A 72,089-nucleotide genomic window follows, 5' to 3' on the forward strand; every position below is an offset into this window, starting at 1 on the left:
TATTGATTTCTTCAGTCGATTTTGAAATGCATGGAAAATAAAATAAACTGATGGATGGATAAAGGGATGGGTAGACAGACAGATATTGATAAAACAAATAAATTATTGATGTTAGATCTAAGTGGTGGTTATATAAATGTTTGCTGCAAACTTTTTCAACCTTGCCATAGGCTTGAAAATTTTGAGAATAAATTTTATAATTAAAATATCTCTCAATACTGGCTGGGTGCGGTGGCTCACACCTGTAATCCCAGCACTTTGGGAGGCCGAGGTGGGAGGATCACGAGGTCAGGAGATCAAGACCATCCTGGCCAACACGGTGAAACTCCGTCTCTACTAAAAATACAAAAAAAATTAGCCTGGCGTGGTGGCAGGCACCTGTAATCCCAGCTACTCAGGAGGCTGAGGCAGGAGAATTGCTTGAACCCGGGAGTTGGAGGTTGCAGTGAGCCAAGATCGCCACTGCACTCCAGCCTGGTGACAGAATGAGACCCCGCCTCAAAAAAAAAAAATATATATATATATATATCTCAATACTTAGGTTGCTATATAGTATACTATAATTTCTTCTAAAATTTACTGCTTTATATAATAGGAAGAAGTCTAAGATATTCTCAAGATTCCTCACCTCTGGCATACAATCATCATCTAATCAGTTATCAAATCAAACAGGAATCTAGTTGCTGCTGTGATGGAATTTTGAAGGTATAGTTAGTTTTCCAAATCAGTTAATCTTTCAGATAGGGAGATGATCTTCAGTGGGCCTCAGGTGAGTCCTTTTAAGGCTCTTCATGGCTCCAGTGCTGGCTCAGCTGTTCAGCAATGTCATGAGGACCTATGTTCCTACTATACCATCTTTGGTATAATGGTTTGATCTTATAAAAGAATTAAGACAGATAACAGAGTAATCCAGTTTCCTTCATTTCTTTTCCCTTTTCCCATGCCATTTTCCCCCTTCCTCTCTCCTGAAGCTTTGTTAATAGACAAACTTCAAGGCTTAGAAAAACAGCTCTCCAAACACTCTTCTGGGATTTCACTGATGATGAGCAAGGGGTGTGAACAACAGAAACAAAAACACAACCAGAATAATCTCCAACAAATCCGATGAAAAATGAAACCTGATCCAAACCACAGGACCCCTTACTTTCCCCTTCTTCATTAGCCAGTACAGCTACAATCTTACTTTGATCCGGGGAGTCACCCATTCTTGAGATACTCACTGATTATTTCAGATGAATAAAATCTCATAACTCTACATGTCACTTAGGCTATTTTTTCACTGAAAGTCATCACTTTATAGTTGCAAGATGGTTTCCATATTCCCCAACAGGGTATGCAATGACAATGTTTAGGGGCAGAGGAAGTGTACCTCCTGTGTTTATTTTTATTGGGGAAAAAATTCTTTCCCAGAGACTGAGTCAGACTTCTCTCTCAGATCCCTGTGGCCAGGACTGAGTCACATTCTGATGTCCTGGTGCAATGAAAGCCAGAAAGGTGATTATATGGTATTTTTAGCTTCTTTAATGGGAGTTAAGCCAACAAGGAAGAAATCCTGGAGATGGGAAGAATGGCTGCAGAGCGTACAGCCAACAGTGTGTAGCACATTTTTGCAGAATATTATTGAACATGTCATATCATCTAAAGTAGTCGGGATGTTCAATTTTACAGGTTTATGAACACAATTTTTTAAGCAGCTCTTCTTGAATATTTTGATTGTAATAAAAGGATATTTCCAGTAGAGCCAAATTTCCAGTAGAACCAAATGTTTTAACATATATAACAGAATATTTTCCTTTCTAAAAGGCAATTTGAGGAAAGGCACAGAGAGATTCTTCATATGAAATTACGCTGGCTTGCAGTGCTGGAGCAAAACAATCAGTATCAAAACACAGAAAGCATGTTACCAAAAGTGAAACCAGATGATTAATTTGTATCTTCATAGCACCAACAGTAAGGGCCTTGTGCTAGTCCTGGACTCAAACTAGGAACCCCACAACAAAGAGTCTTCTTCTATTTGTGTTTTGCAAGGATGTGTTTCCGTTCAGGTCAATATCCATCACAGGTACCTCACTAGCAAAATAAGCAGTGTTGCTAAGCGGCAGGAAAAAAATGATGATCGAGAAAGCCATCTCTTTGAAACAATAGCTGACAAGAGAGCTGTTGCTAAGTGTCATTTAGCATGCATATCAAACTGAACCTTATGATCATCTGCAGTTAAATGTGTCATGCCACTCTGCACCGATAAGGTTTTTGAAATTGAAAGAAAGGAGATAAAACATGGACCTTTCCTCATGCTACAGATCCATTTTCCCTAGATGGCCTAAAGAGGATGACTAGTTGATGGTTCTCACATACTTATGTATTCTGAGGCGTAAGTGCTAATCGATTATCATCATTACCGTTTTTCATCAGGAAGCCTTTTCCTGCCTACATAGAAATTATAGATACAAGGAGAGTAAGATAAATAAGGGGACACAGTAATATGTAAATATAGGATATTGAAAACTTACTGTTACAGTAATGGTATATAAGAAACCACCTCAAAACTCAGTGATTTATAAAAAAAAAACAACCTTGACTTGACCTCACATCATATATAAAATTTAACTTGAAATGGGTCTTTGACCTAAAAGTATGATCTATACTTATAAATCATCTAGAAGAAATCATAGAATATCTTTGTGACCTTAGGGTAGGAAAATGTTTCATAGATGGGACACAAAACTGTAGACCATAAAAGAAAATAATTAAACTGAATTGTATCAAATTTTTTTTCATCTGCTGTTTGGAAGATACTGATGAGAAAATCAAAAGACAAGTCACAGGTTAGGAGGAAATATTTGCAAAACATATCTGATAAAAGGCTGGAATTCAAAATATATAAAAACCTTACAAAACTCAATAATAAGGTAACAATCAATTAAAAATAAGCAACAGATTTTAACAAATACTTCATCAAAGAAGAGTAAAAACTTTAAATATGGATGGCAAATAAGTTTATGAAAGAAGCTCTACATTGTTACTTTTTAGAGAAATCTGAATGAAAAACCCAATGAGATGCCACTTTACACCTACAGAAATTACTAAATAAACCAAAACAATGACAGCCCCAACCACCTAAATCTGACATTACCAAGAGCTACTGAAGGTATGGAGTAATTTGAACACTCATACATTGTTGGTAGAATGTAATATGGTTCAGTCACTCCATAAAACAGCTTGGCGATTTCTTACAAACATACACTTGACAAACAACTCAGCAATCCTACTCCTCAGTATTTACCTAAAAGAAATAAAATGGTATGCCCACACCAGAACACACATGTAAATATTGCTAAGTAGCTTTAATCTTAATATTCCCCAAATGTAAACAAACCCAATGTCTATCAGCTGGTGAATGGTAAAAAATAAAAACAACAACAATGACAAAAATAAAACCACAACTGTGTTAAATACATATAATAAAGTGCTACTCAGAAATCAAAAGAACATATGTGCAAAGACATAGATACATCTCAAATGCATTATGCTAAATGAAAGCAGCCAAATTAAAAAAAAACCTTCATACTATGTGATTCCATTAACTTGACTGGAAAATTGAAAACTACCAGGTACAGAAAATCAATCAGTAGTTGCCAGGGACTAAGAGTGAGGGGAGGCAATTGTCTGTAATGGGGCACAAGGGAATGTTGAATGTTGACAGAAATGTTTTAAATCTTTATTGTGATGGTGATCACGTAACTGTACATATTTCTTAAAATGCATAAAACTCTGTACCCAAAAAGGGTGAATTTATTTACTACAACACTGTATCTCAGTAATCCTGATCCCTTAAAGCAACAAAAACAAAATTTATTTATAATCATTTATTCTCACAGATCTGCTGGTCATTTGGAGAAATTTTGCTTCAGATTAAATTACCAAGAAGTCTCTCCTTTCTATTGTTCATTTACTTGTAACCAATGTGCTAGCTTGGGGATATGTCCTATTTTGGGGCAGGCATTATTAAAGTTCCTGCTTTCATAAGTTCTCCTGCCATCTCACTAGCTAAAGCAAACACTTCAAGAGCCTAAAGTGAATGATAGGAGATAAAATTCATGAAAATGCAAAATTGCATAGCAAAGGCCTAGATACAGGGAAGGGTGAAGAAGTACTGCCAGCAATTCAATACCTAAGCCAAATTGGTCATGCACGATTCTAAGGAGCCAATGGTGAATTCTATGTTTTGGATGTAATTTGCCACAACTCATGTTGAAATTTGACTCCCAACGTGGCAATGTTGGAAGGTGGGGCCTAGTGGGAGGGGTTTGAGTCATTGGAGCAGATCCCTCATGAATAGATTAATGCCATCTTGTGGAGTTCTCATTCCAGTGGATTAGTTACCATGAGAGTGTGTTGTTCCTCCTTATGTTTAATCTCTTTGCACACGCCTGCTTGCCTTTCTACTTGTCTACCACAACTTGAAGCAGCACATGGCCCTCACCAGAAGCCAGACAGTTGCCTGTACCATACTCTTGAACTTTCCAGCCACCAAAATTGTGAGTTAACTAAACCTCCTTTCTTTATAAATTACCCAGTGTTAGATATTATGTTATGGCAACACAAAACAAGCGAAGACAGTAAATAAGGGTTGTCATCAATAATTAAATAATGGTGACATAAGCTAATTTCCCACAACCACACTAAGAGGTTATAATGAAAACAAATATCAGGCCAAATTTTACCATAAATACTGACAGTTAGTGAATAAATATTCTTTAGAAGAAGGAAGAAAAGTTTACGTAATTTCTCCTTTCAGGGGGATAAGTTCTCATTTCCTTATCTCATTTTTTTTGGTACTGATCTGATGTTGCATGAGCAGTTTACTTGAGTCAGGTACGGTAATATTCTAGATATAAGAGTCTATACCCTTAGAGATGACATATAATTATCATCGGCCAATCAAAATCCTTCATGCCAATAGATGGACAAAGGATTGTTTAAAAATCAAGGCCAAAGCACTTCTCTCAAGTTTGCAAGCTACAGAACTTGCCAGATGCATACGGTCTGTTCAATTAATGGTGCAGTGGTGCATTTAGACAATTATAATATGCCTAAAATATTTCAGCTAATCTACTTATTTTTATTATTGCTGGTTTTGCCATGAGACTCCACTTCCATATTCATTATGTTAATTAACAAGACACTAATTTCACCAGTGAATCACTGTATCTAAAATTGAATTGTAAAATATGTGACCAGAAATAATGATTAATAAAATAATGAAATATGTGTATTTCTTCTGAAATGAGGCTTTTCTGAATAAAGAGCAAGTGACAATCCCTAAAATGTGAATCCCTGATTATAGCAATTGGCAACACCTAAGATGTAGCTAGCCTAACGTTAACAATACATATAAAAATCACAATGTCTATGCTGTAGTACTTCAAAGCAAATGATTCAGAAGATGTTTTTTGAGAGCCTCCAGCTAAATTGGTGTTTCAATACCAGAGCATCTAGTAACTTTGCCCTAACGGAAAATCAAGTGAGGCTGAATGTGTGTGTCTGCAGTGTGCCTTTCTCAGGATACTTCCTTTATCTGACGGACAGCCTAATGCCTGGTTGTCTGACCTACGCCTAGTTTATGTCTGTCAGACAATCACTCTGCAGCTGGGAGACTGACTTTGTGTTCTCCCCATATCCTCAAGAAAACCAGGCCTGGGGAAGCTCCTAATTCTTCAGATGGAAGGCACAAATCTAGAATTGTATCTGACATACAATTTTCATCCTCCAAAACAGAGACTGTGCCTGCACATGATCCTGTTTGTATTCAAAAAACAAATTATTTCTCTTCACCTTACAGAAACTCACAGAAATGGTTACTCTTTTAAGTTTATGAGTCTACTCTCTGTGTTCTGTGGTGGCAGAAAACTGAGCTTTTGTTTTCCAGTGATATTTACTTTGGTTATCAATATCTTCATTGTACTATGGTAGGCATCATTTAGTAGGCTATCTATTTGTCTTCACTGGAATCCTTCCAGTTCTTTTACTATTATTGCCTTGTGTCAGAAAATCTTCATCAATTGCCTAAATAGTAGCAATGGCCTCCTAATTGATTGCTCTGTATCTAATCTACCCTCAACTGCCATAACCTTCATGAGCTCTACAAACCATTCTTAACACTACAGACTAAAGATCTTTCTAAAGTGGTTGCTGAAATAAATGACCTTCCTACTTATTCCCATAGTAGCACTTATAACAACATATCCTACCCTTTTGTTGCTTGTCTACATTTAGCAACACATAATAATTCAGATAAGGAAGTGTGTTTTCTTTAATATTCTATACCTATGATAATACCCAGTGTCTATTGTTGCCATCTTTATGTTCATGAGTATCCAATGTTTAACTCCCATTTATAAGTGAGAACATGCAGTATTTGGTTTTCTGTTCTATCAGAAGGGGGACAGAGGGCAGGGGACAAGGACTAAAAAACTAACTGTTGGATACTATGTTCACTACCTGGGTGATAGCAGCATTCGTACTCCAAATTCTCAGCATCACCCAATATACTCATGTAACAAATCTATAAGTGTATTCTCTGAACCTAAAATGAAAGTAGAAATTATAAAAAAGAAAAATATATTCTATACCTAGCATACAGTACAAGGCTGAAACAGAGTAGATGCCCATGAGTTGAATACATGAATAAATAAAAAGGCTTTTGATTTTCCACATGCAATCAGTCCCACACATCATCTAAATCTGTATAGAGAAGTCTTCTTGAATCTATTTCATATATATATATAACTTTATATAAAGAATTAACTTAAAATATAACTTAATAAGTTGTATCATTATAACTTATTAAGTTATATATGTAACTTATTCCATATATTTCTATCTTTCTGTATGTTAAAGCATATGTGCAATTGTGCACTTTGATCTTAACTTTTCATTTCTTACTATGCCATTTAATCAATTATTCCTATGTCACTTCATATTAAAAGTTTTTTTACAAATGTATCAGGACTTTTTTGGTGAACAATCTATCAGTTGTACCTTTTACATACACTTACATAATAATATGCTCAGTAAATACTATATACAATAATCACATATTATTAAAATGATTGCTTAGTAATTACTATAACTAATAAAAGTTTACCATGTTTTAAAATTTGGTCATTTGCTATTTAAGTAGAGTTTAATTTACAAAATTAAATTGAAAATTCCACAGAACAGGAGAAGTTTACACCTACTATATAACCCCTTCTAATCTCTCAGGTGCCTCCCGCAATAAATATCTTCTCTTATGGGATCTCATAATTTAAAGAATAAAACAACTAACCATAAAGTTACAATGTTGAAGAGTGGAAATATGAGTGATCCTTTTCCACTTACATACAAGTGGATTATTTGACGGCTGATTTAGCACAGAGGTTGAAACTCCATTGGGAATGTGGATAACTCGTTTCTTAATTAAGACAATGAAAATGAAATATGATGAGATTGATTGATAGGAGGAAACAGCTATTCCTATAACCTAAAATGTTTAATGGCATACCATTTATAATTCAATACCAAAACCCTGAGAAGAATAATGAAAATATCGTAAGGCACACTGAGTTCCTTAAAAATAAGGATTGCATAATCAAAGACATATTAAGACAGCAACAGCTGAAAAGATGTTCTAAAATGTTATTTCAGGAAAAATACTGTTCTTTCATTATCTTAACAAAACATGAGTAGCCCCTGCTGATTTGAGCACCAAGTCATGATTTTTCCAAAAATGAAATGCTGCTTTGACTTTATTATTCAAAATTATGATTTGGAAGAGGGCATGCTAGTTAGAAGCTTATGATGCCTACAGAAGAAGAAAGAGGAGAAGCCATAGCATATTGTGACTCTGAAATAAATGGATGATAATCAATCTTCTTAAACATTTTCTATTCCCAAAGGAACCATTTCATAGTGTCTATCAAACAACAGATAAAAGTTTGGAAACACACATAACATTTGCTTCCTCAAAAATAGCAATAAATTATTTGTCAAATTCTACAGCAGTCATTCCATAGAATTTCTTTGATTGTACTTCATTCAGTATTGCACATTTGCCATTATATATTTGTATCTTCACATACAAAAACATACACATTTTAAGAAGAGATACATTTGCTCTGAATAATGCCTTTCTTTCCATATTTTCACTTTGATATTTTTTATGCCTTCTAAAGCAGAAGACGTTTGGTCAGCTTTGCCAAGAGATACAAATAGTTGAAGTAAAAGAACAACTGGCTACTTTTCAATAACTGGTGGTAAGCAAAGCTGGTTAGCAAGCATGCTGTTAATCTTCCTGGGCTGGCGGTACATGTTTGCCAGTAGCTCCAATGAGTCTCTTACCATTAAGCATCTTTAACCACTGTGGTGCAACCAAAGCAGGTGATGGGTTATTCTTTCTCAAAGGCAAAAACATAAACTCCAAATATAAACCAAAATATTTAATCATTTCTGAATATTATAACTCCCTGGTTTCCTACAAATAGAAATGCAAAACCTTATTTAAACTGGTCTTTAATCCACAAAAAATTATTTTCAAGAATGTGAAAGTGAGCCTAAGGAGAAAGAACATGAAGGTAAAATAGACTCCTCTAATGTGCAGAGCAACTGTACATAATGTCAAGAATGCAAAAATAGGATCAGTGCCTTGGGTGAGAGTTCTCACACAGCTGGATGAACCCATGCAGAATTCTTCTGAGCCTTATTTTCCTTTTCTGCACAGCCATTATTAATAGGCTTGGAGAGTTTACCTCGCCCTCTGTCTGTTCTGGGTCTCAGAAACACAAGTCTACACCTGCAGGAACACAGTGGGTTCAGAGTAAACAGTTTATGTTTCATTATTAGCTCCATCTCTTATTTCCTGTGCAAATGTGAGCAAAGTACTTAACTTCTTTGTGCTTTGTTTCATCACTGGCAAAAAAAAAAAAAGGATAAAAATTGCACACAGGTAAGTACAATGCAGTCATTAACGGTACGGGTTCTGGAGCTAAACTATTTGGATTTAAATCCTGGCTCTGGTATTTGTTAGCTGTGTTACCCTGAACAAGTTACTTTATCTTTCTGTGCCTCAGAGTTTTTTCTCATGTGTAAAATGGATAATCTTTGTAAAATAGGGATTTACGGATATTTTATTAAATTTTGTAACATTTTAAAGTGATGTTTGCCATGTAAGAACTATTCAATACATATTAGCTACTCTTCTTGTTATTATTAATATCATTAGTATTGAAATTTCTGAATGGGCTTCCAATGAACAAAATCCTTTATCCACAGATTATTAAAAAGGTAAATGAAACAAAGAGTAAATATGGAGGACACAATATTGTTTTTATTACTAACTTTTGGCCTGAGGGCTTAGTAACTTATCCTGAACACTAGTTAAACTGATTGACAATCCACTACTCCCACCTCAAAGCAGCTTCCACATGAGTCGGCACCGCAGAAACTTATATTATAAAGGAGGATTAAGGAATCTCTGCCTTCTGCAGCTAGAACCCCTTTCAAGAAGAAGAGACTGTAGCTAAAGAAATAGATCTTCCTAAATTTGCCTTTATGAAAAGTCATTCAACCTCCCTAAAGGCAAAATGAATAAAGAGTGCAGGGGAACCCTAGGTCATAACAATGGAGCATTATTTGCAGGAAGGAAACAGGCAGTGGAAGAAATCTTCCCAAATGACATTGTTGTCGTCATCATCATTATTATCCACACCACCACCAAAGATGCCTCTATGAAGAGGCGCCTAGAACAGAGCATTTCCTTTTTCCTAAATAAGTTTTAAAAAAATATTTTGTATTCCTTATATTCACGTATGTATTACACTAAAAGCTAGAGAACTTAAATGTCGCTGGTCCCTTAGTCATGTGACAAACTTCCTTTTAGTATGTGTGCTTGCCAATATAAATTGGATTGGGAGTTATTTATCATCATTCAAAAAGATTAGTTAATATGCAGTTACTATGTCTCTTGCTAGGCCAACAAATTTGCCTTCTGCTGTACTGAAATAGGGTTGTGATCATAATCATTTGTTCAGATTGTTGGGAAAGGAGCTTTCCACATACTCTTGTCAAACGTCATAGAAATAGTTCACCTTATTTGGTCGGAAAAGGAGATAATAAAACCAATATGAAGCATCTGAAAAATAACAATGTACATAAAAATAAAAGGCCATTCACTAACAATAAACAACTCAAAAATAAATTAGAATAACATGTGAAAATTAAGACATTCAGAATAGTCAAAAATATCCTGAGAAAGAGCAAAGTGGAATGACTCAATTCTGAATTTTAAAGTTTACTACAAAGCAACAATAATCAAGAAGGTATGGTCATGACGTAAGGATATATAGAGAGATCAGTGGAATAGAAGGAAGATCCCAGAAATAGTCCCTCACATTTATGGTCAATTAATTTTCAATAAAGGTGCCAAGAAAATTCAACAGGAAGGAATAGCCTTTTTAAAAATCAGTGCTGGGACAATTGGCTATCAATATGCAAAAAGATGAATTTGGACAAGGTAAATAGCCCAATTAAAAAATGGGCAAAGGATTTAAATATCTATCTCTCCAAAGACAACATAAAATGGCTAATAAGGATATGAAAAGATGTTCAACATGATTATCTGTCCAGGAAATTTAAATCAATCCCATAATAGAAAACTATTTTTCACCCACTCTGATGTCTATAATCAAATAAACAAACAATAACAAATGTTGGCAAGCATATGGGAAAATTGAAACTCTCATACCTTGCAAATGGGAATGTAAAATGGTAATCCACTTTGAAAAATAGTTTGACAGTTTCTTAAAATGTTTAATTGTTGTTACTGTTTGACCCAGCAATTCTACTTGTAAGTATCAAATAAATACATGGGAATAGTCACAACAGCATCATTCAAAAATTGCTAAAAATTTGAAACAATGTAATTTTCACTAATTGGTAAATGGATAAGCAATATTTGGCATATCTATACAGTGGAATACTATTTAGCTATAAGCAGGAACAAATACAGATGCATACTGTAACATGAATGAACCTCCAAAACATTATGCTTAGTGAAAGAAGCCAGACACAAACGAACAAATATTGAATGATTCCATTCATATGAAATGTCCCAAAATCCCGAATCTATATACTGAGATGGTGGATTAGTAATTGTCTAGGACTGGGAGGTAGAATGGGGAGTGACTTTAAACATGAGATTTCGTTCTAGGATGATACAAAAGTTCTAAAATTACATTATGGTAGAGTTTGTAAAACTTATAAAATATATTACAACTCATTGTACATTTATAATGCATGAATTTTATGACATATAAATTGTATCTTAATAAAGCTTTTCCAAGAAAAGAAAGGAACATTTTCCTAAAGTGTGAGAATGAAGCATACCTTTGAAAATTATTTCCTTCAAGTTACCCATTTGCTTAGTGATTATAACTTATAAAGTGGTTTCATATCTATTATTTAATTTTTTGTTTACAACAATTCCTTGTAATAAAAAATATTATTTCTGTTTCACAGAGGAAATTGACTCTAAGAAGTCAATTTATCTGCCATGGTCTTAAACTAGGTATGTTGCACTAAAACCAAATTTAATTTTGTTTTAATCTGAAATCATCTAACATTTTGTTAGTGAATGTTGTTCTGTGGCTCAAATGCAATATAAGTTTGTTTGTCCCCCATGCAAGAATTCAAAGCACATGCTCTTGGTCGGGGATTCAGAGACCAGACTCCTTACATCTTGTGGATTCACTATTCCCTACAACCTCATTATCAGCTCATTTGCTGGAAAAGGAAAGATAGCATGGATGGTGTTTTATAGCCTTTGCCTGGGGAAGACACATCTTGTCTCCTAACATGTCATTGGCTAGAATTCAGTCATATGACCACACCTAACTGCAAGGGCAGCTGGGAAGTACCAACTAGAGGTGGGCCATAAAATAAGAGGATAATGAATTTTGGTAAAAAGCTAGCAGTCTCTGCACAGAAATGTAATCTTTAAGAAAATTTGACTGCTAACTGTGCTCTGAAATGGCAAGTTTAAGGTCAAATCTATCTAATGCATTCACATATTCTTATAAAATTAACTGAAGATAAAGTTTAGCTATAAAGAAGTAATCAGAAACCTAAACATTCATTCTACATTTCTAACTGTGCTTATTACAAACACGATGCAGATCAAGTTCCTTTTTCAATTCCTTGAGTAACCAGGAATTATATGGTTCTAAGTTAACAGTGCTCAAGCACTGACCCAATCACTATTTGTCATTTCACATTTCAGTTCTGCAACTTATATGCTATGTAATTTGGACATGTTATTTAATGCCTGTAAGTTTCAGATTCTCCAACTGAAGAAAAGGAATAATACACCCAAGTCAACCATAAAAACCCTAAAAGAAAACCTAGGCAATACCACTCAAGACATAGGCATGGGCAAGGACTTCATGACTAAAACACCAAAAGCAATGGCAACAAAAGCCAAAATTGACAAATGCGATCTAATTAAACTAAAGAGCTTCTGCACAGCAAAAGAAACTACCATCAGAGTGAACAGGCAACCTACAAAATGGGAGAAAATTTTTACAATCTACCCATCTGACAAAGGGCCAATATCCAGAATCTACAAAGAACTTAAACAAATTTAAAAGAAAAAAATCAAACAACCCCATCAAAAAGTGGGTGAAGGATATGAACAGACACTTCTCAAAAGAAGACATGTATGCAGCCAACAGACACATGAAAAAATGCTCACCATCACTGGTTATCAGAGAAATGCAAATCAAAACCACAATGAGATACCATCTCACACCAGTTAGAATGGCAATCATTAAAAAGTCAGGAAACAACAGGTGCTGGAGAGGATGTGGACAAATAGGAACACTTTTACACTGTTGGTGGGACTGTAAACTAGTTCAACCATTGTGGAAGACAGTGTGGTGATTCCTCAAGGATCTAGAACTAGAAATACCATTTGACCCAGCCATCCCATTACTGGGTATATACCTAAAGGATTATAAATCACGCTGCTATAAAGACACATGCACACTTATATTTATTGTGGCACTATTCACAATAGCAAAGACTTGGAACAAACCCAAACATCCATCAATGATAGACTGGATTAAGAAAATGTGGCACATATACACCATGGAATACTATGCAGCCATAAAAAATGATGAGTTCATGTCCTTTGTAGGGACATGGATGAAGCTGGAAACCATTATTCTGAGCAAACTATTGCAAGGACAGAAAACCAAACACTGCATGTTCTCACTCATAGGTTGGAATTGAACAATGAGAACACTTGGACACAGGGTGGGGAACATCACACACCGGGGCCTTTTGTGGGGTTGGGGGAGGGGGGAGGGATAGCATTAGAAGATATACTTAATGTAAATGATGAGTTAATGGGTGGGGTACACCAACATGGCACATGTATACATATGTAACAAACCTGCATGTTGTGCACATGTACCCTAGAACTTAAAGTATAATTTAAAAATATATGCTGAAGTCTTCAAGAGTTATCAGGAAGATTAAATATATGTAGAACATTAGCTGATATAGTAGAAATTTATTAAATGCTACTCTTCAGCTGCCCTTTCCTATAAGGTCCTATAAGACTCTATTACTATGATTTGGTGATAAAAGTTCTAAAACAATTTACTTCCCTTATTCCTATGGTATATATTTTTTCAGCTACAACTTATTTTATTAATATGCATGACAATAACACATATTTTCTTCTTTTTCTTTTCCTTCTGAGTAATTAACTCAGTACCTGTCTTATTCTATACACTTTAAAATGATGGTTTCAATCATATGAAGTCACACGAGTCTTGCTGAAAAGATTGGCATGTCGTCATTTGAACACAACTCTTCTATCTTTAAGATAGATCTCTGGCTGGGAGGTTTATGACTACTCATTTTGAGTTTCTCATTGTTTGCAGACAGGTGCTCTTCTTCATTTCACTGATGCAAGAAGAGTATATTAGTTCTCTGTGCTGTGACTTTCACCTGCTTCACCTCTCCCAAGAGAAATGTCAGAAAGATATCTTTGCTCTTCATTGAATAAGCTGACAGGAACAGGGTAGTGAAATGCAACTTCTTAGATAAAAAAGAAAGATAATAATAATAGATGTTTCTGGAAAAGTTTTATTTCATTTGATTTTTGAATTTTGGCTTTCCAAAATTCCTTAATGGGCAAACAAGATAACAAATTACATATGAATAACAGAAAATCAATCTGGAGCCAAATCAGTGTCACACATCAATGGTCTCTAAATGGTGAACAGCTTGTCAAATATGGAATGTCCACTCACCATCCTATACCTACTGAATCAGAAATTTTAAGCATTAGAGTCTAGTTTGCAAATCCAAAGTTGGCATTTTTGTACTCTTCATAATTTGAACCATATAAAATTGTTAAAACTTGACAATATTTTATGTACAAAGTGTCAACTTTATAATAGTTCCACCTAATATTTAGCTCAGTCACATGAGTTTAGTTTTCAAATTTCTCTGGATGACTTTCTGAAAAACATATATTCCCAGGTCTGGCCTAAAACCTACTAAATTAGAATTCTAGAGCAGGAGATTCTGCTGCTCTAGAACCCTCAAGAAACTATCATTTGAAAGTATAAGTCCTTTTTCAGGTATAAGGTTGTAGAGGTTTGGAAAAGGAACATCATGGTGATGCATCTGTGAATAAACAGAAGTAAATTATAATTTTTTTTACATTTAGAATTAGAAAACAACAACTGTTTACAAATCAAGTCCTTATATAAATACCTGACAATCTGGAAAATTAAGCACTAAGGTGAAATATAAAGACGTGCTTAGTATTTATATAATGAACCAGAGTAACATGTAGTTTATAAACATCCTGATCATATCTTGCATGAATTTATGACCACAAATCTGAAGGAGAAAATTTTCCACATTAATTCCTAAGACTGTTCCTGCTTTGGAATTAGATGCATGATTATGTGTCTGTTGCACGTGGAGAAGACTGAGTAGAGTTTGGCTGGACAGGAATTCAGGTTATGTGGCTGACCCAATGGCCCCCTTGAATGGCTCAATATTTATTTGTCTCACTCATGCTTTTTTTGACCCTTGGTTCTCTGCTCTCTGACTGCAATCAGTTACTCCGATTGCATTTACACACACACACACACACACACACACACACACACACACACTCACAGACAGCCCAGTCTGACATAATCCGTACCTAGCTCTCTGTCATTTGTATGTTTCCTTTGGATTATGTTTGTCCAAATGCCTTTGGAATATCTGTACTTGAATATCATAGGACTAGGAATTTGCTTAAGTCAGAAATTATTTGTGTAATGAGAAGACAATATTGCAGTGTACATACCTGGAATATTTTCTACGTATTTGCTAATCAATAATAGTTTATTTGTTTAAATTCAAGCCCCTAACTCTGATAGTGTTATTGGTAGGGTGTTGGTGGACTTAACCTGACTGGTGGATTTAGAGTAAGCCTGAAAATGAATGAATACAGTTCTATCCAGAAATATTTTAGTTTCCTCTGGAATAAATCAGTTTGGTTTAGGGTAAAGGTTCCATTCCACTCATGACTCAGCTCAGTCCGTGTCTAGGTCAAAGCCCTGTTATCCAAACTCAGGCAGAGTTTTGTGAAGGGCCTTCAGTGACCTAGAGGTGTGGGTGGGGAAAAGTTACCTTTCATCCTCTGCTATCCAGATCTTTTGAGCTGCCCCTACTCTTAGCAACCATTTAGGGACAGGAGATGTACAAGACAATCAATATGATGACAGAACTTCAATGTGGAACATTTGTGGGACTTCAAGTTTTTGCTGCCAAAAAAAGCAAAAGCAAAAAAGCAAACAAACAAAACACCTTTAATTATTATTAGCCCTCTCTGCTGCTGGGGACCAGATGCTGGCTCTGTTGGGAGGGACATCTGTTGTTCTCAGGGCACTGCATGGGTGAGGTGAAATGAGGGGAACAACCTCCTGCACAGACACATCTCTGCCCTACACTTACCCATAGTGTATTATCTGGCCCTCCACCCACAGACTCCTCCTCCTAAGCCTCAAACTCTGATATACAGTTTTGTAGGGATGCCTTCAAGATGGTTTAACCTGAACCACGTAAACTGATATGTTCTTCATCCACCAGAAACACCAGTGTCTTTGCCAGCCTCAGTGATGGGAATTAAGGTTACCTCAGATACTACTGCTCTTAATTCAGCTACTATCTCTCTTATTGTCCCTACGCCTTAGCAGCATAAAGAGGATCCATCAGCCCTGTGACTTCAGTCTTCTTATTGTAGTTAAATCTGAGTTTCTTCTTATTCAGCACAGGTGAGAGAGCCCCAGTTGCAACATTTTTTGATTCCACATATCAGTAAGATCATGTAGTATTTGTTTTTCCATGCATGTCTTGTTTTGCTTAGCATATGACTCTCCAGGTTCACCCATGTCATTGCAAATGGAAGGACCCCCTTTTTTTAAAGGCTAAATAATATTCCTCTGTGTGTGTGTGTGTACATAACTTTTTATTCGCTCATCCATACATGGACAGATATTTGGGTAGTTTGCATATCTTGGCTATTGTGAATAATAGTGTGATGCACATGGAAGAGCAGATATATTTCTGAGGTAGTGATTTCATTGACTTTATGTATACACCCAGAAGTGAGATTGCTTGATCATATGTAGTTCTATTTTTAGTTTTTGAGGAAACTTGATACTGTTTTCTATAATGGCAGTACCACTTTCCCACCAACAGCATACAAAGATTCCCTTTTCTCCACACCTTCACCAACACTTAAAATCATTTGCTTTTTGTTAGTAGCCATCCTAACAGGTGTCAGTTGACATCCAGTGTTTTCATTTGCCTTTCCCATGATAATCTTTGGCAAACCTTACAAAAACAAGCAATGAGGAAAGGATTCCCTATTCAATAAATGCTGCTGGGATAACTGGCTAGCCATGTGCAGAAGATTGAAACTGGACCCCTTCCTTATGCCATATAAAAAAATTAACACAAGATGGACTAAAGACTTAAATGTAAAATCTGAAACTATAAAAACCCTAGAAGACAACTTAAGCAAAGCATTCTGGACCTAGGAATGGGCAAAAATTTTATGATGAAGACCCCAAAAGCAACTGAAACAAAAGCAAAACTTGACAAATGGGATCTAATTAAACTAAAGAGCTTCTGCACAGTAAAGGAAACTATCAACAGAGTGAACAGACAACCTACAGAATAGAAGAATTTTGGCAAACTATGCATCTGACAAAGGTCTAATATCCAGAATCTATGAGGAACTTAAATTTACAAGAAAAAAACAACCCTACTAAAAAGTGGGCAAAGGATATGAATAGACACTTCTCAAAAGAATTCTTACATTCAAACAACAATCATATGAAAAAAAGCTCAACATCACTGATCATTAGAGAAATGCAAATAAAAACCACAATGAGATAACATCTCACTCCAGTCAGAATGGCTATTATTAAAGAGCCAAAAAATAACAGATGCTCGTGAGGTTGTGGAGAGAAAGGAACTCTTATACACCATTGATGGGAATGTAAATGAGTTTACCCATTGTGGAAGACAGTGTGGTGATTCCTCAAAGACCTAGAAACAAAAATACCATTCAACCCAGCAATCCTATTACTGGATATATGCCCCAAAGAATATAAATCATTCTACCATAAAGACACACACACACACACACACACACACACATTGATTTCACACTATTCACAATAGCAAAGACACGGAATTTGCTAGACTGGATAAAAAAAAATGTGGTACATATATACTGTATTAGTCTGTTTTCATGCTGCTGGTAAAGACATATCCAAGACTGAGCAATTTACAAAAGAAAGAGGTTTAATAGACTTACAGTTCCACATGGTTGGGGAGGCCTCAAAATCATGGTGGATGGGAAGGAGGAGCAAGTCACATCTTACATGGATGGCAGCAGGCAAAAAGAGAGAGCTTGTACAGAGGAACTCCTCTTTATGAAACCATCAGATCTCATGAGACTTATTCACCTTCATGAGAACAGCATGGGAAAGACCCACCCCCATGATTCAATTAGCTCCCACAGGGTCCTTCTCACAACACATGAGAATCATGGGAGCTAAAATTCAAGATGAGATTTGGGTGAGTCCACAGCCCAACCCTATCTACACCATGGAAAACTATGTAGCCTTAAAAAGGAATGAGATCATATCCTTTGCAGGAACCTGGATGCAGCTGGAGGACATTATTCTTAGCAAACTAACATGGGAACAGAAAACTAAATACCATATGTTCTCACTTATAAGTGAGAACTAAATGATGAGAACACATTGACATGGAGAGGGGAAGAGCACACACTGAGCCCTCCATGATGTTAGTGGTGGGAGGATGGAGAGGATCAGGAAAAATAACTAATAGGTACTAGACTTAATAACTGGGCAAAGAAATAATCTGTACAACAAACCCTCATGACACAAATTTACCTATATAAGAAACCTGCCATGTATCCCTGAATTTAAAAAGTTAAATTTAAAACAGTAAATAAAAAGTTAAAAAAGGAAATAAAATGCAGAACAAAAAAAACTCAACTGATTTATGCATGTTCATTTTTGTATACAGCAAGTTTACTGAATTTGTTTATTAGCTCTATGTTTTCTGGTGATGTCTTTAGGGTTTTCTACGTGTAGAATCACATCATCTGCAAACAGTAATCATTTACTTTTTCTTATTTTATTTGCATGTCTTTTTTCTTGTCTGATCTCTGTGGCCATTTCTATTTTAAAAACTATTTTAAAAACAAGTGGCAAGAGTAGATTTTTTTTATGTACTGGATCTTAGGGAAAGAGTTTTTTTTCCCATTGATTATGATGTGAATAATGGGCTTTTCATAAACGTCCGTTATTTATATTGAGGATAGTTTCTTCTATACCAGTTTTTGAGGATTTTTTTTATCATGAATGTAGATTGAACTTTGTCAAATGCTTTATTTTACATCTGTTGAAATGACCATGTAGTTTTCTTTTAATCTTTTATTCTGTTAACATGGTGTTCACAGTGATTTACTTGCATTTTTTTTTATTTTTAAATTTTTTGTGGGTACATAGTAGGTGTATATACTTATGGTGTACATGAGATGTTTTGGTACAGGTATAAATGCAAAACAAGCACATCATGGAGAATGGGATATCCATGCCCTCGAGCATTTATCCTTTGAGTTACAAGCAACACAGTTACACTCTAAGTTTTTTTAAATATACAATTAGTATTGGCTATAGTCACCCTTGTTGTGCTATCAAATACTAGATCCTTTTCCTTATTTGTAATTATTTTTTGTACCTGTTAATCATTGCCTCCACCCCCTGCAGGCCCCCACTAGCCTTCCCATCATCTAGTAACTATCCTTCTACTCTCTCTGTCTGTGAGTTTAATGTTTTGATTTTTAGATCCCACAAATAATTGAGAATGTGTAATGTTTGTCTTTCTGTGCCTGGTTTATTTCACGTAACATAACAACCTCCAGTTCCATCCATGTTGTTGCAAATTGATGGATCTCATTTTTTATGGCTAAATAGTACTCCACTGTGTATATGTACCACATTTTATTTAACCATTCATCTGTTGATGGACACTTAGGTTGTTTCCAAGTCTTATCTGTTGTAAACAGTGCTGCAACAAACATGCGAGTGCAAATATCTCTTTGATAAACTGATTACCTTTCTTTTAGGTATATACCCAGCAGTGGGATTGCTGGATCATATGGGAGCTCTAGTTTTAGTTTTTGAGGAGCCTCCATACTGTTCTCCATAGTGGTTGTACTAATTTACTGACTTGCATATTTTAAACCAAAGTCAGATCTCAGGGATAAATCCCACTTAGTCATGGCATACAATCTTTTTGATGCATCATTGAATTTGGTTTGCTAATGTTTTATTGAGATATTTGCATCATTGTTTGTAGGAGTTAGTGGTTTGTAGTAATCTTTTCTTGCAGTGTCTTTTCTGGCATTCATGTCAGGGTAATTTTGGCTCTATTAAATGAGTTTGGAAGTGTAACCTCTTCCTCTATTTTTTGAAAGAGTTTAAGGATTGGTATTAGTTCTTCCTTAATTATTTGATAGAACTTAGCCATTAAGTCATATAATAATGGGTATATTAGTCCACTGTTGTGCTGCTGATAAAGACATACCCAAGACTGGGCAATTTACAAAAGAAAGAAGTTTAATGGACTTACAGTTCCACATTGGCTAGGGAAGCCTCACAATCTTGGTGGAGGGCAAGAAGGAGCAAGTCAGGTTTTACATAGATAGCAGTAGGCAAAGAGAAAGAACTTGTGCAGGGAAACTCCCATTTTTAAAATCATCAGATCTCATGAGACTTATTCACTATCAAAAAAACAGGATGGGAAAGACACACCCACATGATTCAGTGATCTCTCACCAGGTCCCTCCCACAACACATGGGAATTATGGGAGCCACAAGATAAGATTTGGGTGGGGACACAGAGCCAAACCATGTCATTCTTCCCCTGGCCCCTCCCAAATCTCATGTCTTCACATCTCAAAACCAATTGTGCCGTACCAACAGTCCCTCAAAATCTTAACTCATTTCAGCATTAACTCAAAAATCCACATTCCAAAGTCTCATCTAAGACAAGGCAAGTCCCTTCTGCTTATAAGTCTGTAAAATCAATTCAAGTTAGTTACTTCCTAGATACAATGGAGGTACAGGCATTGCATAAATACGGCTGTTCCAAATGGGAGCAATTGGCCAAAACAAAGGCATTACAGGCCTCAAGCAAGTCTGAAATCCAGTGGGGCAGTCAAATCTTAAAGCTCCAAAATGATCTCCTTTGACTCCATGTCTCACATCCAGGTCATACTGATGCAAGAGGTGGGTTCCCATGGTCTTGGGCAGCTCTGCACTTGTGGCTTTGCAGGGTATAGCCTCCCTCCTGGCTGCTTTCATAGGCTGGCATTGAGTGTCTGTGGCTTTTACAGGTGCATGGTGCAAGCTGTCAGTAGATCTAGCATTCTGGGGTCTGGAGAACAGTGGCCCTCTTTTCACAGCTCCACAAAGCAGTGACCCAGTAGGGACTATGTATGGGGGCTCTGACCCCACATCTCTTGCACTGCCCTAGCAGAAGTTCTCCATGAGGGCACCACCCCTGCAGCAGACTTCTGCCTGGGCATCCAGGCATTTCCATACATCTTCTGAAATCTAGGCAGAGGTTCCCAAACCCCAATTCTTGACTTCTGTGCACTTGCAGGCTCAATACTACATGGAAGCTGCCAAGGCTTGGGGCTTACACCCTCTGAAGCCATGACTTCAGTTCTGTGTTGGCCCCTTTCAGCCATGGCTGGAGTGGCTGAGAAGCAGAGCACAAAGTCCCTAGGCTGCACACAGGGACCCTGGGCCTGACCCACAAAACCATGTTTTCCTCCTAGGCCTCCAGGCCTGTGATGGGAGGGGCTGCCATGAATACCTCTGACATGCCCTGAGATATTTTCCCCAGTGCCTTGGGGATTAACATTTGGCTTCTCATTATGTATGCGAACACCTGCAGCAGGCTTGAATTTCTTCTCAGAAAATGGGTTTTTCTTTTCTATCACATAGCCAGGCTGCAAATTTTCTGAACTTTTATGCTCTGTTTCACTTTTAAAACTGAATGCCTTTAACAGCACCAAAACCATCTTTTGAATGCTTTGCTGCTTAGAAATTCTTCTGCCAGATACCTTAAAACATCTCTCTCAGGTTCAAAGTTCCACAAATCTCTAGGACAGGGACAAAATGCCAACAGTCTTTTTGCTAAAATATGACAAGGGTCAGCTTTGCTCCAGATCCCAACAAGTTTCTCATCTCCATCTGAGATCACGTCAGCCTGGATTTCATTTTCCATATCATTATCATGATTTTGGTCAAAGTCATTAAACAAGTCTCTAGGGAGTTCCAAACTTTCCAGTTTCCTGCCTCCTTCTGAGCCCTGCAAACTGTTGCAACCTCTGTCTGTTACCAATTTCAAAGTTGCTTCCACATTTTCAGGTATCTTTTTAGCAGTGCTGCACTCTACTAGTACGAATTTACTGTATTAGTCTGTTTTCATGCTGCTGATAAACATATACCCAAGACTTGGCACTTTACAAAAGAAAGAGGTTTAATGGACTTACTGTACCACAGGGCCGGGGAAGCCTCACAATCTTTGCAGAAGGTAAGAAGGAGCAAGTCATGTCTTACATGGATGGCAGTGGGCAAAGACAGATAACTTGTGCAGGGAAATGCCCATTTTTAAAACCATCAGATCCCATAAGATTTATTCACTGTCATGAAAAAAGCATGGGAAAACCCACTCCCATGATTCAGTTATCTCCCACCACATCACTTCCAGAACACATGGAAATTATGGGAGCTACAAGATAAGATTTGGGTGAGGACACAGAGCTAAATCATAACACTGGGCTTTCTTTGAGAGGTTTCTTGTTACTATTTCAATTTCATCTTTTCTTGTTTGTCAGGCTTTCTATTTCTTCTTGATTTTGTTTTAGCAGGTTGTATGTTTTTAAGAATTTATTCCCTTAAGTTATCCAATTTGTTGGCATATAATTATTCATAACAATCTCTTATAATGCTTTTTATTTCTGAGTCATTTGATGCTATGCCTATTCTTCAGTTCTGATTTGTGTCTTCTCTTTTTTTCTTAGTCTAGCTAAGAATTTGTCTATTTTATTTAAATAAAACCAACTCTTAGTTTTGTTGATTTTTACTTGAGTTTTTCTATTTGCTATTTGATTTATATCTGCTCTGATCTTTATATATTGCTTTGTTTTGCTAACTTTAAGTTTAGCTTTTTTAACTAACTATGTGTGGTATAGAATAGGGTTGTTTGAGATATTTCTATTTTTCATGAAGGTGTTTATCTCTTCAAACTTCCCTGTCAATACTACTTTTGCAAATCCTTTGTATTTTGAAAAGCTTTGTTTTCATAATGATTTGTCTCTAGCTATATTTTAATATAGATGTCCTCTATGACCCTGTGGTTGTTCAAGAGTGTGTTTGTTAGTTTCCATGTATTTGTGAATTCTTATATTTTCCTGCTGTTACTGATTTCTAGTTTCATTCCACTGTGGTCAGGAAGATAGTGGGCATGATTTTGATCTTCCTAAACTTGTTATGATTTCTCTGTAATCTAACATGTAATCTCTCCTGTGTGCACCAGAGAAGAATGAGTGTTCTTGTGCTGTTTGGTGAAAAGTTCTTTATCTGTTGGTTAGGTCCATTTGGTCTATAGCACGGTTCAAATTTGCTGTTTATTAATTTTTCCTGAGTGATCTATCAATTATTAATATGGAAATATTGAAATCTTTATTATTTTATTGATTTTTCTTTTGGATCTGTAAATATTTGTTTTATTTATTTAGGTACTCTGATGTTGGGTGCACATATATTTATAATTATTTTACAATTATTATACATATCTCCCTATTGAATTGATCCATTTATCATTACATTACAACCTTCTTAGTCTCTAGTAACAGTTTTTTATTTGAAGTCTACTATGCCAGATGTAAGTATACCACTCCTGTTTCTTTGATTGCCATTTGCATGGAGTTTTTTTTTTAATCCTTTCATATTCAGCTAATGAGTATTCTTGAGTCTATAGTGAGTTTCTTGTAGACAGCACAAAATTGAATCTTTTTTCATCTATCAACTCACTCTTCATTTAATTATAATTTTAGTATATTAATATTTTAAATGATTAATAAGTATGTACTATTGTTATTTTGTTAACTGTTTCCTATTTGTCTTGTAGTTTTTTTCTTTTTCTGTCTTGCTGTCTTCTTTTGTGTTTGAGTTTTTTATAGATTGGTTTTGATTCCTTTCTTTATCTTATTTTGTAACTCTTTTAGGTATTTTATTCCTGATTACCAAGGGGCTTATATAAAGTATCTTATAGTTATAATGGCCTATTTTAAGCTGATAACTTAATTTTCCCTGCATGCAAAAACCCCACTTTTACGTCCTGTCTTCCCACATAATGTGCCATTTATTTCACAATTTACATGTATTTGTGTTATGTATTCATTAACATAATTTAGTTATAGTGATTTTTAATACTTTTCTCTTCTAATTTTTATAATAGAATAAAATCAATTTACTCATCACCATTATAACAATACAAGATCCTGCTGTTTGTCTATATACTTACTTTTACTAGCAAGTTTTATACTATTTTACGCTTTTGTGTTGCTCCTTAGTGTCCTTTCATTTCAACATGAACTTTATTTAGTGTTGCTTAAAAGTTAAGTCTAGTCTTTTCCAATTATGTGAAGAAAGTCATTGGTAGCCTGATGGGGATGGCATTGAATCTATAAATTACCTTGGGCAGTATGGCCATTTTCATGATATTGATTCTTCCTACCCATGAGCATGGAACGTTCTTCCATTTGTTTGTATCCTCTTTTATTTTGTTGAGCAGTGGTTTGTAGTTCTCCTTGAAGAGGTCCTTCACGTCCCTTGTAAGTTGGATTCCTAGGTATTTTATTCTCTTTGAAGCAATTGTGAATGGGAGTTCACTCATGATTTGGCTCTCTGTTTGTCTGCTATTGGTGTGTAAGAATGCTTGTGATTTTTGTACATTGATTTTGTATCCTGAGACTTTGCTGAAGTTGCTTATCAGCCTGAGGAGATTTTGGGCTGAGATGATGGGGTTTTCTAGATAGGCAATCATGTCATCTGCAAACAGGGACAATTTGACTTCCTCTTTTCCTAATTGAATATCCTTTATTTCCTTCTCCTGCCTAATTGCCCTGGCCAGAACTTCCAACATTATGTTGAATAGAAGTGGTGAGAGAGGGCATCCCTGTCTTGTGCCAGTTTTCAAAAGGAATGCTTCCAGTTTTTGCCCATTCAGTATGATATTGGCTGTGGGTTTGTCATAGATAGCTCTTATTATTTTGAGATACGTCCCATCAATACCTAATTTCTTGAGAGTTTTTAGCATGAAGGGTTGTTGAATTTTGTTAAAGGCCTTTTCTGCATCTATTGAGATAATAATGTGGTTTTTGTCTTTGGTTCTGTTTATATGCTGGATTACCTTTGTAATTTGTGTATGTTGAACCAGCCTTGCATCCCAGGGATGAAGCCCACTTGATCACGGTGGATAAGCTTTTTGATGTGCTGCTGGATTCGATTTGCCAGTATTTTATTGAGGATTTTTGCATCGATGTTCATCAAGGATATTGGTCTAAAATTCTCTTTTTTGGTTGTGTTTCTTCCCGGCTTTGGTATCAGGATGATGCTGGCCTCATAAAATGAGTTAGGGAGGATTCCGTCTTTTTCTATTGATTGGAATAGTTTCAGAAGGAATGGTACCAGTTCCTCCTTGTACCTCTGGTAGAATTCGGCTGTGCATCCTTCTGGTCCTGGACTCCTTTTGGTTGGTAAGCTATTGATTATTGCCACAATTTCAGAGCCTATTATTGGTCTATTCTAGTTTGTTTGTGTAGAGGTGTTTGTAGTATTCTCTGATGGTAGTTTGTATTTCTGTGGGATCGGTGGTGATATCTCCTTTATCATTTTTTATTGCATCTATTTGATTCTTCTCTCTTTTCTTCTTTATTAGTCTTGCTAGTGGTCTATCAATTTTGTTGATCCTTTCAAAACACCAGCTCCTGGATTCATTAATTTTTTGAAGGGTTTTTTGTGGCTCTATTTCCTTAAGTTCTTCTCTAATTTTAGTTATTTCTTGCCTTCTGCTAGCTTTTGAATGTGTTTGCTCTTGCTTTTCTAGTTCTTTTAATTGTGATGTTAGAGTGTCAATTTTGGATCTTTCCTGCTTTCTCTTGTGGGCATTTAGTGCTATAAATTTCCCTCTACACACTGCTTTGAATGTGTCCCAGAGATTCTGGTATGTTGTGTCTTTGTTCTAGTTGGTTTCAAAGAACATCTTTATTTCTGCCTTCATTTCATTATGTACCCAGTAGTCATTCAGGAGCAGGTTGTTCAGTTTCCATGTAGTTGAGCAGTTTTGAGTGAGTTTCTTAATCCTGAGTTCTAGTTTGATTGCACTGTGGTCTGAGAGACAGTTTGTTATAATGTCTGATCTTTTACATTTGCTGAGGAGAGCTTTACTTCCAAGTATGTGGTCAATTTTGGAACAGGTGTGGTGTGGTGCTGAAAAAAATGTATATTCTATTGATTTGGGGTGGAGAGTTCTGTAGATGTCTATTAGGTCCACTTGGTGCAGAGCTGACTTCAAACTATATTACAAGGCTACAGTAACCATAACAGCATGATACTGGTACCAACACAGAGATATAGATCAATGGAACAGAACAGAGCCCTCAGAAATAATGCTGCATATCTACAACTATCTGATCTTTGACAAACCTGAGAAAAACAAGCAATGGGGAAAGGATTCCCTATTTAACAAATGGTGCTGGGAAAACTGGCTAGCCATATGTAAAAAGCTGAAACTGGATCCCTTCCTTACACCTTATACACAAATTAATTCAAGATGGATTAAAGACATAAACATTAGACCTAAAACCCTAAAAACCCTAGAAGAAAACCTAGGCGTTACCATTCAGGACATAGGCATGGGCAAGGGCTTCATGTCTAAAACATCAAAAGCAATGGCAACAAAAGCCAAAATTGACAAATGGGATCTAATTAAACTAAAGAGCTTCTGCACAGCAAAAGAAACTACCACCACAGTGAACAGGCAACCTACAAAATGGGAGAAAATTTTTGCAACCTGCTCATCTGACAAAGGGCTAATATCCAGAATCTACAATGAACTCAAACAAATTTACAAGAAAAAAACAAACAACCCCATCAAAAAGTGAGTGAAGGATATGAACAGACACTTCTCAAAAGAAGACATTTATGCAGACAAAAGACACATGAAAAAATGCTCATCATCACTGGCTATCAGAGAAATGCAAATCAAAACCACAATGAGATACCATCTCACACCAGTTAGAATGGCAATCATTAAAAAGTCAGGAAACAACAGATGCTGGAGAGGATGTGGAGAAATGGGAACACTTTTACCCTGTTAGTGGGACTGTAAACTAGTTCAACCATTGTGGAAGTCAGTGTGGAAATTCCTCAGGGATCTAGAACTAGAAATACCATTTGACCCAGCCATCCCATTACTGGGTATATACCCAAAGGACTATAAATCATGCTGCTATAAAGACACAGGCACACGTATGTTTACTGCGGCACTATTCACAATAGCAAAGTCTTGCAACCAACCCAAATGTCCAATAATGATAGACTGGATTAAGAAAATGTGGCACATATACACCATGGAATACTATGCAGCCATAAAAATTGATGAGTTCATGTCCTTTGTAGGGAGATGGATGAAATTGGAAATCATCATACTCAGTAAACTATTGCAAGAACAAAAAACCAAACACTGCATATTCTCACTCATAGGTGGGAATTGAACAATGAGAACACGTGGACACAGGAAGGGGAACATCACACTCTGGGGACTGTTGTGGGGTGGGTGGAGGGGAGAGGGATAGCTTTATGAGATATACCTAATGCTAAATGACAAGTTAATGGGTGCAGCACACCAGCATGGCACGTGTATATATATGTAACTAACCTGCAGATTGTGTATATGTACCCTAAAACTTAAAGTATAATAATAATAAAATAAAAAAAGAAGTTACTTTCCTAACTTTCACTATTATTTAAAAAAAAAAAGTTAAGTCTAGTCTTGATAAACAGCCTCAGCTTTTGTAGGTCTAAAAACGTGTTTATCTCACTTTCATTTTTTAGTTTGTTAATTTTATTTTCAAAAAAAATTTGGGGTACATGGTAGGTGTATATATTTATGGGGTAAAAGAGATATTTTGGTGCAGACATGCAGTGCATAATAATTACATAATAGAAAATTGGGTATCATATCTATTCCCTCAAGTATTTATCTTTTGTGTTGCAGACAATTCAATTATATTGTTTAGCTATTTTTAAAATGCATAATTAAATTATTATTGACTATAGTAACCCTGTTGTGCTGTCGAATAGATCTTACTTATTCTTTTTTTTTTTTTGTATCCATTATCCAATTTTTCTAGCATCACTTACGGAAAACATTGTCTTTTCCTCAATGTGTGTTCTTGGCATCTTTGTTGAAAATGAGTTCACTATAGGTGTGTGGATTTATTTCTGGGTTCTCTATTCTGTTCTATTGGTTCTATGTGTCAGTTTTTATGGTAGTACTATGCTGTTTTGGTTACTATAGATCTCTTGTATAATTTGAAGACAGAAAATGTGATTCCTTTAGTTTTTTTTCTTTTAGCTCATGATGGCTTTGACTATTATGTGTCTTTTGTAAATTCTGTATGCATATTAGGATTGTTTTTTCTATTTCTCTGAAGATGTCATTGGTATTTTTATAGGAATTGCATTAAATCTGTAGATTGCTTTGGGTAGTATGACCATTTTAACAATATTTATTCTTCCAATCCATGATCACAGAATATCTTTCCATTTTTTTATTGTTCTCTTCAAGTTTATTCTTCCATGGTTTAGAGTTTTCATCGTAGCTATTTTCCATTTCTTTGGTTAATTCTGAGTTATTTAATTGTATGTGGATCTACTGTAAATGAAAATTTTTAAATTCTTTTTCAGATTGCTGATGTTATGTAGAAATTCCACTGATTTGTGTAGGTAGACTTTGTATTCTCCAAATCTACTGAATTTATCAGTTCTAATTGTTTTCCTGTGGAGTCTTTATGTTTATTCAAATACAAGGTCATATCATCTGCAAACAAGGATAATTTGACTTCTTCCTTTCGAATTTCAATGCCTTTTGTTTCTTACTCTTGTCGGATTACTATAGCTAAAGTTTCCAGTACTATGTTGAATGACAGTGTTGCAAGTGGGCATCCTTGTCATGTTCTAGATCTATGAGCACAGGCTTTCTGTTTTCCCTATTCAGTATAATACTGGCTGTGGGTCTGTCATACATGGCCTTTATTATGTTGAGATATTGTTCTTTCTATAAAAAATTTTTGAGAGTTTTTACTGTAAAGGATAATTAACTTCATCAAATTTTTTGCAGCATAAATTCAAATGATCATGTGATTTTTGTCCTTCATTATGGTGATATGATGTATCACATTGATTTGTGTATGTTAAACCATCCTTGTTTTCCTAGAATAAATCCAACTTGGTCAAGATGAATTATCTTTTTAATGTATTGCTGAAATTGGTTTGCTTGTATTCTGTTGAGGATTTTTGCATCAATATTCATTGGAGATACTGACCAGGAATTTCCACTTTTTTTTTTTTTTGATGTATCTTTATCTGCTTTTGGTATCAGGCTTCATAGAGTGAGTTTGGAGGAATTCCCTCCTCCTCTATTTTTCAGAATAGTTTGATAATGATTAGTGTTAGTTCTATAAATATTTGGTAGAATTCAGCAATAAGGCCATTAGGTCCTGGGCTTTTGTCTACTGGGAGACTTCTTTTGACAGATTTTATCTTGCTACTTACTACTGGTCAGTTCAAATTTTGCATTTGTTTATGTTTCAATCTTGGTAGGTTGTATGCATCTAGAAATTTCTACATTTCTTCTAGATTTTCCAATTTATTGGCAGATAGCTATTCATAGTAGCCACTAATGGTCTTTTGAATTTCTGCTGTATGAGTTGTAGTGTCTCCTCTTTCATCTCTGTTTTTATCTATGTGGATCTTATCTCTTTTAGTTAGTCTGGCTGAAGGTTTGTCACTTCCTATTATCTTTTCGAAAAAGAAACATCTTGTTTCACTGTTCTTCCATAATGTTTTCTTCATTTCAAATTCATTTAGTTTTATTCTAATTTTTATTATTTGTTTTCCTGTACTAAGTTTGGGTTTGGTTTGCTCTTGGTTTTTTATTTCTCTAAGATGAATTATGACATTACTTATTTGAACTTTATCTTCTTTTTTCAAACAGGTACCTATAGCTACAAATTTCCCTCTTAGTACTGCTTTTGCCATATCCTATAGTTTTGTTATGTTGTGTTTTCATTAAAACTTATTTCAAGAAACGTACCAATTCTCTTATTTTTTTTTTATTGACCCACTGGTCATTCATTTTCATGTGTTTGTATATTTCCACATTTCCTCTTGTTGTCGTTTATCAATTTTATTCCACTGTGGTCAGAGAAGATGCTTGACAGTATTTAAAACTTTTGAATGTTTTAAAAATTGTTTTGTGGCCTAACATATGGTCTATCCTTGAGAATAATCCTTGTGCTGGGAAAAAAAGTTGTATTCTGCAGCGATTAGATGAAATTTTCTGTAAATATCAATTAGGTCTGATTTGCTTTGAATCTGTTTCCCAAACCAAATCTCATGTCAAATTTTAATCCCCAGTGTTGGAGATGGAGGCTGCTGAGAGGCAATTGGGTCATAGGGGCAGTTTCTAATGGCTTAGCACCTCCCCCTTAGTGGTGTCTCATGATAGAGTGCTCACAAGATCTGATTGTTTGAAAGCATGTAGCACCTCCACAACCCTCTTCCCCCTACTCTGGCCATGTAAGATTTGCCTGTCTCTTCTTTGCCTTCCACAAAGTTTGGAAGTTTCCTGAAGCCTCCACAGAGTTGTCATGCTTTTTGTACAGCCTGGTGGAACCATAAGCCAATTAAACCTCTTTTTAAAATAAATAACCCACTCTCAGATATTTCTTTATAGTAATATGAGAATGAAAAAATGCAGAAAACTGGTACTGGGAGTGGGATGTATTGCTAATAAATATACCTGAAAATGCGGAAGTGACTTTTGAACTAGGAAACAGGGAGAGGTTGGAAGAATTTAGAGGGCTCAGAGGAAGACAGCAAGATGAGGGAAAGTTTGGAACTTTCTAGAGATTTGTTGAATGGTTGTAATTCTAATGCTGATCATGATATGGACAGAGATAGCCAGACTGTCGAGGTCTCAGATTTTCATTAGGAGCTTATTGGAAACTGGAGTAAAGGTCACTTTTGTTATGCATTAGCAAAACGATTGGAGGTATTGTGTTCCTGCCCTCAGGATGTGTGGAACATTGAACTTGAGAACGATGATCTAGGGTATCTGGTGGAAGAAATTTATAAGCAAAAAGGAGTTCAATAAGTGACCTGGCTATTTCTAATGGACTATGCTTATATGTGAGAACAAAGAAATGACCTTTACTTGGAACTTTTATTTAAAAGGGAAGTAGAATGTAAAAGTTTGAAAAATTTACAGCTTGGCCCTGTGGTAGTAAAAAACAGCTCATTTTGTGGGTAGGGATTCAAGCAGGCTTCAGAAATTTACATAATGAAAAGGGAAACAAATACTGATAGCCAAGACAAAGGAAATATGCTTTGAAGGCATTTCAGAGAAATTCGAGGCAGCCACTCCAATAACAGGCTCAGAAGCCTTAGAGGGAAGAATGGTTTCCTGGATCAAGCCAAGGAACCTGCCACCCTGTGCAGCCTTCGGACACTGTTCCATGTATCCAAGCCACTCCAGCTCCAGCCATGACTAAAAGGGCCCCAGATATGGCTTGGGCCACTGCTCTAGAGGATGAAAGTTATAAAGCTTGATGGCTTCCATGTGGTGTTAAGCCAGTGGGTGTGCAGATTGCAAGAGATGGGGCTTGAGGGCCTCCACCTAGATTGCAGAGGATGTATGGAAATGCCTGGATGTCCAGGCAGAAGTCTGCTGCAGGGGCAGGGTCCTCATGGAGAACCTCTACTAGGGCATTGTGGAGGGAAAATGTGGGTTTGGAGCTGTCACACAGAGTCCCTATTGGGACACTGACATTAAGGTGTTAGAGGACGTCCATCATGCTTAAGCCTTCAGAATGGTAGATCTGCCAACAGATTGCATTCTGTGCCTAGAAAAGCCATAGGCAATGCCAGCCCTTGAGAAAAGCCAAGGGGCACTGGAGCTGCCCAAAGCCTTGGAACCTACCCCTTGCATCACTGTGCCCTGTATGTGAGACATTGAGTCAAATAAGGTTATTTTGGAGCTTTAACATTTAATGACTTCCCTGCTGGGCTTCAGACTTACATGGGTCCTGTAGCCCCTTTCTTATGGCTAATTTCTCCCTTTTAGAACAGGAGAATTTAGTGCCTATTATCTGATTGTATCATGGAATTAACTAACTTTTTTTTTATTGAACAGGCTAATAGGGTGTATTAGTCCATTTTCACACTTGATTAAGACATACCTGAGAATGGGCAGTTTATACAAAAAATAAAAATAAAAAGAAGTTTAATGAACTGATATTTACCTGTGGCTGAGCAGACCTCACAATCAGGGTAGAAGGTGAAAGCCATGTCTTACATAGTGGCATACAAGAGAGAATGAGAGCCAAGTGAAAAGGGAAACCCCTTATGAAACCATCAGATCTTGCAAGACTTATTCACTACTACAAGAACACTATGGGGGAACAACACCCATGATTCAATTATCTCCCACCAAGTCCCTCCCACAATATGTAGGAATATGGGAGCTACAATTCAAGATGAGATTTGGGTGAGAACAGAGCCAAACCATATAATTCCACCCCTGAGCCCTCCCAAATCTCATGTTCTCACATTTCAAAACCAATCATGCCTTCCCAACAGTCCCCCAAAGTCTTAACTCATTTCAGCATTAACTCAAAAATCCACAATCCAAAGTCTTATCTGAGACAAGGGAAGTACCTTCCACCTATAAGCCTGTTAGAAAAAAAAAAAAAAAAAAAGGAAGTTACTTACTTTCAATATACAATGGAGGTACAGACATTGGATAAATGTACCCATTCCAAATGGGAGAAATTGGCCAAAACGGAGGGGTTACAGGCTTTGTCCTAGTCGAAAATCCAATGGGGCAGTCAAATCTTAAATTTCCAAAATTATCTCCATTGACTCCATGTCTCACACCTAGGTCATACTAATGCAAGTGGTGGGTTCCCATGATCTTGGGCAGAACCGCCTCTGTGGCTTTGCAGGGTACAGCCTCCCTCCCAGATGCTTTCACAGGCTGGTGTTGAGTGTGGCTTTTTCAGGTGTATGGTGCAAGCTGTTGGTGGATTTACTGTTCTGGGGTCAGGAGGATGGGGACCCTCTTCTCAGAACTCCACTAGGCAGTGCCCCAGTGGACTCTGTGTGGGGGCTCTGACCCCACATTTCCCTTCTACACTCCCCTAGCAGAGGTTCTCCATGAGGGCCTGTCCCTGCAGCAAACTTCTACCTGGACATCCAGGCATTTCTATATATCCTCTGAAATCTAGGCAGAGGTTCCCAAACCTCAATTATTGACTTCTGTGCACCCCCCAGCTCAATACCACATGGAAGTCACCAAAGCTTGGGACTTGCCCTCTCTGGAACCATAGCCTGAGCTGTACCTTGGCTCCTTTTAGCCATGGCTACAGCAGCTGGGTCATAGGACATCAAGTCCCTAGACAGCACACAGCAGGGGAGCCCTTGGCCCAGCCCATGAAACCATCCTTTCCTCCTAGGCTTCTGGACCTGTGATTATAGGGGATGCTGAAAATGTCTCTGACATGCCCTGGAGACATTTTCCTCATTGTCTTGGAGGTCACCATTTGGCTCCTCATTACTTATGCAAATTTCTGCCACTGGCTGGCTTGAATTTCTTCTCAGAAAATGAGTTTTGCTTTTCTATCACATCATCAGGCTGAAAATTTTCCAAACTTTTATGCTCTGTTTCCCTTTTAAAACTGAATGCCTTTAACAGCACCCAAGTCACATCTTGAATGCCTCAGTGCTTAGGAATTTCTTCCACCAGATACCCTAAGTCACCTCCCTCTAGTTCAAAGTTTCACAAATCTCTAGAGCAGCGGCAAAATGCCTCCAGTCTCTTTGCTGAAACATAGCAAGAGTCACATTTACTTCAGTTCCCAACAATCTTCTTATCTCCTTCTGAGACCACCTCAGCCTGGATTTCATTGTCGATATTATTATCAGCATTTTGGTCAAAGCCATTCAACAAGTCTCTAGGGAGTTCCAAACTTTCCCACATTTTCCTCTCTCCTTCTGAGCCCTCCAAAGTGTTCCAACCTCTGCCTGTTACCCATTTCCAAAGTCACTTCTACATTTTTGGGTATCTTTACAGCAGCACCTCACTACTGGTAACAATTTACTGTAGTAGTCTGTTTTCATGCTACTGATAAAGACATACCTGGGACTGGATAATGTATAAAGAAAAAAAGGTTTAATGGACTAACAGTTCCACGTGGCTGGGGAGGTGGAAGGTGAAAGGCAATCATGACAGAAGGTGAAAGGTATGTCTTACATCACAGCAGACAAGAGAGAACAAGAGCCAAGAGAAAAGGGAAACCTCTTATGAAACCATCAGATGTCATAAGACTTATTCACTACCGTGAGAATAGTATGGGGGAAACTGCCCACATGATTCAATTATCTCTCACTAGGTCATTCCCACAACATATGGGAATTGTGGGAGCTACAATCAAGATGAGATTTGGGTGGGGACACAGCCAAACCATAACACAGGCTGAAGGGACTAGCATTGTCTCAGATAAGATTTTGGACTTTGGGGGGGAGGAGCCAAGATGGCCGAATAGGAACAGCTCCGGTCTACAGCTCCCAGCGTGAGCGACGCAGAAGACGGGTGATTTCTGCATTTCCATCTGAGGTACCGTGTTCATCTCACTAGGGAGTGCCAGACAGTGGGCGCAGGTCAGTGGGTGAGCGCACCGTGCGCCAGCCGAAGTAGGGGCGAGGCATTGCCTCACTCAGGAAGCGCAAGGGGTCAGGGAGTTCCCCTTCCAGAGGTGACAGACGGCACCTGGAAAATCGGCCACTCCCATCCGAATACTGTGCTTTTCCGACGGGCTTAGGAAACGGTGCCCCAGGAGAGTATAGCCTGCACCTGGCTCAGAGGGTCCTACGCCCACGGAGTCTCGCTGATTGCTAGCACAGCAGTCTGAGATCAAGCAGCAAGTCAGCAGCGAGGCTGGGGGAGGGGCGCCCGCCATTGCCCAGGCTCGCTTAGGTAAACAAAGCAGCCTGGAAGCTTGAACTGGGTGGAGCCCACCACAGCTTAAGGAGGCCTGCCTGCCTCTGTAGGCTCCACCTCTGGGGGCAGGGCACAGACAAACAAAAAGACAGCAGTAACCTCTGCAGACTTAAATGTCCCTGTCTGACAGCTGTGAGGAGAGCAGTGGTTCTCCCAGCACGCAGCTGGAGATCTGAGAACGGGCTGACTGCCTCCTCAAGTGGGTCCCTGACCCCTGACCCCCGAGCAGCCTAACTGGGAGGCACCCCCCAGCAGGGGCAGACTGACACCTCACACGGCCGGCCAGGTACTCCAACAGACCTGCAGCTGAGGGTTCTGTCTGTTAGAAGGAAAACTAACAGAAAGGACATCCACACCAAAAACCCATCTGTACATCACCATCATCAAAGACCAAAAGTAGATAAAACCACAAAGATGGGGAAAAAACAGAGCAGAAAAACTGGAAACTCTAAAAACCAGAGTACCTCTCCTCCTCCAAAGGAACGCAGTTCCTCACCAGCAACGGAACAAAGCTGGACGGAGAATGACTTTGACGAGCTGAGAGAAGAAGGCTTCAGACGATCAAATTACTCCGAGCTACGGGAGGATATTCAATCCAAAGGCAAAGAAGTTGAAAACTTTGAAAAAAATTTAGAAGAATGTATAACTAGAATAAGCAATACAGAGAAGTGCTTAAAGGAGCTGATGGAGCTGAAAACCAAGGCTCGAGAACTACATGAAGAATGCAGAAGCCTCAGGAGCCGATGCGATCAAATGGAAGAAAGGGTATCAGCCCTGGAAGATGAAATGAATGAAATGAAGCGAGAAGGGAAGTTTAGAGAAAAAAGAATAAAAAGAAACGAGCAAAGCCTCCAAGAAATGTGGGACTATGTGAAAAGACCAAATCTACGTCTGATTGGTGTACCTGAAAGTGATGGGGAGAATGGAAACAAGTTGGAAAACACTCTGCAGGATATTATCCAGGAGAACTTCCCCAATCTAGCAAGGCAGGCCAACATTCAGATTCAGGAAATACAGAGAACGCCACAAAGATACTCTTCGAGAAGAGCAACTCCAAGACACATAATTGTCAGATTCACCAAAGTTGAAATGAAGGAAAAAATGTTAAGGGCAGCCAGAGAGAAAGGACGGGTTACCATCAAAGGGAAGCCCATCAGACTAACAGCGGATCTCTCGGCAGAAACCCTACAAGCCAGAAGAGAGTGGGGGCCAATATTCAACATTCTTAAAGAAAAGAATTTTCAACCCAGAATTTCATATCCTGCCAAACTAAGCTTCATAAGTGAAGGAGAAATAAAATACTTTACAGACAAGCAAATGCTGAGAGATTTTGTCACCACCAGGCCTGCCCTAAAAGAGCTCTTGAAGGAAGCACTAAACATGGAAAGGCACAACCGGTACCAGCCACTGCAAAATCATACCGAAATGTAAAGACCATTGAGACTAGGAAGAGACTGCATCAACTAACGAGCAAAACATCAAGCTAACATCATAATGACAGGATCAAATTCACACATAACAATATTAACTTTAAATGTAAATGGACTAAATGGTCCAATTAAAAGACACAGACTGGCAAATTGGATAAAGACTCAAGACCCATCAGTGTGCTGTATTCAGGAAACCCATCTCACGTGCAGAGACACACATAGGTTCAAAATAAAAGGATGGAGGAAGATCTACCAAGCAAATGGAAAACAAAAAAAGGCAGGGGTTGCAATCCTAGTCTCTGATAAAACAGACTTTAAACCAACAAAGATCAAAAGAGACAAAGAAGGCCATTACATAATGGTAAAGGGATTAATTCAACAAGAAGAGCTAACTATCCTAAATATATATGCACCCAATACAGGAGCACCCAGATTCATAAAGCAAGTCCTGAGTGACCTACAAAGAGACTTAGACTCCCACACATTAATAATGGGAGACTTTAACACCCCACTGTCAACATTAGACAGATCAACGAGACAGAAAGTCAACAAGGATACCCAGGAATTGAACTCAGCTCTGCACCAAGCAGACCTAATAGACATCTACAGAACTCTCCACCCCAAATCAACAGAATATACATTTTTTTCAGCACCACACCACACCTATTCCAAAATTGACCATATCCTTGGAAGTAAAGCTCTCCTCAATAAATGTAAAAGAACAGAAATTGTAACAAACTGTCTCTCAGATCACAGTGCAATCAAGCTAGAACTCAGGATTAAGAATCTCACTCAAAACCACTCAACTACGTGGAAACTGAACAACCTGCTCCTGAATGACTACTGGGTACATAACGAAATGAAGGCAGAAATAAAGATGTTCTTTGAAACCAACGAGAACCAAGACACAACATACCAGAATCTCTGGGATGCATTCAAAGCAGTGTGTAGAGGGAAATTTATAACACTAAATGCCCACAAGAGAAAGCAGGAAAGATCCAAAATTGACACCCTAACATCACAATTAAAAGAAATAGAAAAGCAAGAGCAAACACATTCAAAAGCTAGCAGAAGGCAAGAAATAACTAAAATCAGAGCAGAACTGAAGGAAATAGAGACACAAAAAACCCTTCAAAAAATAAATGAATCCAGGAGCTGGTTTTTTGAAAGGATCAACAAAATTGATAGACCGCTAGCAAGATTAATAAAGAAAAAAAGAGAGAAGAATCAAATAGATGCAATAAAAAATGATAAAGGGGATATCACCACCGATCTCACAGAAATACAAACTACCATCAGAGAATATTACAAACACCTCTATGCAAATAAACTAGAAAATCTAGAAGAAATGGATAAATTCCTCAACACATACACCCTCCCAAGACTAAACCAAGAAGAAGTTCAATCTCTGAATAGACCAATAACAGGAGCTGAAATTATGGCAATAATCAATAGCTTACCAACCAAAAAAAGTCCAGGACCAGATGGGTTCACAGCCGAATTCTACCAGAGGTACAAGGAGGAGCTGGTACCATTCCTTCTGAAACTATTCCAATCAATAGAAAAAGAGGGAATCCTCCCTAACTCATTTTATGAGGCCAGCATCATCCTGATACCAAAGCCTGGCAGAGACACAACAAAAAAAGAGAATTTTAGACCAATATCCTTGATGAACATTGATGCAAAAATCCTCAATAAAATACTGGCAAACAGAATCCAGCAGCACATCAAAAAGCTTATCCACCATGATCAAGTGGGCTTCATCCCTGGGATGCAAGGCTGGTTCAATATACGCAAATCAATAAATGTAATCCAGCATATAAACAGAACCAAAGACAAAAACCACATGATTATCTCAATAGATGCAGAAAAGGCCTTTGACAAAATTCAACAACCCTTCATGCTAAAAACTCTCAATAAATTAGGAATTGATGGGACGTATCTCAAAATAATAAGAGCTATTTATGACAAACCCACAGCCAACATCATACTGAATGGGCAAAAACTGAAAGCATTCCCTTTGAAAACTGGCACAAGACAGGGATGCCCTCTCTCGCCACTTCTATTCAACATAGTGTTGGAAGTTCTGGTCAGGGCAATTAGGCAGGAGAAGGAAATCAAGGGTATTCAATTAGGAAAAGAGGAAGTCAAATTGTCCCTGTTTGCAGATGACATGATAGTATATCTAGAAAACCCCATTGTCTCAGCCCAAAATCTCCTTAAGCTGATAAGCAACTTCAGCAAAGTCTCAGGATACAAAATCAATGTGCAAAAATCACAAGCATTCTTATACATCAATAACAGACAAACAGAGAGCCAAATCATGAGTGAACTCCCATTCACAATTGCTTCAAAGAGAATAAAATACCTAGGAATCCAACTTACAAGGGATGTGAAAGACCTCTTCAAGGAGAACTACAAACCACTGCTCAAGGAAATAAAAGAGGATACAAACAAATGGAAGAACATTCCATGCTCATGGGTAGGAAGAATCAATATCATGAAAATGGCCATCCTTCCCAAGGTAATTTACAGATTCAATGCCATCCCCATCAAGCTACCAATGACTTTCTTCACAGAATTGGAAAAAACTACTTTAAAGTTCATATGGAACCAAAAAAGAGCCCGCATCGCCAAGTCAATCCTAAGCCAAAAGAACAAAGCTGGAGGCATCACGCTACCTGACTTCAAACTATACTACAAGGCTACAGTAACCAAAACAGCATGGTACTGGTACCAAAACAGAGATATAGATCAATGGAACAGAACAGAGCCGTCAGAAATAATGCCACATATCTACAACCATCTGATCTTTGACAAACCTGAGAAAAACAAGAAATGGGGAAAGGATTCCCTATTTAATAAATGGTGCTGGGAAAACTGGCTAGCCATATGTAGAAAGCTGAAACTGGATCCCTTCCTTACACCTTATACAAAAATCAATTCAAGATGGATTAAAGACTTAAATGTTAGACCTAAAACCATAAAAACCCTAGAAGAAAACCTAGGCAATACCATTCAGGACATAGGCATGGGCAAGGACTTCATGTCTAAAACACCAAAAGCAATGGCAACAAAAGCCAAAATTGACAAATGGGATCTAATTAAACTAAAGAGCTTCTGCACAGCAAAGGAAACTACCATCAGAATGAACAGGCAACCTACAAAATGGGAGAAAATTTTCGCAACCTACTCATCTGACAAAGGGCTAATATCCAGAATCTACAATGAACTCAAACAAATTTACAAGAAAAAAACAAACAACCCCATCAAAAAGTGGGCGAAGGACATGAACAGACACTTCTCAAAAGAAGACATTTATGCAGCCAAAAGACACATGAAAAAATGCTCACCATCACTGGCCATCAGAGAAATGCAAATCAAAACGACAATGAGATACCATCTCACACCAGTTAGAATGGCGATCATTAAAAAGTCAGGAAACAACAGGTGCTGGAGAGGCTGTGGAGAAATAGGAACACTTTTACACTGTTGGTGGGACTGTAAACTAGTTCAACCCTTGTGGAAGTCAGTGTGGCGATTCCTCAGGGATCTAGAACTAGAAATTCCATTTGACCCAGCCATCCCATTACTGGGTATATACCCAAAGGACTATAAATCATGCTGCTATAAAGACACAGGCACACGTATGTTTATTGCCGCATTATTCACAATAGCAAAGTCTTGCAACCAACCCAAATGTCCAACAATGATAGACTGGATTAAGAAAATGTGGCACATCTACACCATGGAATACTATGCAGCCATAAGAAATGATGAGTTCATGTCCTTTGTAGGGACATGGATGAAATTGGAAATCATCATTCTCAGTAAACTATCGCAAGAACAAAAAACCAAACACCGCATATTCTCACTCATAGGTGGGAATTGAACAACGAGAACACATGGACACAGGAAGGGGAACATCACACTTCAGGGACTGTTGTGGGTTGGGGGGAGGGGGGAGGGATAACATTGGGAGATATACCTAATGCTAGATGACGAGTTGGTGGGTGCAGTGCACCAGCATGGCACATGTATACATATGTAACTTACCTGCACATTGCGCACATGTACCCCAAGACCTAAAGTATAATAATAATAATAATAATAATAATTACAATAAAAGAAAAAAAAAAAAAAAGATTTTGGACTTTGGACTTTTGAGTTTATATTGGAATAAATTAAAACTTCCAGGACTATTGAGAAGTGATGATTATATTTTACAATGTGAGAACATCAGATTTGATAGGGCCAGGGGTGTAATGATATAGTTTGGATCTTTTCCCTGTGTGTCATGTTGAATTGTAATCCCCAGTGTTGGAGGTGGGGCCTGGTGGGTGGTGATTGGATCATGGGGGCAGTTTCTAATGCTTTAGTACCATCCCTCTAGTGACATTTTGTGATAAAGTTCTCATTATATATTGTTATTTAAAAGTTTGTAGTACCTCATCTGCCCTGCCTCCTGCTCTGGCTCTGTAAGGTGTGCCTGCTTTTCCTTCATCTTTTACCATGACTGAAAGTTTCCTGAGGCCTCCCCAGAAGCCATCATGCATCTCGTACGGTCTGTGGAATCATGGGCTAATTAAACCTCCTATATTTATAAGTTCCCCAGTCTTGGGTATTTCTTTATAGTGGTGTGAGAATGGACTAACACAAGGTCCATTTGGTCTACAGTGCAGATTAAGTCTGATGTTTGTTGATTTTGTGCCTGGAAGACCTGTCCAGTGCTGAAAGTAGGATGCTGAAATTTCCAGCTGTTATTGCATCAGGGCCTATCTCTCTCTTTAGCGCTAGCAAGATTAGTTTTATATATCTGGGTGCTCCAGTGTTGGGTATATATATAATTACAATCATTATATCTTGTTGCTAAATTGATCCCTTTATCATCATGTAGTGACCTTTGTTGTTACAGTTTTCATCTTGAAATCTATTTTATCCAATATAAGTGTAGGGACTCATTGATTTCTATTGGCATGAAGTATCTTTTTCCAGTCCTTTAGTTTCAGTCTATGTGTCTTTATAGGTGAATTGTGTTTTTTTGTAGGCAACAGAAATTTCGGTTTTGGGTTTTTTTTTTCCTTTTTTCATCCATTCAGCTACTCTGTCTTTTGATTGGAAAGTTTAGTCAATTTACATTCAATGCTATTATTCATAAGTAGAGACTTATTGCAGCTGTTTTGTCATTTGTTTTCTGTCTGTTTTGTGGTCTTCTCCTCCTTCTTTTCTTCCTTCCTTTCTTCTTTTTAGTGAAGATAATTTTCCCTGGTGGTATGCTTTAATTTCTTGCTTTTTTGTATTTGTTTTGTATGTTTTTTGATTTGAGATATCCATGAAGTTTGCAAGTACTTCATTATAACCCATTATTTTAAACTGATGACAACTTAGCTGATTGTATAAATGAATTAAAAAATGCAATAAAAAAACTAACAAAAACTCTACACTTTAACTTTTGACCTTTTTGTTGTTTCTTTTTATGTCTTATTGTATTGTCTACGTCTTGAAAGTTGTAGCTATTATTTATTATTGGTTCATTTAGTCTTTCTACTTATTTAATTTTTCTACATAAGTCAAGAGAAGTTTACACACCACAGTTACAGTGCCGAATATTTTATGCTTTTCTGTGTGCTTATTATGACTGGTGAGTTTTGTACCTTCAGGTAATTTCTTCTTTCTCATGAACATCCTTGTGTTTCAGATTAAGGAACTCCCTTTCACATTCCCTGTAGAATAGGTCTGGTGTTGATGAAATCCCTCAGCTTTTGTTTGTCTGGGAAGGTCTTTAGTTCTTCTTTATGTTTAAATCATATTTTCACCAGATATGCTATTCTAAGGTAAAAGTTTTTTCATTCAGCACTTTAAATATGTCATGCTGTTCTCTTCTGGCCTGGAAGGTTTCCACTGAAAAATCTGCTGCCAGACATGTTGAAGCTCGATTGTATGTTATTTATTCCTTTTCTCTTGCTGCTTTCAAGATCCTTTCTTTATGCTTGATGTTTGGGTGTTTGATTATTAAATGCCTTGAGATAGTCTTATTTGGGTTAAATCTGCTTAATGTTCTATAACCTTCTTGTATTTTAATGGTAATATCACCCTCTGGGTTTGGGAAGTTATCTGTTATCTCTTTGAATAAACTTTCTGCCCCTTTCTCTTTCTCTACCTTCTCTTTAAGGCCAAGAAGTCTTAGATTTGCCCTTTTGAGGCTATTTCCTATATTTTGTAATTGTTCTTGTTTTGTTTGGTTTTGTTGGTCTCCTTTGACTGTGTATTTTCAAACAGCCTATCTTCAAGCTCACTAATTCTTTTTTCTGCTTTATCAGTTCCACTATTAAAAGACTCATGGATTCTTCAGCATGTCAATTACATTTTTTAACTCTAGAATTTCTGCTTTATTCTTCTAAATTATTTCAATCTCTGTTAGATTAATCTTGGAATTCTGAATTCATTCTTGGTGTTATCTTGAATTTCTTTTAGTTTCCTCAAAACAGCTATTTTGAATTATCTGTCTGAAAGCTCATACGTCAGTTTCTTTGGAATTGGTCCCTATGTAGGTCATGCTTGATAAGGTCATGTTTTCCTGGATAGTATTGATGCTTGTAGATGTTCATCAATGTCTGGAAATTGAAGAGTTAGGTATTTATTGTAATTTTCACAGTCTGGGCTTCTTTGTGTGACTGTCCTCAAGAAGGCTTTGCAAGTATTTGAAGAGACTTGGACTCCAAGTGCAATAATGCTGTGGTTTTGCAGCCTCATAGAGGTACCGACTTGGTGGTCTTTGATAAGATTCTGAATAATTCTTTGGAATGCCAGGCAGAGACTCTTGTTTTTTTCCCTTACTTTCCCCCAAACTAATGGAGTCTCCTTCTCTATGTGAGCTACCTGAAAATTTGGGTGTGGTGATGCAAGCACTCCTGTGGGCAGCACCACTGGGACTGTGCTGGGTCAGACCTGAAGCCAGCACAGCACTGAGTCTTGTTGCCCCAGGCCCTTCCCTTCTGGTCAGTAAGTTTTCCCAGGCCCTGGGTGTGTCCAGAGAAGCTCTCTGGGAGCCAGAAATTGGAGGCAAAAATGTTAACAGTTTACCTGATACTCTCTCCACTCACAACAATACAAAGTTCTTCATGCTCTCCCCTCCCCTTCCTAAAAGCAGAGTAGACTGTCCCAGTGGATACCACCATCAGTATTCCACCAGGCATTCTGCCAGGCCACCACTGATGTTCACTTAAAGCCCAAGGTTTTTTTTCTTGGTCAGCTTGTCTTGAATGCTGCCAGGCCTGAGACTCACCCTTCAGGGTGGTGGACTCCCCTCTGGTCCAGGGAAGGTCTGAAATGCTGTTCAAGAGGATAAGCCTAGATTCTGTGAACCCAGAAGGCTGCTTTTTGTTCTACCTTACTGTGTCTGAGTTGGGACCTGATTTTTGGTTGTTGTGATGGTGCTTTTCTTTGTGAAGATAGTTGTTAAAATTTGGGTTTCACTGGGGGAGGATGAACAATGTAGGCTTCTATTCCACTATCTTGCTCTGATCTCCTTGTCTTCAATTTTGAAGGATAGCTTTGTGAGTTATTTTATGCTTGTTTGGTGGTTTTTTTTTCTCCTTTTACTGCTTTGAATATATCATCCCACTTCCTCCTGGACTGCAAGGTTTCTGCTGAAAAGTCTGCTGATAGTTTCATAGAGTTTCCCTTGAATATAACAAGTCATTTTTCTCTTGCTGCTCTCAAAATTTTCTTTGTCTTTAACTTTTGATAATTTGATTATAATATTTTTTGATGTGGATCTCTTTGCATTCATTCTATTTTCTGTCCTTTGGGAATTTTGAAACTGATGTTCATTTCTTTCAGCAGGTTTGGGAAATTTTCAGCCATTATCTCTTTGAATAAACCCTCTTTCTCTTTCTGTTCTTTTTTTGGACTCCCAGAATGCATATATGGGCTCACTTTATTTGGTGTCATAAGTTTCCTCAGCTATCTTTAGTAATTTTTCCTTTTATCTTTTTGCTTCTTTAATTAAATGATCTTAATGACTTGTCTTCAAGTTTGCTAATTTTTTCCTATGCTTGATCTAACCTCCTGTTGAGACCCTCTATTGAATTTTTCAGTCCAGTTATTGTATTCTGCAGCTCCTTGATTTGTGGGGTTGACATTTGAAAAACATTTCCTATCCCTTTGTTGAAATTCTCACTTTATTCATACATTGCTGTCCTGACTTCCATACACATCTTTATCCCATTATTTTGAATTCTCTATTAGGTAAATCGCATATCTCCATTTCATTAGTGTAAGGTTCTGGATTTTTATCTTGTCCTTTTATTTAGAACATATTTCATCATCTCTTCACTTTCCTTGACTCTTTGTGTTGGTTTCTCCACATTAAATAATTCAGCTACCTCTCCCAGTCTTGTCAGACTGGCCTTGTGTAGGAAATTAATCTCACCTATCAGCTCTACTGGAGTTTCTGGGTGCCTCTCAAATTTTTCTACTTGTTCAAACCTTCATCTTTGTACTTAGTGGCCCCAACTAAACTAGAGTGTAGCTGCTGGGCATGGTGGCTCACACCTGTAATCCCAGCACTTGGGAGGCTGAGGTGGGTAAATCACGAGGTCAGGAGTTTGAGACCAGCCTGGCCAACATAGTGAAATGCCATCTCTACTGAAAAATACAAAAATTAGCCGGGCATGGTGGCATGTGCCTATAGTCCCAGCTACCTGGGAGGCCAGGGTAGGAGAATCACTTGAACCTGGAAGGTAGATGGTGTGGTGAGCTGAGATCATGCCACTGCATTCCAGCCTGGGCAACAGAGTGTGACTCCATCTCAAAAAACAATAAATAAATAAATAAACATACTACAGTGTACCAAGTTCCATCTGTGCCTAAATATAGGTGAGATAGAAGCTAGTTACTCAAGTAGTAGTTGAAAAAATTGTTGTGCTATATATATGTTTCAGTTAATTTTCTTCTCAGGCAGAAGCCTGGAGGTGGAATTTATCTTTCACTAGCTCTGCACCAAGCTAGGAGAGGATCTGTGGCAAATGCCTATACTCTTGTTCAGACTTAACGCACCTTCAACCCATTGGTTTGTTCTTTGCCACTTCTGGGGTCTCTACAATCCTGTGTCTCATCAGCTCTCAGAAACAAGTGGGCTAGATAGAGGCTTGGCTTTATCTCTAGAGTTATCAAGGGGGAAGAGCTGTGTAAAAAGAGCCACATATCCGTTCAGCTTCACATAGAACTATTGATTCTACAGGATGCTAGATTAGGCTGGTTAGAAGAAAAGGAAGCAGTGATCAGATAGTGGCAAGTTCAAGTAGGAGTTTTAAAAACATTGAGAGACAGTGTAGTCTAGTGTTTGAGGACACAGATTTCAAAGCCAGATTGCCCAGCTTCAAATTGCAACTCAGTAATTTAACACTGGTCAAGTCCACTCAATATTGTGTTTCTGTTTCCTCATTTGTAAAATGAATACAATATCTTCTATTCTAGAGTACAAAGTTGTTAGGAACACATCAGCCAAAATATATTAAGTAACAAACTATTATCTGGCAAATAGTAGACGCAATATAAGCATTATATAGTATTAATGTTAGTGATAAGTGAAACTCCAAACATGATGTTAGTACCTTTATGAAAAGAAAAGTGTTTTTTAAAGAAAATATTGAAGTTTTATTATGCGGGATTTCATATGGCCCTCAATTTTATTTCCTTAAACATCTGAATAAATTCTGTATTTTTAGCCAATTCATTTGGAATTGGATTTGTGCTTTTTTAAAAATAATCAAGGCAGCTCCCATTTTTGAAAAAAAAATTATTTATTCATCTTGTAATTATTAATTGAAACAGATTTAAACTTTATTGGAATTTCTCCTGTGAAGTTATGATATTTAACTTTTCATTTCCTGTCTGATTTTATCTTTCCAATAAATTTGCCTGAAGGCAAATGACAAAAATGACAAATAGAAGCAAAAAAAATTAGTCTAGACAATCATATAGTAGAGAAATTTTTTTCCTTTTTTTCAGAGGACTTTAAAAATGTTGACAATCTTATTCATTATCTTACTAGAATCTCACAACATGTGTCTAAATTGCATGATGGAAAATTAAATCTTGTTATTTTTCTGTATACTTGATGTTAGCTTTGTCTATTATCACATGAAATAGTCATGTACTTATTTTTTAAATGAATTAAAATGTAACAATTGAGCATTATACATGCTGAATTTGAGATACAATGAATAAGATATTAGTGATAGAATAATAGAAACAGGGTTTATTATAGTGGCAGAAAATGAGGCACACAGCTAGCAAGAACAATTTAGTATTTTAACCCAGGCAATTTCACTCCTGTCTGTGCATTTAATAATCATACTACCTTGTAGAGAGTAATATAACCATTTCATTCCACAACTCCATAAAACACCGTTCACATTGAAATCTATATGAATCTATATGAATAGTGTTTTCAGGAACATATATATGTATATTGCATGTTTTGCCATGTTTCTTATTCTGTGTTACAAACACTAGTACAAAATAGTTCTTATTTAAAATAATGAGAATAAAAGTGACTCAGTAGTATAATTTTTAATACGAACAAGAATGACTTTCATTGCTAATAATAATGAAGGAATGATATTGTACTGGATAATTCCTTTACCTAAAGTAATAAAATAAATTCTTAAGGAAGATATTTCAATGGACAATGAACATTGTTCATAGCTGAATTCAAGTAGAAGAGTGTAGTGCTTCTGTCGAGTAACAAAATAAGACATTTTTAATGTTCATAATTTGCTTAAATGTCCACATTTTTTCTTTCTGATAAATAACTTCTGGAAAAGATTCCATATTTACTTAATATTTACTTACTTTTTATATTCTGATTCCAAGGTTTCCAAAAAGAAAAATTTACCTGAAAAATTTGAATCACATCTAATATCAGATACTCTGCTTTTAATATTTAGAAAAGCAGTCTGATATGACCCTCGTGTGGCTCCAAATGGGTATCAGAGAAACCAGTGTTAAAAATAATATAATGAAAGACACATCAACATTATGTTTAATTTAGTGAATAGCATTTGTTTATTTTCACCTTTCCCTGCCTCCCTAAGCATCACTGGAGAAAGAATTGAAGTAGGAACATGAGGTGAGCACTAGCTTCACACAGTGTTATGTAAACTGTTGCCATTACATTCTATCACATCAAAATTTAAGAAAAAATCACTCTAGTCCTCAATTTCAAAAATTGTTTTTTTAGAAATATAATTTTCTTTCAAACTCTTCTACATAAAATTTTTACCTTTATTTTCATCTCTGATATAATCATAGCTGAACATACTGACCATCTACCAAGTGCTCATAACTGTATGATGAGCCACTTGCAAATTTAGTTCATTTAATATTTGCAAAGCTCTATGTTATATCAGTTTCTGTGGTTTTCAAACCATTTTCTAAAACATATTCTCATTTGATTCTGACTATAATGTTTTAAAAGAAGAAAAATTATTATTGTAGTTTCAGAAGGAAACTGAGAATCAGAAGAAGCCAAGTAATTTGTTCTAGGTCTCATGTTCTATAAGTGGCAGAGATTAGAATCCAAGTAAATCTTCTTTCTAAAGGAGTTTCAACACAGTTAAGAAGCAAGATCATTCACTTCCAAAAAACAACTTTAAATTATATACTTTAAATTATATTATTTTGATATTAATCCAAAAATGTATTCTTCCAAGAATACAGTGAGTAATCCATTATGAGGTTTTTACTTATATTTTTAACCATTTCCTATGTAATATTTTTTATCATTCATCATGAATGTAACTGGGCTAATTGCCACATAGATTTAGAATTATTTATCTAAGATTTTCACATTTCTCTCTTCTAATTGCATTTAATTTTGCTCATGGAAAATTATTTATGGGGCATTTAGACTGTAAGCTATGTGGGCAGGAGCCATGAGAATATTTAATTCACTGTTGTATTCCCAGGATTGATCACAGGCTTGACATCTAATAGATATTCAGTTAATATTTAATAAACTTAAATCAATGTAATTAATTTAATACAAGTAATGTGTTTGCTATGAATCTCTACAAGCAGTACATGTATATTTAAAAGATTATAAAAGTGGATTATTACAAGCTGTTTTTTTTTTTGTTTTTGTTTTTTTTAATAATTCAGCAATCCCCCATATTGAATAGTTTGGGGGTTTTTTTATTATTTTTATTTTTATTTTTATTTTTTTCTTTATTATTATTATTATTATTATTATACTTTAGGCTCTATGGTACATGTGCGCAACGTGCAGGTAAGTTACATATGTATACATGTGCCATGCTGGTGCGCTGCACCCACCAACTCATCATCTAGCATTAGGTGTATCTCCCAATGCTATCCCTCCCCCCTCCCCCCACCCCACAACAGTCCCCGAAGTGTGATGTTCCCCTTCCTGTGTCCATGTGTTCTCATTGTTCAATTCCCACCTATGAGTGAGAATATGCGGTGTTTGGTTTTTTGTTCTTGCGATAGTTTACTGAGAATGATGATTTCCAATTTCATCCATGTCCCTACAAAGGACGTGAACTCATCATTTTTTATGGCTGCATAGTATTCCATGGTGTATATGTGCCACATTTTCTTAATCCAGTCTATCATTGTTGGACATTTGGGTTGGTTCCAAGTCTTTGCTATTGTGAATAATGATGCAATAAACATACGTGTGCATGTGTCTTTATAGCAGCATGATTTATAGTCCTTTGGGTATATACCCAGTAATGGGATGGCTGGGTCAAATGGAATTTCTAGTTCTAGATCCCTGAGGAATCGCCACACTGACTTCCACAATGGTTGAACTAGTTTACAGTCCCACCAACAGTGTAAAAGTGTTCCTATTTCTCCAAAAAAAAAAAAAAAAAAATTTTCATCTTTGAAAAATAAATGAATAAAACAAAATAGAAAACAAACCTCTTTTTGTTCTAGAATATTTATCACAAAGCAAGGTCAAAATTATTAGATAGAACAACTCAGGTTTTATTTTAAAACTTTAAGAATTACCTTTAAACAGTGAATGTTTTTCTACTATCTTTCAATTTTAAATGATTATTGATATTTGTTTTGTGTTTTATTTTTCCTTTTAATGTTTTCTATTTTCAAATGTCTATGTAAAATTGAAGTTATTTTTACGTTATTGAAATAAATAATCTTGTCATAATAAAAAAAAGAAATAAAAAACAGTAACCAAAGTAAAAAAAATAAATAAAAAAATAAAAGTGGATTATTGAAAGTAATATCTATTTTTTATATAATCTATTATCAAATTTAGGAAAAGAGTGGATTTGTCTTGACACCTATTTTGGGACAGTAGTGTTAAAAGCTCTGACTTGTACTTACAGCACATTAAAAAAATTAGATCAACAATGAAGTAATTGTGTGACATTAAGAAAAATTAATTCATTTAATAAATATGAATTATTAATATGGACTAAGAAGAATCAGAAGTAAATATGAGGTTTCTTGTTTCATGGAGGTTATTTTTGATGACAGACAGATATTGAACCCCTAAAAAGAATAAATATATACTGTGTCAGTTAGAGATAAGTGCAAGAAGATTTCAAAGAAGGAAAATCTGATGGATAAGGAGAGATGCCTCAGGAGAGATAGAGGAGGGGTATTTTAGCTAGAGGTGAGTCATGATATTTTGATTAATAGAGGTTCTCAGTAGGGAGACAGGAAGTAACATGAAGTTTGGAGTAGGATGATGATGCTGGGGATAATGCAGCAAATATTGTGGGGGATCTCATTTAATGCACACGTGCCTGTGTGCCACTACTTCCACCATGGTGTTGAGCATCAATGTACATACAATAGAAATCCATGTCCTCCATGAAAATTCAACTTAGTAATCATTAAGTAATTTACTCTACTTATTTCTTAGAAAAGGGCAGGTGAGCACAATGTTTCTTTCTATACACATAGGTCAACTCCTGCCCTGGGATCAACTTACCTTAATTGTATCCACTTCTATAGAAAATATGAAATGATTCACATAGTTTCAAAAACTTTGCCCCACATATTGGTCAGGTATTATTCCTTGAAAATCACAGGTGGAAACGCTTTTTTGAATATCTGGTCATTTTTTTATTGGATGACACATATTGTGGATTTTACCTTTTTGAGTTCTGAAAATTCTTGAATTTCAAAAAATACTCTTAAACTTTGCATATAATACATATAATGCACATAATAACACACATTTATATTATTACATATACCTTTATATATTATATAATACATATAACACAGATGCATAGGATACATAAATATATAACACATATAACACAGACATATAGGATACATGAATGTATAACAAAATATTCACGGAAAAATACACACTAGATAATATATAGAACAGTATGTAGGGTCTTTATCTATTTTGTTCATCTGTACAAATACAAGATAAATGTATTCATTGAATGAATTACTGAGTGAACAAATAAATATCCTCTGAAACACAATTTATATCATGTCAGATGTATCCCTCCAGGAACCATATTCCCTTTTCCTCTACTAACAGTACTCTAAAAAACAAGGCATAGCACAAAGGAGTTGAAAGTGATTGTGGATTCCAACTCCACAGAATTAAGAGTGTTGGCATTGATCAAGAACAATAAGAAAAAAATAAACTTGAGCTATTAATATAACTCTACCAGAGATTTGGTTCATTTCTTCTCAACCTAAAAAGGGCTTGGATAAGAGATTGGACTCAATGATAAATTATTTTTAAGGGACAAATTTCTGTCTTATCTTTTCTAACAATTTATGTGGTATTAAATACTGCCAAACTATTGTATCATAATTTTAATGTTTGAAGGTTTCTAGAATAATAAGTATATTTCTAAATACTAGATATAATTCTAACAGACCAAATTTGCAATACATTTTAACTGTGATGTGGGTATTTCATCTATATTTGCATTCCCTGGTGTTCCCCAATCCTCATTATTTCAGAATGATGAGAATTGAGCTTTGCATAAAGTTAAAGTTGACAAGGCACATTCTGAATGTTTCTGTATGAAGAAAACATTTGAAATCATGGACATATTCACATGCATAAAATTAATTTTTTTCCTAAGTTGATTCTATATCCCTGAAATGAGGCTAATTGAAAACCACAAGGATATCAGTTTCTGTACTTAAAATAGACATAGTATAGCCTATTTTTCCCTTTTCCAATGGATGAGTATTCAGAAAATATCTGGACATACACAATAGAAATGAACTTCAACTGAAGAGAGAGGAAATTCAACTGCAGAAGAGAAGATTCATAAATAATAATAATGAGATTACTTTTTATTGATGACTACCATGTGCCAGGCAGTGTGGTATGCATTTTACATATTTTATCTTATGTCATCCTCACTCTGTTAGGCACACAGGCATAGCACAAGTTCAGACTGTAGCCCTGGCACTTATTTTGGGCAAGTTACTTAACCTTTCTGATTTTGATATACTCATTTATAAACATGCAGATAATAATATAACACTCTTTAATATTGACCTAGGCATTAGAACACAATCTCAATAAAGCTCTTTGAACAATTATCAGCATACAATTAGTAGTTAATAAATGCTACTTCTGAACACTATTATTATTACTATTATTATTTTGAGATGGATTCTCACTGTGTAGCCCAGGCTGGAGCGCAGAGGTGAGATCTCAGCTCATTGCAAGCTCCGCCTCCCAGGTTCACACCGTTCTCCTGCCTCAGCCTCCCGAGTAGCTGGGACTACAGGTGCCCGCCACCACGCCCGGCTAATTTTTTGTATTTTCAGTGGAGAATGGGTTTCACTGTGTTAGCCAGGATGGTCTCCATCTGCTGACCTCGTGATCCACCCGCCTCGGCCTCCCAAAGTGCTGCAATTACAGGCGTGAGCCACCACGCCCGGCCTCTGAACACTATTTTTATCCCTAACTTTATAGTCACAGAAAGTGAAGCAAAAAATGAAGAAAATTGCCCTAGTTTACTTCCCTAGAAAGTGGGACTTGAACTGTAAGGAAAATATAACTAATAGATATTTTAAACATTTTAATTCGTTGATTCACATCTGCCAGTTCAACTGGACTACCTGTGGGTAGGGAGGCAAATAGACACGTTAGGCTCAGAGGTTTGAGGGGATGACTACATTTCAAGCTCAATGAAGCTTGGGGAAAGAGTCCTTCAGCGGGCCTAGGATTCACACGTATGCCTTCTCCCTTGTTGAGTCTCTACCTCCTTTATCAGACATAGCCCATCATGCTTAGGAAAAGCCACACATTGGCGGTGGGAAACCTTCTTTCACAGGCTAGAAGGGAAAGAAGATCAGGACTGTACAACTACCTGACTTGAGCTCTGGCACTTTTTCTCCAAGACACATTCAATTCTGCCTCACTTGCATAGAATGGACTAGGTTTTAGGACAATGTATAGCAAATTTATTGATTTTATTGATTCTAAAATTTGAAAATCATTTAATATTTCAATTATGATATATTTATCTTCAACTTGTTTCTCTTTCTCCCACAGAATCATCTAAAAGAGATTTGCAAAAAGATTAAATATGAGTATCTTGAAATTATCTTAGCTACATTATCTATAGTTGAAATTTATATTTTGGATTCTAGTAAAGACTAAAGGTTACCATCTGCCTGTTTTTTGATCTTCCCTGTGGGGTAAAGAGTTTGGGGAGAGAGATGGTCATGTTCCAGAATTGCTGGACTAAGCGTTAATGACAAGAGACCTTAACCAACATGAAATTTTTTGCAACGAGTTCCAGCCAAGAAAATGAAATTCTAGTTCAGGAGGTTGCTTCAACTGCCTCAGACTAAATGACTGTTCGCTTCTTCAGAGATGTTAACCCTTGTAATGTGAATAGATGCCATTGTTTGAAAGTAGTCATCTCTGACTTTGAGAGGTGATTTTATGACTCTAGGTTTTAAAAAACTTTTTCTAGTCTACTGTTCATTTTTCAAGATATTTCCTTAAAAATGTTGCCTATTTTAACTTTTTAGAATTAATGCTACTAAGACAATTTTATTCTTATTTAATCTTGTCATTTTATTATAATTCTTAATAATATTTTCTTTAATGTGCTTTTTAAGTCTTCCAGATGGTGATATTTCTATCTCTTATTTATTCTTGGCTTACATTCCAAATCTTTCTCTTCATCTCATTTTCTAATCATTTTATTTTCAAGAGTAAATTAGTCATGTGACATACTTTTATATAATTTCACCAAGTTAGTTTCTCTAGTCTTTTAAACAAATTTACACATTCTTTTTTTATTATTATTTTTATTATTTTTATTTTTCTATGATACTTTAAGTTTTAGGGTACATGTGCACAACGTGCAGGTTGGTTACATATGTATACATGTGCCATGTTGGTGTGCTGCACCCATTAACTCATCATTTACATTAGGTATATCTCCCACTGCTATCCCTCCCCCCTCCCCCCACCCCACAACAGGCCCTGGTGTGTGATGTTCCCCTTCCTGTGTCCATGTGTTCTCGTTGTTCAATTCCCACCTATGAGTGAGCAAATTTACACATTCTTACATGTTAAGTTGATCATATCTATTTATCTTTAACTGTCATTAGTCTCTTCATATCAGGCAGCAGTATCTTCTCTTCACTAATAACTATTGGTTAATTTTAAACATTTCATTTATACCCTACGTATATTGCACCTTATTGTACCTATTGTCTTTAGTCATAATGTTATCATTAAAATTGAGAAATGGTAAAAATAAGTTTATGCCCCATCTTACAGAATGTCAAGACGGGTTTCATGTGTTTGCTCTTCATGATGTCATATCCAGCACTATAAAGTAGGGACTGATAACCTGATATTCATTTACCCTTTTATTTAATCTGTGCAATCCAAAAGTGAAATTAACCCACAAGAGAAAATTAAGCCTAGAGTTAGCATAAGCTCCAACATAGTTGGAATTTTTTCCAGAATATACCATGGAGAGATGCTTAAAAAAAGAGAATTTGAATAACACATGAAATATCTTGAATACCATGGGTCTGCAATAGCTATCCATGTCTATTTACCTATCTTTATATAAAATTAATATAAAACATAAACATGTTTCAATACCAAGTTGATAAATTTTGTGGGATAAATATGTAACTGAAGGGCATTTTCCCAAGCAAGTCCTTTCACTTTTCACTGTAGTTCTCCCTGGATACTAGACACTTGGCAACAGGATAAAATTGTTTTATTGTATTGTTTGTTTTTTACTTACGGATTGGGACATGCTGATCCCTGCACCTTACGCTCAACTTTATATGGCTTCCGGAGTTAGCAACCTATTTATTCAAAATATTGACGTTCCAAAAATTAATATTTAAAAATACTTCAAACGCATGTGTTTCAGGAGATTCTTATTAAAGAAGATTCTAAAAAAAGGCTATTAACGAACCCAAACATTGGTTCTCTAACGTCTGGTGAGGTTACGGAGGGAGATAGAAAGGGTGTCCATTAACAATAACAATGGCTTTGTGAAGGCTTGCCTATTGTTTTGTTATATCAAATACAATGAGAAATGTACCTTAAATCAGGACAAATATAAGTGCAACATAAAAGATTTGATGAAGCAAAATTTTAATAATTGATCAGGTACAAAACTTTAATAACTTTCTTTTAAGTTAAAATATGGAAAGTGAAGGACCTTAGAGATAACGTTATGTAATTCTTTTTCTAATAAACAGTCAAAGAAAAAAAGGTTGTTTTTAAGATTCAATCCTTATTTGATCACAAAAGAAAATAACATTATTTTATAACACTGGCAAATATTTATGATACTGTGGCTCAAAGGGACATGAAGGACAGAGAGAGAAGGTAAAGGTCATTAAATTGATCTCCCTTCAAATCTGGGAAAAGGTAGCAATATCCCTAACATCCAGGTCAAGAAATCCTTAAATAACCTTTTACATGTTACCCAGTGCTCTCTAGTGGACTAACTCACCTTCTGAAAAATCCTACTCCGAGAGTCATGGCAGTAACCTTGGTATTGTTTCATCTCCTCCTCATCTTCCTCTGTCACTGTGCCAGTGGTGACAATTCCCGCAGGAAACTTTAGAATATTATATAGGTAAATATACGATACAAAACCTAAAATCCAGTGCACAGACTCATCAGAAGTCCTCCAGATTTATCACTATTATATTTCTCCCATTCTTCTACTCTTTCTCCTCTGTCTTCTACAACTCTAAGACTAGTGGCTTTATTTACATTTTACAGTGGACAAGAGGTACTTAATAAGGAGAAATGGTCCCTTCACTGAAGTTACCATAGTTGGGTCCAGAGTTCTCATCTCATGTTCATACATCACCTCCACACTAAATAGTATCTTTAAATGTGTAGCAATTTTCACTCCTTAAGGACATTCATAGAAAATTAACTCATTTTCAAATATTTACCTAACACTGACATATATTTTGTGGATATAATGTGAAAAAGGCATGGTGCTAAATTTCAGGTCTTATGGTCAATTTTATGTGTCAACCTGATGGAGTTAAGAATACCCAAACAGCTGGTAAAATGTTATTTCTGGGAATGTCTGTGAGGGTATTTCCAAAGGAGACTGGCATTTAAATTAGTAGTCTGAGTAAAGATCAATCCTCACCAATGTTGGTGGGCATCATCCAATCTGTTGAAAGCCCATGAAATGGAATAAAAAGATGGAAGAGGAGGGAATTTACATGCTTCTTGAGCTGGGACACCATCTTCTCCTACCCTTGGACATCAGTGCTTCCCTGTTTCTCAAGCCTTTGAAATCTGGGACTTAAACCAGAGGCTTCCCAGGTTCTGAGATTCTCAGCTTTAGACTGAGAGTTATACTATTGGCTCCTCTGGTTCTCGGGTCTTTAGCCTCAGACTGAATTACACCATCAGCTTTCCTGGTTCTCCAGCTTGCAGACATTATATCATGAAACTTACAGACCTCCATAATTGCATAAGCCAATTTCTATAATAAATCTTCTCATGAATCTCTCTGTATATATCCCATTGGTTCTGTTACTCTGGAGAACGCTAATACTGCTGATATTTATGTTAATAGTGGCCATTCTATTTCATGGCATTTAGTGTACATTCAATGAAATGTTGATTCAATAAAACAATATGCTACTATATAAATTTACAGTTCAGTTAAGAAATAATTTACCTTTATAATTTAAGTGGAGATGGAAAGAAGAACATGGATATAAAACATTTTGCAAATAGAGGCTCATCACCCTTCAGAATGTAGAGGATAAATTAGTGGGTAAGTAGTGAGAGGACATGACCTTGGTCTTCACTGTAGTATTTTCTAACTATGTTAAATTTATTGTTTTCTATTGTTTTCAACTATTTTGCATTTAGATTTCTAAATTATTAAAGAAGGGATTAAAAGGCTTGTGCTTCATGGTTCATAGTGGTTGTGAAAAAGAAATTAAATAATGCACTCCAAAACATAAAACAGTAAATTCCACGTGGATAAGAACTTTTCTGTTTTTCTAGAGAAAACAAGAGGAAAGAAAGAATAAAGAAAACAAGTGATTTTGAGAATGATAGAAAATAAATTCAGGACAATAACAAGTTCAGAGAAAAGGGATAAAGCTTAATTGCAATCTTGTAAATAGTAGGTTTTAGAATATTCATTTTTAAATATAATACACTAAGTTGGTGATAAATCTGGAGATATAATACAATTCTTATGATTTCTAAACTACTATATTTCTCCATGTATAATATAGTTAGGCTAAGTTTATCTAATCTAAAGAACAAATAAAAGCTAAAAATTATTTATTACCAAGGAGGTCTCCGTTATAGATTAGGTTGAAGGCTAGACACAAGACAGGACAGAGAATAACATTCAACTCCAAGGATTTCCATTTGCCAATGAATTTACACTGATAAATCTATAGAGAATAATCCAACCCAAATATAACTATTTCTAAGGCAAGAAAAATAGGTTTACATTACTTTGAAAAATCTTAACCTTTAGAATTGCTGGCAGGTGGATCACCTGAGGTCAGGAGTTCGAGACCAGCCTGACCAACATGGAGAAACCCCGTCTCTACTAAAATTACAAAATTAGCCTGGCATGGTGGTGCATGCCTGTAATCCCAGCTACTCGGGAGGCTGAGGCAGAAGAATCACTTGAACCTGGGAGGCAGAGTTTACAGTGAGCTGAGATCATGCCATTGCACTCCAGCCTGGGCAACAAAAGCAAAACTCCATCTCAGAAAAAAAAAAAAAAAAGGCAATGTAATAAATAAAATCATAGCTTTACGAAGGAATTCGGTATTTAAAAACACAATAATTTGCAGAAAATAATGTAGTGAAATTTTATCTTGATTAGACATGCAAAATGACCTCTAGGAAGAAAAGGGATGGATAATTCTTTTTCTGTATTTTTCCAAAGCCTGAAGCCTAAAATATAGGTCCAATGACTAAATATGTAAACAAACAAAAACAAACCCCACAATATTTCTTAACTTATACCAGAGGTCATCAAACTACTGCCCCTACTGGCCAAATCCAGTCTGCTGCCAAGTTTTGTATACAAAGATAAATGGAATACAGCAACACTCATTCCTTAATGTATTGTATAGGGTTCCTTTTGTCCTGTAACAGCATAGTTTAGTGCCTATGATGGAGACAGTATAGCCCATAAAGCTTAAAATATTTTATATCTGCTCCTTCATCAAAAAAAATGCTGACACCTGATCCAGATAATCTGTAGTCATGAATGAACCTAGAGTAACCTTTTATTGAGCAACTATTATGTGTTAGCCATTATGGTATTTCTAGCTAAAAATATATAATCTTCATTTAATTCTCATACCCATAATGTGAAATAAGGATTATTATCTTAAACCTATAAATATAGAAACTGATATTCAAAAAAGCTAAGTAAATGACCTAAGATTACACTGCTATAACCAATAGTTTCAATATTTAGATGTTTTTCTATTATTCTTTGTTATTATTTGTTTTGATCTTCAATTCCAATGATTTTTGTCCTAAGCTACACAATTTCCCAGAATTCATAGTTACTGAAAACCTCCTTCACTGAGTGATATGGGTGAAGAGAAGAAAATAAATAAATAAATAAATAAGGGAATTTTAGAAAAAGCTGATTTAATGTAAGCAGAAACTATGGGAGGACAAGAGAAAAATAGTGATCATTTCTAATTTGGCAGTGAATGTTTAGCAATCAATCTTCAGCTCACTCCATTTATCACTGGGCCAATGACCAGTATAAAATCCTTACCTTAATCTTTATTGGGATAATTTAAATTACCTTCAGAGCAACCTGTTGCTTCCAGAGTTTATTCATTAACCATCAATGCACATCATGGACATTAAGATAAATCCAGATTATCATTTCATTATATATTTTAGAAAGAGTCTTGAACTTTGTCTATATCTACAAACGACTCTCATTTCTTATGATACTTTTAGCCCTGTTACTTTAATTTTTTTATTCAGAGCTTATTTTGCCTCCTGCTAGTAACTTAATGCTACAATTTTTAAACTCCCAATGTTTAAATTTATTCTGAAATGATAAATACGCAGTAAAAATTACCAAGGGGCTTCATTCACATATTTATGTCATATTTTCTTTTTTGAAATCAATGTTAGTAATTCAAGTAATATCCTCTTATACATGCACATCTATAAACTCATCAAATATCACAGCATTTACCTAAGAATTTGTTCATCCATGGGAACTAGAAGGTGACGAAAGATTAGATTCATCAAGAAAAATTATAACTCTATCAAGAAAAGCACAGATCCTATGTTGGGGCTTTAAATGATTTAAAGTAGATTATAAAATTTCTTTTATGATGAGTATTTTAATATTATAGCATTAGATTAGTTTATATAGTTTAAGATACATTAAAAGGAAACTAAGTAAATAAACTTATATTGGAAAAATATTCTGTATTTAAAGCTTATTCATATATATTATACACATATAATAATTTCTGTGTATATAATTTGAAAATTTTATATATATATACTACATATATAACACAAATATTGCCTCTGATTGCTAGTATTATAGGTAGTTTTCTTATCAGATAAATTTTTTGCTTTTCTAATTTATCTGTAATGAACATGTAATACTTGTATAATAAAGGAAAAACTAGCAATTTAAAAGTGTTTATTATAATTCCACTCTGGTCAAGACACATGTATATTTTAATATACATATATGCATATAATTTGTACAAATTATATACGTATGTATTATGTATATATTGCTTCTATATGACTATGTATATCTAATTTGTGTGTGTGTATATATATATGTATATGAGCTACATATGGAAATTTTTTTTAGATGTTCAACATCAGGTAGTTCAATACTCTGTGCTGGGGAAAAAAAAGGAAAAGAAAAGGAAAGCTCCTAGGGATCTGTGAGCTGCAATCTGAAGTTCTCACAGTGTTGAAATACATAGGACGTTCTAAATAGCTAAATGAGAGATACATTGCTGAAAAATACAGTTACTTCAGTTGATATTGAAAGAAACTTAGGGAAGACTTTTCAACCACTTCAGTGTGTTTTTGTAGTGGCTGGTAATGGTTTTTCCTATCCAAGTTTAGTGCTTCCTTTAGGAGCTCTTGCAAGGCAGGTGGGGTGGTGACAGAATACCTCAGCATTTGCTTGTCTGAAAAAGATTTTATTCTCTTTCACTTCTGAAGCTTAGTTTGGCTGAATGTGAAATTCTGGGTTGAATTTCCTTTTTTTTTTTTTTTTAAGAATGTTGAATATTGGCCCCCAATCTCTTCTGGCTTGCAAGGTTTTTGCTGAGAGGTCCTCTGTTAGTTTGATGGGCTTCCCTTTGTAGGTGACCTGGCCTTTCTCTCCTGCTGTCCTTAACATTTTTTCCTTCATTTTGACCTTGGAGAATCTGATGATTATGTGTCTTGGGGTAGATCTTTTCCTGGATTATCTTATTGGAGTTCTCTGGATTTCCTGAATGTAAATATTGGCCTGTCTTGAAAGATCTCAAATCAACAACCTAACATCACAACTAAAACCTAACATCACAAAAGCAAACAAACCCCAAAACTAGCAGAAGACAAGAAATAACCAAGATCAGAGTAGAACTGAAGGAGACAGGGACATAAATAAAAACTTCCAAAATAATCAATGAATCCAGGAGCTGGTTATTTGAAAAAAAATAATAAAATTGATAGACCACTAATGAGACTAATAAAGAAGAAGAAAGAAGATTCAAATAAACACAATCAGAAATGAAAAGTGGGATACTACCATTGACCCCACAGAAATACAACCAACCATCAGAGAATACTATAAATACCTCTATGCTAATGAATTGGAAAATCTAGAAGAAACAGATACATTCCTGGACACATAAACCTTCCCAAGACTGAACCAAGAAGTTGAATCCCTGAATAGACAAGTTCTGAAATTGAGGCAGTAATAAATAGCCTACCAACCAAAGAAAAAGCCCAGGTCCAGATTGATTTACAGCTGAATTGTACCAGAGGTAAAAAGAGGAGCTGGTACAATTTCTTCTGAAACTATTCCAAATAATTGAAAGGGAGTTACTCCTCCCTAACTCATTTCATGAGGCCAGCATCATCCTAATACCAAAACCTGGCAGAGATAACAAGAAAAAAGAAAACTTCGGGACAATATCCCTGATGAACATTGATGCAAAAATCCTCAATAAAATACTGGTAAACAGAATTCAGCAGCACATCAAAAAGCTTATCAACCACGATTAAGTTGGCTTCATCCCTGGAATGCAAGGCTGGTTCAACATACACAAATCAATAAATGTAATTCATCATATAAACAGAACTAAAAACAAAAACCACATGATTATCTCAATAGACACAGAAAAAGCCTTTGTTAAAATTTAACATCCCTTCATGTTAAAAAAACTCTCAGTAAACTAGGTATTGAAGGAACATACCTCAAAATAATAAGAGCCATTTATGACAAACTCACAGCCAATATCATACTGAATGGGCAAAAGCTGAACTCATTCCTCTTGAAAACTGGTACAAGAAAAGAATGCCCTCTCTCACCACTCTTATTCAACATAGTGTTGGAAGTTCTGGCCAGGGCAATCAGGCAAGAGAAAGAAATAAAGCATATTCAGATAGTAAGAGAGGAAGTCAAATTATCTTTGTTTGTAGATGACAGGATCCTATATCTAGAATACCCCATTGTCTCAGCCCAAAAACTTCTTAAGCAGATAAGCAACTTTAGGAAAGCCTCAGGATACAAAATCAATGTGCAGAAATCACAAGCATTCCTGTCCACCAACAACAGAAAAGCAAAAACCCAAATCACAAAATAACTTCCATTCACAACTGCCACAAAGAGAACAAAATACCTAAGAATACAGCTAACAAGGGAAGTGAAGCACCTCTTTAAGAACTACAGACCACTGCTCAAGGCAATCAGAGAGGACACAAGCAGATGCAAAAACATTCCATACTCATAGATAGAAAGAATTGATACTGTGAAAATAACCATACTACTCAAAGCAATTTATAGATTCAATACTATTCCCTTTAAACTACTATTGATATTCTTCACAGAATTAGAAAAAACTATTCTAAAATTCATATTGAACCAAAAAATAGCTAGAATAGCCACATCAATCCTAAGCAAAAACAACAAAACTGAAGGCTTCAGGCTACCTGACATCAAATGATACTATGAGGCCACAGTAGCCAAAACAGCATGTTACTGGTACAAAAACGGGCACATAAATCAATGGAACAGAATAGAGAGCTTATGAATAAAACCACACATCTACAACCATCTGATCTTTGACAAACCATACAAAAACAAGCAATGGGGAAAGGATTCCCTATTTATTAAATGGTGCTGGGAGAACTGGCTAGCCATATGCAGAAAATTGAAACTGGATGCCTTCCTTACATCTTATACAAAAATTAACTCAAGATGGATTAAAGATTTAAATATAAAACCCAAAACTATAAAAACCCTAGAAGAAAATCTAGGCAATACCATTTAGGACATAGGCATGGACAAAAACTTTATGATGAAATCACCAAAAGCAATTTCAACAAAAGCAAATATTGACAAATGGGATCTAATTAAACTAAGGCATTCCTGCACAGCAAATGAAACTATCATTAGAGCAGACAGACAACCCACAAAATGGGGGAAAATTTTTACAATCTGTCCATCTGACAAATGTTTAATATCCAGAATCTATAAAGAACTTAAGCAAATTTAAAAGAAAAAAACACAACCCCATTAAAAAGTGGACAAAAATAGGAACAGACACTTCTCAAAAAAGACACACATGCGACCAACACACGAAAAATAGTCCAAGATCACAGATCATTAGAGAAATGGAAATCAAAACCACAATGAGATAACTTCTCATGCCAGTAAGAATGACAATTATTAAAAAGTCAGGAAATAACAGATGCTGGCGATATTGCAGAGAAATAGGACCGCCTTTATACTGTTGGTGGGAATGTAAATTAGTTTAACCATTGTGGAAGACAGTGTGGCAATTCCTCAAGGATTTAGAACTTGAAATACCATTTGGCCCTGCAATCACATTACTGGGTATATATACCCAAAGGAATATAAATCATTTTATTATACAGATACATGCAGATGTATTTTCACTGCAGCACTATTCACAATAGCAAAGACAAGGGATCAACCCAAATGCCCATCAATAATAGACTGGATAAAGAAAATGTGGTACATATAAACTGTGGAATACTATGCAGCCGCAAAAAGGAACAAGATCATGTCCTTTGCAGGGTCATGGATGAAGCTGGAAGCCAGTATCCTCACCCAGCAAACTAATTCAGCAACAAAAAACCAAACACCACATGTTCTCACTTATAAGTGGGAGCTGAACAATAAGAACACATAGACGTGGTGGGGGAACAACACTTACTAGGGTCTATTGATGGAGGGAGGGGTGGGAAGTGCATTAGGGAAAAGAGCTGATGCATGCTAGGCTTAATACCTAAATAATGGGTTGACTAGTGCAGTAAACTACAATAGCACATGTTTACCTATGCAACAAAACCTGCACACCCTGCACATATACCCTGGAACTTAAAAATAAATAAATAATTAATAATTAAATAAAATAAAATGAAAAATCCACTGGATAGCCTTAACATAAGATTGGATACAGAAGAAGAAAGAGTTGATAAATTTAAAGATTTATGAATAGTTCTTATCTATTCTGAACTGAAAAAATAAAGAAAATAAAGCATCAGTAATATATAGAAATTTATTATGAAGTATAACACATGTGTTGTGGAGTCTGAGAGGAAGAAGAAGTTTAATATATACCTAAAGAAATAATGGTCAAAAATCGTCCAAACTTACTAAGAAAAATACCAACTTATAAATACAGGAAGCATGTTGAACGTCAAAGTGTAAATATAAAGAAAAATACCCTTAGGTACAACATAGTCAAACTAGCAAAATCCAAGGATAAGGGGAAAATTTTGAAAATATCTAGCAAGAAAAGATATATATTGCATGCAGGAGAAAAACCATGCAAATTACAGCATACCTTAATAAGAAATACTGTAGGTCAGAACATAATGGGATACCATTATTTAAGTACAGAGGATAGAGGTCATGAATTGGAATTGTGTTCAGTGCAAATATCCTTACACCATGAGGGAAAATTTAAGACAGTTTTCAGATAAGAAAATTCAAATTTTTTAATTAACAGACCTACAGTATAAGAAATATTAAAATGTATTTTTTCCATGACGAACATTCACATACCATGAAAACCTGTATGTAGAGGATGGAATAAAGACCACAGAAATAGCGAATATATGAGTAAATATAAAAACTACATTTTTCTTCTTAGTTTCTTTAGAGGCGTAATGACTTTTTAAAACAAAGATTTTAATAATCATTGCAGGGTTTAATATATATGTGTGTATATATATATCTCAATTTATTTGAAATAGCACAAGTATAGGGGATTAAAGCAAATGATACAATTGCCAGATTTTTACATTTCTTGTTAATTGGCATACTTATCAACTCTAAGTAGACTTTAAAAATTAAGGAGGCATATTCTAATCCTTAGAGCAACCAATAAAATAAAAAACAAAAGGATAGAGCTTACAACTTCCTAAAAAAATTACAATAGAATTTGAATAAACTTTTGTTTTATGAGATGGCAAAATGAAATGAACAGAACAACAAACAGATTTTGTGTTGAATGAACAGATGGAATAAATAAAAAGCAAACACCAAAATGGTCATTCTAAATTCAGACATATTGATAATTACATTAAATGTAAGTGAATTTAAAACTCCAATTATAAGGCAGAGATTGTCAATTTGGATTAAAAAAGAAAACAACAGAGCTATGATCTATCAAAATCACTGCCTTGTTTTTTAGGACTGGTATAACCAAAATACCAAAACCTGATAAAGATGTTATAAGAAAAGAATATTTTTAAAAAATGTCATTTGCATAAATGTTAAAATTCTCAGAAAAATATTAGGAAATCAAACACAGTTTATATAAAATAAATAGTACATTACTATCAACTGGGATTTTATACAGAAAATTCAAAGTTGCTTTGTTTCAAAAAAATGTAATTAAGGAAACTGTATTACCAGGATAAAGAAGAAAGGTAAATATGATATTCTCAATAGATGAAGAAAAAAAATTTGGTAAATAAAAACTCCACTTTTGATAAAAAAAATTCTGTGACTTAGAAATAAAAGGAAAAATGTTCAGCCTAATTAAGAATATCTATGACAAACCTGCAGCTAATATCATACTTAATAATGAAGTCATTAATATGTTTTCCTCAGAACAAGGCCAAAGCAAGGACGGCCATTTTTACTGCTTGTATTCAACATTATACTGGCTGTCATAGCTAGTGAATACAATAAGGCAAAAGAATAAAACATAAAATAAATAGAAGGCATAATGGAAAGACAGAAGAAAATCTTTCCCAAGAAATTGTAATTAAATATGTAGATAATCTTTGTATGGATTGGCAAACATTTTCCAAGTGTATATATGTGTGTGTGTATATATATATATATATACACACACATACATACATATATATATTTAGAACCGGAAATACCATTTGACCCTGCAATCCCGTTACTGGGTATATATCCAAAGTAATATAAATAATTTTATTATACAGATACATGCACATATATATATGTCTCTCTCTATATATATATATGATATATATATAGACATATATTATATATAGACATATATATTATATATAGACATATATTATATATAGACATATTATATATAGACATATCATATATAGACATATATTATATAGACATATATATATTATATATAGACATATATATATCTATATGGCCTCTATTGCAGCTATTCAACTTTTTTGTAGTGCTAAAGCAGCCATAGCAAATAAGTAAATGGATGGGCATGTCTGTGTTTCAATAAAACTTTATTTTAAAAAAATAAACGTGGGCTTAGATTTGTCCTGCATGCCAGATTCTCAACTCTAAGTAGATTTAAAAGAACTATTAAATCTACTATGTAAATTTATGAAGATTACAGGGTACAACAGCTAAATTAAAACCCATGTATTTCAGTATCATAGCAGAAAAATTTGAAAATGGAATTTTAATAATTTATCTTGAGTATATCGCTAAAAATGCTAATTACATAGGAATGCATTAAATAAATTGAAAGGCCTCTATATTGGAAACTTTAAAAATACTGCAGAAAATTTTAAAAAGACAAATAAATGGAGTTATAACATTTTCACGGGTAAAATTACTGAATATTTGTAAGTTATCAATTCTCTTCAAATTGATTTGTAAGTTTACTGCAACCCCAAACATAAATCCAGAGATATTAAAAAAATAGAAATGGACAAGCTATTTCCAACTTTTAAAAGTCAAAACCCAGTGGACCTAGACTAGCCAATACAATCCCTAAAAAGAATATTTTGGCTGGGAGCGGTGGCTCACGCCTGTAATCCCAGCACTTTGGGAGGCCAAGGCGGGTGGATCACGAGGTCAGGAGATAGAGACCATCCTGGTTAACATGGTGAAACCCCGTCTCTACTAAAAATACAAAAAAAAAAAAAAAAAAAAAAAATTAGCCAGGCGTGGTGGCAGGTGCCTGTAGTCCCGGCTACTCGGGAGGCTGAGGCAGGAGAACGGCGTGAACCCAGGAGGCGGAGCTTGCAGTGAGCCAAGATCGCGCCACTGCACTCCAGCCTGGGTGACAGAGCGAGACTCTGTCTCAAAAAAAAAAAAAAAAAAAAAAAAAAAGAATATATTGAGGAATTTACACTTTTATAGCAATTTTCAAGAATTACTATAAAACTTCACTGATCAAGACAGTATAAAAAAGATAGTATAATATTGGCATAAGATCATGAAGGAATAGGATCTAGAAATAGATCTACACATATACAATTAATTAATTTTTGACCAAGACACCAATACAACTACAATGGAGGATTATAGTATTTCAACACATGGTGCTAGAAGAACTGGATATCTATACGGAATAAAAAGACTCTCAACCCTTACTTCACAGTATACACAAACATTAATTCCAGATAGTGATATATGTTTAAATATAGAAGCTAAATATGTAATGCTTCTAGAATAAAACGTAGGAGATTGTGACTTCGGTTAGGCAAAGGTGTTTTGGACAGCACACAGAAAGCAATAGCCATAGGCTGGGTGCAGTGGCTTACACCTGCAATCCCAGCAATTCGAGAGGCCTAGGCGGGCGGATCACCTGAGGTCGGGAGTTCGAGACCAGCCTGATCAACATGGAGAAACCTCGTCTCTACTGAAAATACAAAATTAGCCAGGCATGGTGGCACACGCCTGTAATCCCAGCTACTTGGGAGGCTGAGGCAGGGGAATCACTTGAACCTGGGAGGTGGAGGTTGTAGTGAGCTGAGATTGCACCATTGCACTCCAGCCTGGGCAACAAGAGCGAAACTCTCTCAAAAAAAAAAAAAAAAGAAAAAAGAAAAGAAAGAAAGAAAGAAAGAAAGAACCATAAAATGAAAACAATGTATAAGCTAAACTGTCAAAAATTCAAACATCTGCTTATCAAATTTTATCACTAAGAAAATAAGAAGGCAAGCAATGGATTGTGAGAAAATATTTGTACTATGTATGTCGGACAAAGGACTTTATTTAGAATGCATACATGGTAGAAAGTAGTTTTTAAAAAGAACTAAGAAGTGAATGCCTAATTCACAAAGAAAGATATATGAATGGTTAATTCGTGTATAAAAGATACTCAACATCATCAATCACCAGGAAAATGTAAATTAAAACCACAATGAAATTCCATAAAACACACCAGAAATAGCTAAAATAAAAAATATTGACAATATCAAGTATTGATAAGATTGTAGAGCAACTGGAACTCTCATACATTGCTGGTAGAAATATAAAATGATAAAACAATGTTGTAAAATAGCTTGGCAGTTTTTAATAAAGTTAAACCTATTCTATGACTTAGCAATTCCACTCATAATTATGCACTCAAGGAAAATGAAGACAGTATGGTTTATAGGAGCTGGATAAAAAACTACCCACATATTGGAGAATGGATTTTTAAAATATGGCATATTTATGCAGTGGAATATTAGTAGCCATAAAAGAATGAACTACTAACACTGATATTACACAAAACACATGGATAAATTTCATAGACATGTTGAGCAAAAAGAAGCCATACACGTAGAGTGCAAATTATAATTTCATCTACGTGAAGTTCCAGAACAGCTAAAATTAATATATGGTGAAAAAAATTAGAAAGGGAAATGAAGAACATTTTAGGACAAAGAAAATACTCTATGTCTTAATAAGATATGGGTTACATAGGTGAACTCATTTGTCAAACTCCATCAAATTGAACACATAAAATTTTTACATTTCATTGTATGTAAATATTACCAAAAATAACTGACAATAAATATTGAACTCTGAAGTTTTGTTCACAGTGGTATTTTATATAAATACAGAAATGACAAATACTAAAATACACTCTATGGTTTTGGATTGGAATTGTATCAGTATGCACCCATGATTTTTAATATATTGAATATAGGAATGTATAATTTATAGAACTATATATGTCTATATGTATCTTTTTCTTAGCTCTTTTAGAAACAATGACATACCACTTGCAATGAGTCTGTTGAAACGAACAGACTCTCCATTAAAAGGAACCTGGGTTGTTATGTGCAGAGCTGAGGCAGAGAAAATATAAATTGAGCCTGGAGCATCTTGCTGGAGCAAAAAACTTTAAAGTACACAAAAATGATGAGGCCATAATAAAGAGACCCAAGAGTTAGTTGGAAGGGATTCCTACTGGCCAGATTTTGAATAATTTAAACATGGAGATACATAGCAATAGTAAATGTAAATGCTATGACCCATTTCACAAAATAAGAGTGAATTAGGCCATATGTATAAAAATAGGGTGAACAGATGAAATATCTAGGGGGAAAGGAAAAACTCTTTTCTACAATAGCATGAATACTAATAAATATATGGCATTGAGGCTAGTAGATGATAAAACAAGTAGGCGAAATTTTGATTACAAAGAGGATTACAAACTCTTCTCTACAATAGCATGAATACTAATAAATACACGGCATTGAGGCTAGTAGATGATAAAACAAGTAGGTGAAAATTTGATTACAAACAGGAAATTTGCATCATCTCAAAATGTCTTCTCACATATTATGCATTAATAAATTGGAAAAAAATAGAAAATTTACAATAGAAAAGCCTAGCAGTTATCATTTTCACCAATTAATCAAAGCTAATTGGGAGAAACTTATATCACAGGCCTCCTTATATAATGCATTAAGAAAAACAGCCTTATGTCAGTGATTTTCCTGACCAAAAACGCATGATCTCATTCTAAGGAAACATCAGACAACAATCAGGGACATTCTACAAAATAACTGCCTGTACACCACAAAAATGTCAAGTTCAAGAAAGCCAAAGAAAGGCTAAGGAATTGTTCCACATTAAAGGAGACAAGAGATTTGACAACTAAATGCAATATAGAATCCTGAAAGAAATTCTGTTCTGGAAAAAAAAATACCATAAAGAATGTTATTGAGAAAAATGTTTTAAATTTGAATATAAACTCTAGATTAAATAATAGTATTATATTAATGTTAAATTTCCTGATTATGATAACTATTCTTTGGTTCTGTTAAAAAATCTCATTTTCCTTAAGAAAAACACACTAAATAGTAATAATGGTATGTAGTATCTCTAACTGTCTTTCAAGGTTCAGAAATAAATAATTCAGAAAAATACACATATAGAGAGAAAAATGATAAAGCAACTGGGACAATATGTAAACCACTGATAAACCTGGGAGTTTGTTGTATTATTTTTGCATTTTTTCTATAAGTAACAAATTATATGAATACACCAAGTGACCAAAGAAGTGTTTTATTCATTTGCAGGTAGTAGAGACATGTATTAGACATTTTCAAGGGGTCTAGTGAGCTCAAACTTTTGCTTTTCTTTGGGGTCCTGCCCCCAGTTCCAACGAAGGTCATTTCTGGCAGTGAAATTTGTCCTGTATAGTACATCTACCTCAGGCCCTCACTGATTGAAGCTGAAAACAACTGATTCAAACTAAGTAACTATGATTTTTTTTCACCAGGTTTTTAAAAATAGGATTAAATGATTGCTTTGAGAAGAAATGCACGCCGTTTTGTTCTCACAGGTAGCTTTTTCCAGAATAACACTTTCAGTCCCTCCTTTTACCCATTACTTATAATCATTTAGCTGCATGGTTAGATAGTGAGACTGGCCTTCATTGTCCCTTACTTTTCTATTGAGCAGAGATAAAACCTTGTAGCTCCTCTCCCTAGAATCTCCTTTCCTTGTCTTTTTCTTTATGTAAGTTTCCTGGAAAGACTCTGTCCCTGCAGGGATGAGAGCTGTATCTCTGAGAGGGTTTAGTTTAGGAAGTAAAATTGTAGAAAGTCCATTTGTCCTTAAATCCAACCCATATTCTCTAATCCAGTCTTATCAGGAATAAATATTTTTATCTTCATCTGTATGATTCCTACATCTCTAAAATTGGTTTCCCATAAGGAGAAAGGGGTGTGATTAATTATCACCCTCAAACTGCCAGGCAGTCACCACAGAGTGACTGGAAAAGCGGAGAAAACAGCTATAGGAAGAGACATAGATTTGAAAAGAAAAACAATGATGAAACATTTAGTTCTCATGGATTTTTATTAACTAATTCCTTCTTCAATTCCAGCTATATTTATCTCCCCCTTAGGATTCCAAAAGACACACACATGTCTTTAAAATAAATCCTGGGACTTAGACTTGGATTCAAAGAGACGGAACTGATTTCAGGCATTATTCTTCTGGCTAGTATGATAAATTTTAAAAATTATATTTCCATAAATTTCACAATAGTGGATTTACTTCTATTCTCTTATTTGTTGGTTACTGGAGAACCTAGTCGATGAGCCGTTTAGACTCCAAGACTGTGGAGAAAGACACCATTTAGGGCAGGCTGATTATAGATGTGTATTGCAACATGAATGTCTTCAGTATAAGCCTTTGAAGTAAGGAAGAGAAGACAGGGAATATGAAGAAACGGATGGTACAGAGTAGACTGACTAACACTGGTGCAATCAAGACCCACCGTTTGACTTAATCCCCAGTGTCCTGAGTTCTGAAAGTCAAGGTGGAAAAAAATGTACTCCAAATCCATTGAAAACAACCCTTACGGGATGATGGTACAGGGTGTAATTTCAGCAGAGAGATAAATGATTTAAAATTAACTAAGAATGTTACATAAGGAACTTGCTGACATTTAGTTATATTTATATCTTCTTGAGTCACTTCTGAGATCCCCTGGGATGAGTTAAATGGTATAAAATCACTTGAGCAGACTAGATTAGTCTTCCCAGATTTTTAAATGGACGGTTAATGTTATCTTCTTTTTAATAATGAAATGTATTTTACTCACTTAAAATTCCATGTCAGAATCATGTACACTGGGTTTACCAAATAATGATGATGTCCATTGTCAAAGTTGTTTAGAACAAGAAAGGAAAAAAAATTCAATTGACACAATTCTTTTCACGGAAACAAATTAGGCAGGGATGGAAGTGAAAATCCTGTCTTTCTACCACAAAATGGAAGTTGGATTTCTCTATAGTCTCTTCCAAAAGATAAAGTCAAGGTAATACTGCCCGCTCATTCTACCAGGCCAGCATTATTTTAATACCCAAACCAGGCAAGGACATTACAAGAAATGAAAACTATAGAGTAATATATCTTATAAACAGAGATGCAAAAAACTTCTACAAAATATTAGAAAATCAAGTCCAACACTGTATAAAAAGAATGATATGTTATGATCAAGTGGCATTTATCCTAAATACGTGTGATAGCTTCCACATCCACAAATCAATTAATATATTGCATCATATCAACAAGCTAAAACAGAAAAATCACACAAACTTATCCATATAGGTGAAAAAAG

The sequence above is a fragment of the Pongo pygmaeus genome, chromosome 10 (assembly GCF_028885625.2).
Source record: "Pongo pygmaeus isolate AG05252 chromosome 10, NHGRI_mPonPyg2-v2.0_pri, whole genome shotgun sequence".
NCBI classification, from domain to species: Eukaryota; Metazoa; Chordata; class Mammalia; order Primates; family Hominidae; genus Pongo; species Pongo pygmaeus.